Genomic DNA, 56,384 nt, shown 5'->3' with positions numbered 1-56,384 from the left:
TTCATATAGCTTGAATCTCAGTTTCTTGGAAATCCAGGTCTTTCAAACCTGATGGTTAAGAAAATCAGTGCTATGGACATGAATGTACTGCAAAGTGCTCTTTCCTGGAGCTTTCACAGTGGAATTAAATACCTTGCCTTGAAATTCACATTAATGTAAGCACATGAACCAGCTGGAGCTTTTGAAGGTGTCTCCTTGAGCAGTGTAGCTGTACCTTACTTAACCCCTCGATCAAGAGCAAGAAGCCTGTGAGATAAGCATGAATGCTCATGTGGCAGTGAGTACTAGGAGCATTAACATAAAGTATTGAGACTTAAATTAGTGGTGGGAAGTAAGCACAGCAGCCTTTATATAACACTTTATAATGATGCACCCATTAAACAATGAAAATTTTCTTCCCGTAATGCACTATTAATAAATTTCAAACCATCATACCTTTAAAAAAATGTACCTCAGCCAAGTGGAAAGCAGACTAATGTGGATTTAGAAAGAGGTTGGGAGTGCAACAAATTATAAATGCTTTCTCCTTTATCAGCATTACAGAGTACTATTAATTTTAAAAATAGCTTTTAAAAACATACATGGCATACCATAATGGAGATGGCTGTGTTTCAATACATCATCCTGATGACTCTTTCCACAGCCATGAGTTATGCAGACGTGCCAAGCTCTGTTTTGCAAATATGGAATGTACCACGCTGCAGCTGGAAGTTAAAAAAAGCAGTTTCGTCTTTTGATTCAGGATCGGGCTCCACTGAGACTTCCGAGTGCGAGTGCTTACGGATGTGCATCAAAGGCCGGGATGCTCCCTTCCAAATGCAGATCTCTCAAGGAAGCACCATCCCTGAAAAACTTCCGTTGTTCATTATCCCCATAGAGCGTTGGAATCTGATCACTAATGCACGTTTTGAATGATTAAACCCAAAGGCGTTAATGGAAAATGCTAATGCAAACGAGTAGCTCCATTAAAATACGTTGTCTATAGAAGTTTTCAGTGCTAATTGTCTTGAGCATCCTTAGAATGGTGGGTTATATCTGTCTGAATGATGAAGGAGGTCGTTGCCATAGCAAGGACTGTTTTTATTGACTGCTTAAAGGAAAGAGACACATAAAACTGTAACCGAGGCCAGAAAATGAGGTACAAAAATCTCTGGGTAGCTCCAACTTACTCTCCAGCTTGTTTGCTTGCCTTCTTTATATTTTCTTTTCCCTTAGACTCCACAGTTCTTTACTCCTCATAAAACAGCAATTACAAACATGACAGAGGTTAGCGACCCGTCCCAGCAGCCCTCAAAGGCTCAGTCTTGGGTAAAGCTCTGCCTTCTCACAGACTGCAAGGCCCCACAGTCCCCAGATCTGATGTCCCCAGGCTTCGTGCTCAGCCTTTAACATGCCCCAGGTGAGCGGCAGCCACCATCCCCTTGCAGCGTCTTAGGAGCTGGTCCAAGAGGATCACCAGAGCTGTCCTGTGACCGTGCCAGTTCCTCCTCCCTTCTCCCAGCAGGAATTTGTTTCCCCTATTTGCGGATTTCAGCTGAATTGCCCAAAACATCCAGAGTCCTCAGCACGGTGCGCACAGTGGTGTGAGGCTGGAGGGGTCTTGCTGCTGCTGGGAGAAGGGCTGCAGTGTGAGCTGGGCTAGATCCATGAAGATCCTCAGAGAAGCCTTCTGCTCTGAACACAATTGGCCATGAGAACAGAGGTGGGGGTTGTATTATTTAAGGCACCCGGAACATAAGCTGGAGTTTCTCTCTCGCATGGCCTTTTTTTTGTGCACTGAGACATGAACCCCAGTGCAAGCTTTCACTTCAGCCCTGTCATTCCTAACTTTTTCTCCCCAGTATTTATGAGCATAACTATATCACCACTTTCTTTGCAGATGAGAATGCTACTTACAGAACATGTACATGCTGCATTAATAGGTTCCCTAGTCCCATTTTATTTTATTTAGTAACATAAGAATATCCCTAATTTAATCACCATTTACTCATTACCCAATTCAAACCAAAAGACCAGAATTCACTAAAAGGAAGATGATTTATTCTCTAAAAGCGTTAGAATAATGATTAAACACTAGCTCAAGCTGTAACAATAAGGTTAGCAAAGTCATTTATTACTTTATCACTTATTAAACATAAATTTGTCCACCTAGAAATAGCAAACTCCATTTACCTGTGTACTGGTCTGTTCAACATCCTTTCTTCGGGCATTCACTCTTGCCTTCCTACCAGCATATGCCTACTGAGCTAATTAGTTTTTGTTGCCTGTTGGGGACTACAGTAATTGAATCTGTCTTTGTGCTCCTTTATGCCAATGTCCAGTTACACTATTTGGAGCTGCATTATCATATTCCTAGTCAAATGAACAGCAGATGCAAAAGCATCTCTTCATAATGCTTATGTAGCACTCTGTTTCTTGTATTGTTGATGTGATTATACAGATAAATAATTCTGCTGGAACTGTGCTGTATAAAATCTTTATAGTGACAAGTACAAAGCAATTCTCTTGCCCAGATTTACTTCCACATGCTGCTATGCAACTCGGAGCTGTAAATCTGGCTTTGTCTGTGGCTGATAGCCACATTCCAAAACCATGTGGTGAATGTGTGTGCTTGTCAGTCTGGGATGGATGGATGCATGGATGTGTGTACGCACCATGGTCACAATCAAGCGTGATCAGCAATCCACTTTCTTTCTTTCTCAAACACTGGAAACTTCATGTTCAATATCAAACAGCACCTTCTCCAGATTATAACTCAGACCATCATGTGATGCTTCCGTGGAAACAGCTATTAGGGACTAGGAGCAATAAAGATGTTTTTATAGCTCTTATGAAAGGCCACAGACTTTGTATTACTGGTCATGGAGCCCCTGCCTGGACAGCAGATTAAGTCTGTTTGTGTAGGATCCAGATATGCTGCAAGCTGTAACATCACTCCCTCGTTTTTCCTATTATGTTATGATCAACCACTATTATTCGAGAGTATTTCAGCTCCATTCATGATGCATACAGAGAAAAATGTTCCACACCACCATTCTGAGAGTAAGCTATCGAGCTTAAATGAAACATGATCATTTCTGCTTCAAGCAAATGAGAAGAGACTTTCTATTTTGCACATCACTGAGTTCTACATGTTGGCATTGTTTATTTTACTAAGCCTACATTACTGAATTGAAATATTAATATATTGGTGCTATTCAGATGGTAACTTGAGTATGTCTCTCATTTATATGAATTTCCCAGAAGGGAGATGTTTCAAAGACCAAATCAGGGGACAGATACAACTTTATCTTTTCAAATCATGAAACATCGTCTCCTTTATTCCCAATTACAGGTTTCAGCACCGCATCCCTAAGAAATCACCAACAACGTACTCATCACATGCCAGTCATCCCATGTCCCCTGTTTAGCACTTCTGGCCATATCTCTCAGCTCCATTTCTAGTTTCCCAGATCATCATGCCTGCCTTTCCCTGTCTCTAGGCTCTTTATCCATTACTTTCCTGGCACTCGAAGAGAGGATGTTTGGGCTTTAGGATGCAGACTTGTTCGAGCGGGTTTGTTAGGAAACACTGCTGTGATAGACCCAGAGGTGATTAATAGAGATCTCAAAGCAGCTGACATTTCCTGGAGCATGTGAAACTTCTCTGCTCAATGAGCAGCATCTTCCAGCGTTCACTCCAGTGTGTGCCTATGCTCTGGCCACGTATCACCCAATCTAGACAGATGGAGATGAATGTGTTGATGGGGAATAATGGTTTTACAGTGTCCCCACATGTCAGCTGGGAGCTGAAAAATCTCATGTTTCACTTTCCCCCTCCTGCAGGTTTCTGAGTATGTGTGGCCCCTGCTACAAGAGCAGGATAGGAGTGTCTGACCCTGGTGCTAGTACCCCCCTGCAGCAGCAAGCAGATCAAACTTGACTAAAAACATGAGGGCCTTTGTTGGGAAGTGTCATTTTCAGATGTGCTACTCTCCCATCCTGAGTCTTTAGACAGAGATGTGTTTTAATAACCCCTCTGTCTTGATGCTGATTCAGACTGTGAGCTCCTTAAAGCAGCTCTGAGCTAAAGGAGGGCATATTTTCAATGACAGGTCAGAAGAGTTACAGCTCCTTAAATCAAATTAGCAGACAGCATCTGAGTGGGAGCCTCTGCAAGATGAATGAGGTTTTGAAGAGTAAAAACGAGGTAATAAACAAGATTAACACAAAACTAATGGAGAAATGGAGATAAATAAGGGAATGTCCATGTAATGTCAGAGGGGGTAGGATGCCAGAATTCTGGAAACATGTTTAAGACAGGAATAGGTAACTCGTACCTACTAAATCACAGCCATAAATCCTACACTGTGTTAACAGAAATGAATGATCTGAACTGAAATGAAAGTGAAAAAGAAAGGAAATTCACTGTTCATGGTAAAAAGAGCTGCTAGTCCAAGCTGCTCCTTTTTTCGCTTGAGCCAGGTTTGGAAAGGCACTTCAGTTGCCTGATGAGGCAGTAGGTGTGCACATGGCATTCAGCCCCCAGCTTCTTAAAGTTCCCCCTTCATAAAGTTCACCCCCATGTGCTCAGGGTGCCACAAAAATAGCTCCTATAGCCGTTACTTTGAAAAAGAAGAAGAAATTCATACTGACAAGTTGATTCTGAACTGCAAACCAGGACAAAGAAGAGGTGAAAACAGCCCATGCCTTCCCTTCCAGTCATAGCAGATCCCTTTCAAAACCTAAGATTGCCTAAACCATCCCATTAACCTGTGTCGTGGGTTGACACAGAGATTACAGTGTGTCACATTTCTAGGTACGGTCCGAAGTCTCAGTCATTTTTGGTTAAACATTAATTAAACAAAGGACTTTATTGGTTAACAGGTGGACTTCTTACTGACAGAAGTACAAAAACCTCTCCAAAGGAAAAGATCATTTTGTGGCTACAGCACAGGGATGAACCTTTGTGGCTCTGGTGCAGAATTGCCCTGTTCATGTAAGCAGGTCTTGTGAAGTTCCTTGTCCTTCAACCTTACGGGACAAAATCTGGGTAAGGTAAGGGATACTATCTTTTATTATGTGACTTGATACACTTGGAAAAAGGAGCCAAAGCTTTTGAACTGACAGACCCCATCAGACCCCAACTCTACCCACACCACAGGTTCCAATTCTATCAGTGGGTCTGGAGAGGTTTTACTTTCCCTGCAAACCTTTCTGCCTCCTGTCTTCAGACCATCCAAGCGTAACAAGAGGATTATTTAACTGACTCTCTGGAGCTGTTGAGTGTGACTGTGCAAACACGTAGTTACAGTCCAGCACATTTTTACAGTCGAGTACATTTTTATTGGCATCCACACCTGGAGAACAAAAAGAAGAGATAACAACAGGGGCTCGTAGGGCTGTGAAGTGGAGAAAAGCCTGTAGTGCAGCAGTCTGAGCTCTGCTGGGGCTGGGAGAGCTACCAGAGCCCACACCACTGCACAGATGCAGTAATCAGCAACGTGAGGGCAGAGATGGACTCAGAGCTGATTACGTGGGGCCATCCTAGTGAACAGGCTTGTGAAAGTCTCTTTGCAAGGCAGAGTTTGCATTTTGGAGCTAGGCTCATGTTTTAGGCATGTACACTCATACTTGGATCAGAATCCTTTGGTGATGCTAGGTGCCCTTACAACCATTTCATTAAATAATGGAAAATATTACATTTGTGATTTTGTCTGCCACTGCTCGGAAACAGCCCGTATGGTACAGAGATGCCTTTCATTTTTTAAGCGCTGCGTGGTCTCAGCTTGCAAGAACATTTGATAAACTGTAGCTAAACTATAGGGAAATAAATACTTTCTTTTAAATCCATAGCTGTTTTTTGAACTTGGGAGCAACCAGTTAAGCTAGATGGATTTTGAAAGGCCCTACAGTGTTTTTCTGTTGAAATACCAAATGATAAACACCATTTTTCTTCTGTCCCTGCAGAAACAAGACAGCCCAGGGTAACATAAAATGTTCTTTTACTTCCTTCCAACAATGGCACATTTCTTCTTTTAGAGGCTGATTAATATTTATTACTGTAGTAAATGGCAACTTAAATACATGCTAGCAGTTCTGCAGTATATCATTAATTTAAGAAAACAGGACACCTACTACCAAACTACAATGGGTCCTTCTACAGTGAATAATGGTGGTGATATGGCAACCTTTTGAAAGGAGTTACTGAAGCATCCTGGTAGTGATTTAAATGGCAACATGTTACCACACAGGAGCATATGGTTCCAACTGGTGCCTATGATTACATGGGCAGTCAATGAGAGAGGCACCTTCCGGTATACACTGCGAGTGGCAACACAAAAATAAAGTGGGAAAATAGGCACAACCTGAACATAAAAATTAGTGTTCTCCTCATAAAGGATACTGAGAGAAGTCCTCATCCTGTGTCCATCCTAGGGGTGCATGGATGCACTTGGCAGGGCTAGCGGGCATTACTGCATGTTTTGTGAAAGGCTGGTCCTAAATTCTTCCAAAAGAGGGTTTGAAGTTGGGCTGGGAAAGATACTTTTGGGGCTGTGTTTCAATTAAGAAGGCACTTTGAAGAGGAGGAATCTTTGGGTTTGAGTATTTTTCTTTCTGGGATTCCTGAGTTGTTTTCAGATGTGCCCTTTGGAAAGTTGGATGAGGACTCTCAGTGTCACAATGAAAAATTTATTTAATCCATAAAATGACTCTTCTTTAGAAGCATCAGATAAGGTTAGTTCTACTTTGTTAATGGTTCCATTTCTTAACTACAGTGATCTGCGAAATTGCTTTTGTTACTTTTGTATTCATAGAATCATAGATTTAGAGGATGGTTTGGTTTGGAAAGGACCTTAAGATCATCCAGTTCCAACCCCCTGCCATAGGCAGGGCCGCCTCACACTAAACCATGCCACCCAAAGCTCTGTCCAACGTTCTAAGATTTCTCGCTCAGGTAGTGAGGGTCTTAATGCCCTAACACTTCAGTCCTCATGTAAAGACAAATCCAGCAGCCTGATACAGAAACATACAGTGACACAGATACTTGGTGCAGGACCAGAGCTGAAGGCAACTACTTTATATGCATGTACTTAGAATGCATAATAAAGAGCTGGCGTTGCTGGATCAAGAGATCTCTGCCATTTGTAGGCTAAAAGATTTATAACCCTGAACTAAACTGTTCCTGCTCCAGGATGGCTTCACCATAGCTTAAGCACCACAACTGGCTCCCATGGTCATTCCAAAGCTGGCCTTTGTCTGCCCTACCACCCCCATCATCTCAAGTGCCTTGCCTGAACAGTGCCCTCTGGATCCATCTACTGACCCTCTACAGCCACATACGTCAGCTAAACGCAGCCCTTCGCCCTGAAACCTCCTTTCTGGGACATTTCTTAGTTTCTTCGTGTACGCCCACAGCTTTCTCAAGAGGTTTTGCCTCATTCAGTTTCCTCCCTTCCCAGATTTGCCTTCCTACCAGGTGGACAAAGCCACTCCTTCCCTGGCAGCATGGCCACCTGGGCAAGGGATGCTAATGAGGCTTGAGCTGATCGTGCCAAGCAGCCACCTCCCAACAGGTCCATCCAGATGGGAACAACTTCCTCTGAGCAGCATGGCCAAGGCAAAAGTGGAAAACAAGTCTTTGATTCAAAATAAAATGGCAAAAAGTGTGATTCATTTTCTTCATAAACACTGTCATTTCTTACTTTATGGATAGACTTACAGGATTCATAGACTCAGACTGATACATGACTTTAAGAGTTTTACTCACTACAGATAATCCTTTGATGATGAAACTAACTGCGTAAAGCTTTGGAAAGAAAGACTTTACATGAATATAGCCAAATTAGGCAACCCATATCGTAACAGCTGTGTTCATAACCACATGTATTGCTGGTTTATTTTTTTAATCTACATTACTGGATCTATTTTTGACTACAAGCAAGATGACTCATTTGATCACAACCAGTGAAAAAAACATAGTATGTTGACACAAAGTATGTCTTAGACTTCATGCAGTCTTATTTTTTTTTCACCACTGCAATCATATATATCTTTAAAACCAGCCACGGGCAAAATCATCCCATAGAGGAATTTGGCTTGTTTTATTCAATAATCAATAGAAAAGGAGCTGCCTGGATTTAATTGTCATCTGTTTGCCTTTCTGATTTGTTTCTTCCATCTATTTTCCTGCCCTTTTGCTTTGATTGCTCTGCTCTGATTGAGAGTCCAGGAGATCAAAATTTCTTCAGAAATATTTCAACCAAATCTGTAGTTTTACTACTACTACATTCATGGAAGAGGGGCAAAAACTTAACCAAAAGCAGCTGCGGAGCAGTATTTTCTACTTCATTTATCCCTTTATGTTTGTACAAAAAAGCTGAAAATTAGCCAAGAATGTAATACCGCAAATTCTCTCACTAGAAAACACAGCATAGTTTGCAGTAATCCCTTTCACCATAGCATTAGCTGCTTGATCTGCAGCACACAGAGTGCTCTCAAAGAGGCAAAAGGCTTTGCCAGCTCACACAGACTCCCGTGTCGCTGGGGCTGTGGTGGTCCACACCAGCACATCAGTGTGTGCTCTCTGGGACTTCAACTAGCTCATGGCATGAGAAATTTACAGTTGTTGCCTCTGGACCAAATTTTCACTTGCATCAGTCAAGGAGCACGTCAGGCAGCAGTTCTACATGCACAGTATCAGTGTGGGTCCACCCTGGCCAGAGCAGGGTCAGGGCTGTGTGAGGATGGGGCCAGCTCTGACAGCGCAGTGGCATCAGCCTTCTGGTTATCAGCAAAATTCACTTTCAGCTCAAGCTTTCATTCCTCTTTCTGCAGCGGTGCCTTTTATTTCTCCAGAACAAAGCAGCTCAGCATCAGTTCCAGGCAGAAATTTGGCCCTTTCCTCTATGTGGGATTCCTGAAGAAATGAAGACATTCCTAAGAAGATCTTTGTGCTCCTCCAGCACTACCTTTCTCCTGCAGCAGGACTTCAGCCTTGTCCATCTGCTCTGCCTCCTAAACCCCGACCCCGCAGCCTAAACCCTACTCCCCAGCCACGTGGCTTCAAGCTGACCTTGCTCCATGTCACCCATTCGCCTCCCCTGAGACTCACCCTGTTGCCCTGAGATGCCTGAGCAAGGAGATGATGCCTGTCTACCCCTCAGCACCTGATGGGATCCTCTCCTTTTTCATCCTCTTCTTCCCACCTTTTTGTGGGCCTCTGCTGCAGGAGGATAAAGCCTTGAGCCAGGCTCTCCACCTGGAGGTGCAGGTCTGATGCACACTGGATCAAGGATTAAAACTGAATCAGGATTAAAACTGGAGATCCAGGCTTGGCAACCTGCTCCTCTCTGCTGAGTGGAGCATCTGGTGAGAGCGTGTGTGGTTTGGGAAGGGGCAGGGATGATTTGGCCTGCATCCCCCAGATTCGAAGTCGGAAGGGCTGGAAAACCACTTGCTCCATTCTTCAAAGCCACGGATGAAACAATACGAGTGGCAGGAATATAAATGAGGAATAAAGCTGCAAACTCAACTGAATTAGACCTTGCAAAATCCATCTTAGAAAGTTCAGATTCTGACCTAAGAAATGGGTATTGCTTAGGTCGCTCTAAATCACAGAGAATGATGCCCAAGGAGAGACAGCCCTCCACAGATGACCTAATATGTCTTTTCCTCCCCTGTCCTCAGTGGCTTCAATAAACTCCTGACCTTGCAGGCCAATAAAGACCAACCCAAAAGAGACGGGAAGTCTGGATTCACTCTCAGCATCTTGTCAGAAGAAGCAAGGAGCTCTGTTTCAGAAATTATTACTAATGCCAGCCTTTTGCTGCCATTATATAAGCTAGCAACTATTTTCTTGTTCAAGATACGCTTCTGCCTTCAGAGCTTAGCTGACCCCTGAGTGCACTTCAGGATGCAGTAGTCTGGTGACACCTCAGTGGGGATAGTTTTGCCCTGACAAAAGTGGCTGGTGAATCAACAGGAAGCTGAAATTTCTGTTTCTCATAATTGAGCATCTTTCCCCTTTGTCCATTCGCTGGCAATTTATGGGGAATGACTACTGCAGAGATTTAGCTGTGTTTAGTCATAGGATGATTTTGTCTCTTCCTAGCAAAGAGCTAAGTATAGCGCAGACTCATTATTCAGAGGCTGTCAGTGATAACTGGTGCTGGCATCCTTCCCGAGGCACAGTGTGAGAGGCCGGGTCCTCCTCAGAGCAGTCTTCAGCTTGCCTTTGCCTCTCCCTGACTGCATGTTGCTCTGTATCGCAACCTGTCGTGATGCCGGAGCAGATCTCCTTCTCAATGATAGCTTCTATGGTTGTCTATTCCTGATGACAGGCTGAGTTGTTCCGAAATCTATAAACTAAAATAGTCCCCATCCGGCTTGGCTGCGTTTCCCAAGTCTGAAAGCACCCACCATCAGGAGCTTCTCAAGGGGGTTTAGAACCGTATTTCTCATGTTTAGAACCAAACGTGAGAAATAATCTGCCCTTGATTTAGCTTTTTGCTCTGGCTACGATTAGCTATCACTTGCCATGATTTCATTGGGTTAGCATGAACTACAGCAATTCCAGATGCAAACAGAAACATCCAGGGTGTTTTTATATCATATTCTGATCATGGTTTTATTGTCTTCCAGTATTAAGAAATCATAGAGCCTAATGGGACTCTTTACAAGGGTGTGCAATGACAGAAAAAGAGAGAATGGCTTTAAACTGAAAGAGAATAGATTTAGCTTAGATAAAAGGCAGAAGTTCTTCCCTGTGAGGGTGCTGAGGTGCTGGCACAGGGTGCCCAGAGGAGCTGTGGCTGCTCCATCCTTGGCAGTGTTCAAGGCCGGGTTGGACAGGGCTTTGAGCAACCTGGTCTAGTGGAAGGTATCCCTGGAACTGGATGATCCTTCAGTTCCTTTCCAACCCATTCTATGATTCTATGATTCTGATTACACACTGTGTCAAGCATTGTTTCCATGCTGACGGAAAGCCTTTGCTACGTGGGGAGAGCCTGGTCACTACCCTGGCACCCGGAGCCTGCTGGTGCACAGCTTTACAGCTGCTATTTAAAACTGAACCCAAGAAACTAAAATCCCCCAAACCCAGCACTTTTACATGTAACATCTCCATACGACACAGATTTGCCTCTCACAAATGGATCACTTTCCCTCCATGCTGGTTGGAGTGTGTCTTCCTGCTGTGAATGAGGACGGGAGCTGATAGGGACCGGCAGCAGTTCTCCCTGGGGCCATGTGGCAGGGGGGCAATGCCAGCACTCCCTGTGTTGTCCTGGCCTCTCACCCCATGCCTCGTGGCTCCCAGAAATCCCTTTGTACGTCTTTGCCTATTTCCCAGGTTGCTGTGTGCATTGGGAAAGGGAGCTAATGTCACCTCATTGCCATTTCAAATGTTTCTTATGGCTGCCAAGGTTTGAAAAGCAGCATGGGTCTGAAAAACAATATCCCTGGTGATGTTCCCTCTACTCGCTCCCAAAATGCCTCTGGAAGGTCAGGTTCAAACGCCCTCTCCAGAGGGATTTTATCGCTCCAGAATTTCTCTTCTGCCATTGCTTTTTAACCCAGATTTTTTGAAGATGTTAAAATACTTCTAAAAAAGCCACAGACATCATCGCTGTGTGTCAGAGCATATTCCCAATCCCAGGGGGTTGCTAGCCCCTCATGCCTTTGTCCTGCTTGTTCTGTCAGGCCAGCATCTCCTACGCAGCTCCATCCCAATTGCTTCTCTTGAACAGAGTGAATCCCTTCTCCCTGGGTTGGATCCTGGGAGGCATCAGCCGTTCTGTCCTGTGCTGGAGCGGGAGAGTACCCAGCGCTGTGCATGGCTGTGGAGGAAAGCCCCGTGCTCACCAGCTGTGGAATAGCATTGCCAGTGTCCCTAGGTGGGTTTGAGGCAGGACCGGAGAATTTAGACCTCAGTGGGCACCCCGTTCCCCATGAGGCAGATTTAGCCCTCTCTGCACAGACCCAGGTAACCCATCCCATGGCTAGAAAGCAACAGAAAGCCCTTTTCTCCTTCTGCAGACTGAGAGACATTGTAAGAAGCAAAGCAGAGCACGGCTGGAGCACAGGAAGGGAAACGCAGGCACCTTCATTGCATTCCCATCTCTTCCGGTGAGGTACCAGCCTTTGCTGCCATTCACTCATTTTCCTTTCCACACAGCTGCTGTAAACTGTGTTCCTTCTTTTTGTCCCTGCCTGTGGCAGGAAGGTTGGAAGTAGATGATCTTTATGGTCCCTTTTCCAGCCCAAACCAGTCTATGATTATGTGATTTTTGAAAAGCATATCCAGGTGCTGGGGAACAAAATGCAATGTGAGCACTAATAAATCCTGCCAGGGTCACGAGTGACAAAGAGGGAAAGGGACACAATTAATCGTGAAGTTCCCTCAGAAACTGAATACAGAGGAGACTGGGATATCTGTTTCCTTTCTCTGCAGGAACGTATGCAAGAAATCTTGGGAAAACATACTGACATGTGAGATATTAAATCAACACAAGAGTTTAGGATTTCTTTTTTTCTCCTCAAATGACAGTTGTAACCAGACAGTTCAGCCCTGGGCTGTGTTTGCATTCTTGCTCCTGGTAGCTCTGTGTTGATCACAGAGCATAAGCAGGCAGCTGGGTCCTGAGTTCTGTTCTTTCAGCATGGGCTTTTCCTGGACTCAGGCATGAAGAGGAAGGAGAACAGCGGGAGACAGCGGAAAGGGAGAAACCAGGGAAGGGAGCTGAGAGCAGGAGCACACAGAGCCCTCTCACCCTCACCTGCACAAAGGGGCTTTGTGCTGGGCCTCCTGGCCAAGGCAGGAATGTTTGTTGAAAGCTGTAATGAAGACTTTGTCATTTCATGTGAAAGCAAAGCTCCCAAAAGCAATAATAGATTGTCGTTCAACGCTTGACATATTGAAATAACATAAGGAACACGGTTTTGGAGAGTTTCTTTTGAAAAAACCTTCCTCATCTGTCTTCTGTGATAAACATTTTCCCAGCATTTTCCTGTCTGATTTAGGAAATCCATTTCCCTGTGCTTGATGTCAGAGCCTGGGATGGCAGGGCAGAGGGACACCAGGACAGAGGGACAGCTCCAGCCCCGCCATGAACAGAGACTTGCCTTGAGATCGGCCAGATTCCCAGGTACCCAGCTCCATCCAACCTCCCCCACATATCCCGCATAGCTTCGGGTGGAACCTCTTAAAAACACTTTGATTTTGTCTTTTTCTCTTTGCCCTACTTTTTTTTTTTTTTTTTTAATTAAGCCCCGGGCGCTCCTTTGGGGAACTGGGGGGGATGGGATGGGATGGGATGGGATGGGATGGGATGGGATGGGATGGGATGGGATGGGATGGGATGGGATGGGATGGGATGGGATGGGATGGGATGGGATGGGATGGGGGGCGCAGAGGAGCTCGGCTGCGTACACGTGCGCGCGTTAGTCAGCACGCTCCGCCCCGCCGCACGCCATTGGGCAGAAAAGTTTGTCTCCAGCGGCGGATTGGCTGAGGGCGGCTCGGGGCAGCAGCGGTCGCCAATGAAAGGCGGCCGTCGGGCGGCGCGCCCAGGGCGAGCGGCGGACGCGGTTCGGGATGGAGCTGAGCCCGGGGGTGCAGAAGGTGGGTCCGCGGCGGCGGGCGGGGAGCGGACAGGCCGGCAGACGGATCGGGGCGACCCGTGGGGCGCTGCTTCCACTCCTGTCCTCCTCGCCGGGGCTGTGCGGTGCCGGGGGGGTTGCGTGCTCGGGAAGGCGCGCCACGGCTGCCCGGTTTTACCTGCCCCGCTTCCTTCGCCCCCCGTATCTCTTCGCCCGCAGGCATCTCCTGTGCAGTACCAGCGGCTGCAATGGGCGAGGAGGAGGGGGCAGAACCCATCTCCGGATCTGCCCAGCCACACTGCATCTGGGTTTGATCCTATTGCCATACAAGAAACCAACCTCAGCAAAGCTTTTGCTGAAAAAGCGGCTGTTTGTCGTCTAGACTAACTTGTGTGAGGCTCTGACCACTGCTCTTCTGAGCCTGTATCCTTGGAAGGAGTTGCTGGTCTCCCTTTAGACCGGCTGGAAAGCCTTTGATCCTTATGCTCTGGCTGTCAGAGGCTTGCCTGGGATATCGTGGGCCTTGGCTACGGTGTCTTTTGATGAGCAAAAGAACCAGAATAACTAAAAGGCCCTCTTGGCATAGCTGAATGGAAGGGATTTTAATTGCTAAATAAAAATCTGTGTGGAATGGGTTGTCAGGGAGCAGCTGCTCCTGTGACCTTACTTGCTGTACCTTTGTCACTGCATAATTAGGAGATGAGTTAAACACTTAATGTCAGCACTTCTCGGTTTCAACATTGTTGTAATCCCATCTCTGATGCCAGATGGCCCTGACTGCCTAGTACCATGTGCCATGCCCTGAGACTGTTCTCTGTGGCTCTGCCGGGACCTTTCTGGTGCTGGATGGCACTATGTGCTGGGAGCTTATTGAGATGTTTCTTGCCAATGCTGTCCTGGGACTTCCCTCTGGGACTGTCATGATGGGAAGCTCAGCTTGTCTGCCGTTGAGGTGTAGCTCCCTCCATCCTACTGGGTCTGAGCTGTGCAACTGCTGGATCTGAAGAAAAACTATTTGATGAGTTCTGTGGAAAACAGGATGCTCCTTACAGGCTGTCCCGGGCAAATGTTAGTGTCTGGCAGCAGGGCTTGTGTTTGCATTGCAATCTGGGTGGCTGGGGCTGTGCAATGCACTATCCTCTGCAGCACAATGCTCCTGCTCTGTGTCCTGCCTGAAATATCTAGTGCTGTGAGGTGGGATTGAGGGGTTCCACCTTCCTTCCTTCCATCCCTCTTTGTGCCCATCTCCCCTGCTTGGTGAGGACCTGCTGGGGAGATCTCTGGTGTGTCATCCCTAGAGACTGAGCAACATGTCCTCTGCCAGAGGATCCCTGTGGCTGGTAACCTTTTAGGCATGTCCGTAGGGTGCTGGTTGCTGCAGTTTCTATGGAGGGGGAGGACATCTTCAGATGCCCCTGGGGAAGTTATCACCAGGCTCTGGGTGGAGATTGATCCTGTAAGCATGAAAACTGACCTTTTCTCATGGGTAACTGCCCCTCTGTGCTGGTCAGTCTAGTTTTGTCAGGCAAACAGCAGCCTGATTCCTGCCTTGCCTAGAGTGCTGCTCATGGGGTTTGGAGGGTTGGAGTAGCACAAAGCCCTGCCAGCAGCCCCAGGGTGGGGGTACCTTGTAAGGGAGCAGGACTAGGCATGGGCAGCAAGGTCTCCCTTCTTTCTCACAGAAGAAATCTGTGCTGTTGAGCTTAACTATGCCCTAGTAAAGCTGCCACTGCGCTGAACCTGTCTGCCGGGAGGTTCTTGAACATCACCCACAGGGGATGGAGCAGTGAGGCTGCACAGTGATACAAAAGGGGCTTACAGTGCACCATGAGAGACTTGTGAGTGCAGAAACCACTGGAGCCTTTGTGAAACATGTGGCAGGATCCTTGGCTCCCCTTGGTGGAAGCGCAAAGAACAGGACGCTGTTATTAATTTCACTTAAATCTGTGCCATACAGACTGTCTGAAGCGGAAGGGTGTAGTTCTGCTGTGAGATCTACTCAAGGCACTGGTGCGGGACAAAGAGCACGTGATGCCCTTCGTCCACATAATCCTTCTGATGAGCTACCTGTCTCCTGTTACCCGAGTGAAACTGGCATGTCAGTATTCAAAAAGGAAAAGTCCCATCTAGATTGCCTTTCAAAAAGGATATGAATGACATAATAAAGATAGAAAAATACAGACCCTGGATCACTGTCTAAATAATGCATGTCCAAAGACGAATGGACCTCTTTGCAGTAGACGGCTGTTTAATTTCCTGAATCATGAGAAGGGCACTTTTTCTGGGCATAGGGTGGAATGCTGTCAGATTTTAATTTGGCTTGGCAGTGCCGTGCAACCAGTTTGAGCAAGTCAAGGAAGGCAAGTCTGGAACTCATTAGGGCCTGTTGCAAGGCCCTGAAAATTCGATTTTCAATCACTGTTGGGTTTAATTATTGTTGATGTCTTGCCTAGCGTATTATGGGATTCTTTCTGAGGAAATTAAAACAGCATGAGCGGGCCGGCATTCTGTTTGGCAAATGGGTTGTTTAGATTAAATTCTAAATGGAGAGTTAAAACGTGAAACAAAGATAAAGCGTGATGGCTGGCATTTCGTGTGTTACTGGAGCTGGTTCAGCTGGACCATGCAGGCGGCAGGATTTGTGTACTGTTCTCACTAAACTCAGTCCATTTTTGTCAGGAGAGGAAAATAACCCACTAAGCTAAAAACACTGCTCAAAGCCAAGGTAAAGTTTACTCAGTTAATACAAATTTTGGTTCTTGAACTTTTTCTTTCTGCAGTTCTTTAGCAAGGGGCTTTTGCAGACATCTGAAGCAGACTGTAGGACAGGAAAAAGGCATTGCTGCTGGTGTGATAAATTGGTCCCAGTGCGTGCAGGAGTCTGGGTGATGTGGGGGGAGGCAGAAGCCTCCCTTCTCCATCAGCAAAGTGTCTGGACACTTGAAGACTCCTCTACATATGTATCTGTAGATGTGCATGGGAACACTATTAAGAATTAGGAACTTGCTGTTTTAGAGTCCAAAAGTGTAGAGCTCTTAAAAATACTTGAATGCACTGGAGACGCAACTTCTGTTTTTTCATAAACTGTGTCCCTTGTTCAAGGTGTGCAGGGCACTTTGCCTGAATCCCTACCTGTGATTTCACCTTGGAGTGGAGAGTGCTTGGGCAGGTGGCTGGCATCACAGAGAAAGGTAGCCCTAAATAATGGGGGCTATGCCCAGAAATCATCTTCTGCAGGCCACATCTGAGAGACCTCTATTCTGTCCAAAATGACTTCTAGGCCATTCAGGCACACAGTGATAAAGATAACAAGTGCTGTAAACTGCAATGAGTGCCCACAAAGCCATTTTTTTAGTCGTTTAAATGTGCTAGGGCTTGTTTGTATAAATGCTGTCAGTAATGGTACAAGCAGTTTCACCTCTGCTGTTGAAAGTTGGATCTCGTAACTGTTAATTAGACCACTAAATGTTATTCATCCCTTGTAGACTTCTTTCATATTCATGCTTTCTGGTTATAGTCTCCACTAGCAGAAGCTCAGGTTCATTATGAAAAGGTGATGCCTTCCCTGTAAATCATCTTCTTGATGGACAAGGGGTTTGGTCCCTGTGCTGGGTTTTACCTGGCTGATGGCTGGGGAGATGGGTGTTATCACCCGGTGTGCCCTCTGAGAGCTGTGGGGCTGAAACCCTGCCCAAGAACAGTGCCCTTGTGTTGGAGCCCAAGGGAGGAAGTGCCGCTGCAGCTGTCATGGGGAAACAGATGTTGATCTTAATGAAGAAACCCGCTTAGCACTGAACAAGTATTTATAGATATGAAATCATAAAGCAGCACATGGGTTAAAGAGCTTATTTGGGACTTGGACTCAGAGCTAAGTTCAGCCCCATAAAATACAATTTACAAGTTACAAAATCCCTCTTGTCCTGTAGTGGGGCTCTGTCTCGAGTATTTGTTTAGGTTGAGAACTTTTTATTGTTTTCAAAGGAAATATTGTATTTCAGCCATTCAGGAAAAGAGGTATTAAGATGTCCTAGCTCGATGCCCCATTTAAAGACGGGGCTCAGAGAAAGGGAAAGATTTCAGGGCAGCTATTCGCAGTTTTTGGCAGAACAAGAGTTTCCTGGTGCTGGTGATTCCTCATACTTTTACCATCTCACCTACTCCAAGCCCTTTGACTCCCTTTGACTCCATCTCTTCAGTTACTAAAAGCCTCCAAGCTGCTCTAGAGCTGTTATTTCCTTCTGCAATGGGTACTCTCTCCTTTCTGGGTGTGCTGGCTTTGAACTCCCCGTCAGTGTCCCTGCTCATGAGTTAAAGCATTAAAAGCAGTTGATGCAACTGAAACAAAGAGCAGCTTTGACTAGTTACTGGCAGATAAGGTATTGTAAATTGTTAATGCTTAGCTCACTGTGTGCAATATCTCAAACCTGTTCAGGAATGGTGCACCTGAATCAGAGGTGGCTCTTTAGAATCAGCCAGAGGGGTAAGGGAAAGGAAAGCTGTCTCTTCCTCAGCACAAGAGACTGAGTGATCCCAGTGGATTCAAATAGGCACTAGTGGACAGGAGCATGGGCCAGCTGTCTCACTTAAGTCAAAAACACTTGGGAAATGGAGGGGATGGTTGAGTAGTAGGAAATAAGGAAGATGGAAGATGTTTTTCTGCTAGTACTTAATTGTAGATGCTGTTAGCTGTGCTTTTAGACAAGTAAAAATACATACTTCTAGGAAAGTAGCTTCTGCTTGTGCCTGCAATGCTAAAGTTGCATTAAAGAGAAACACTGAAGCATTAAAGCAGCTGGGTGACTGTTTTATACAAACTGCTGTGCAAATATCATTATTAATTTCTAGCACAGTTGTATGTATCTGTTGGAAGCTTTAAATGGTGGAGGTTTATTGCCTTACCTACTAAGAAAACAGGTTAAGTTCTGTTATTTTACACAGTCCTTGGAAAATCATTCCAGATAATGTTTCAATGGGAAGGAACCTGACATAGGATGAAAAACCCGTTTTATCAGAGGAACACAGGGAAACGAATTTGCCCAGAAGCTTTGTGGCTGGTTGCCTATCCCTTAGCAGTAGTTGAGGTGGCGCAGCCCTTCAGCATCTGCAGAAGGGTTCAGGGCATCAACAGCCACAAAATTAACTTGAACTTATTGATTTACTTTTTCTGAAGACCTGGAAATGTGTCGCTCAGAACCACCTCTTTATTTTATTCACTCTCTATAAGAAGGCAGCTTCTGTCAAAATTACAAAGCTTCAGGGTGTGGAAAAGTATCCCCTGTGTTCCCATCACACGTGCTGCCAAGTCTGCTTGGACTACTAAAGAAGCATCTTGCAAGTGCCAGCTACAGCAGGGAGTCTGCAGAAGGGCAGCTAGCTGGCTCCTGTCAGTCATGTGTCTTAATCCAGAGTATCAGGATATAATAACTGATCAGTATTTCTCCTAGCTTAAAGTAGCTGCCTTGGATCTAGACATTTAGGGTGGGAACAGAGACCTGTACCCCAGAGGCTGAGTAACTTCTCAGTAGCTGTCAGAGCTGCGAATTCACTATACCTTGCCTGTTAAATGCTTCATGCCCAAGCTATCTTTTTTTGTCATTCTTATACAGCTGGATGGGCCTTTTGAGATATTTGGAATGGTTTATGATAGTGACCAGACCCTATAGAAACGCTGGAGCTGATACAGTGAGGCTGCAGTGCAGGAAGGATGGGGCAGAGGAGAGGGATGGGTGGTCCAGGCATGCTTCTGCCCTTTGCTCTGCTGTGAAACGCCTTTGTGCCCTTGGCATGTCTTTACCTCTCTTGTGTCTTGATCGCTGCTGCGAAATGTGAATAGTAGAGGTGAGAAGGTATTTAGGAGGACTAAATCAATCATGTTACACGGAAACTCGATAGAAGCAGCTCCTGAAGTGCAACGTGTGAGTGTATCCACAGACCCCCATTCTTGATGGAAGGTCAGCATCTTCTCCGTGTGCTCAAGGTGGGAAGGACAAAGTGAAGGTAACTGGGGATTACGATGAGACACTTACCTGAGCACTCTGGAATCCAGCACAGCTGCTGCTTAATTAAATTTGGGTGGGTTCTTCCCATTCCATACACCTACTCACAGCTTGACTTGGTTTTATAATTAAGACCAAGTGTCTGAAACACTGTCTTGCTTGTGGAAGAATCTATTTATCTTACTTTCCAGTTTGCCCTTCTCTTATCATTAATTCACACATTGTTAGTGGCGAAAGGAATGCTGCCAACTATGCGCTCTTGGAAGAGCGAGTTATTTGCAGAGGCTCTGGTTCTGTTGTATCTCTCATCCTATAGGTTGAGATCTGGCAGCTCTGTTGAAATAGTTCTCTCAGATACTGGTGCCTTTTCCTGGTCTTTATGTTGCTAGAATAAGAGGCAGAAAACTTCTCACTCTGCAAAGTTTAGTATCAGTAAGTGCTTCCAGTATTCTGGATGAGACCAACTCATTTGTTGGGGACTTACATCCTATGGGGAGAATTTGAGATGAAAGACAGTCTTTTGTTAGTGATTTTTTTGATGTAAGTGTGATAATTTAGATAACTGCTTGCTCAGAATCTGGCAGGGAAATGAATTGCTTTCAGGTCATGATTACAATAGATGCTTTCTGTCTATGAAAATTGGAAGAAAAAAACAATCCTTCACTGTTCTCAGTCAAAATTATAGTAGCAAGTGTGTGTATTAAGAGTAGTTGTTTGCACTTCCAGAGATCTATTCCATTTGCAGATGCTGTCAAGGAGTCCCTTCTAAAATCCAGAAAGGTCTGTCTAGCAGAGCCCAGAGCCTCCCTGTTGAGGCAAACCCTCCTGCCTGCCCTTCTGCTGGTCCAAGGTATGCTTTGGACAGTTTTCTCTGCTAGTGCTGGGAGTTGACTCCTGAGCACACCTGAACCTCACTGGACATCAATTATTGTCAAGGAGGATGTTTGGTCATCAGCAGGAGTGGAGAACTAATGTAATACCCAAGATGTAAAACTGTTGGACAAGTTGATGTGCTCCCGGAGCAGCAGTTCTGCTGCTGTGGCCCCTCTGCTCTCTTGTATCAGTGTCCGTAGTGCTGACACTGACAAAGTGAAAAGAAAAATCCACTTCCCTGGGATCATCTCCAGACCTGATGATTTTGTACTTTAGTTTGTCCAGTTTTGGACCATTGTTAAGGTTATACCTAAGTGAGGATTGACTCTTGACATGTTCTTCTCTTGTACCCTGTGAATGCAGAGCTCAGGCTCCAGCATTGCTGAGATGCAGGCTTATGGATACCCTGAGGAGTGCTAGTGATAATTGCCCTTGCACTTGAATGTATATGCAAATGCTAGCCGAAAGATTAAAGGGCCTCCTTTAACCACGCACCTGCGAGTTCAGATTTGTCGGCCTAATGTGAACCTTTTGCCAGCGTAGGATCCACTGAAAGGAAAACAGTCTTAGTAACTTGATCAGGTAACTGAGAAGCTTAATGCTAGTGCATCTGGTTTTCTGCTTGAATTAGGAAATTAAAATAGGACTGAGACTATTTCATATGGGTTTCTTGTTAGTTCAGTGTGAATATTGCTTAGATGCTCCTTTACTGTGTATAGCTATTAGAAACATACCTTATTTAAGATTCCCAGTAGTGTAAAGAACAGTATGGGCTCAAAACTATGGTAGTTCCAGTTAGTAGAAGATTTGCAGGGAGCCTCATAAGATGTGGGGTTTTTTTGCTAGCACAAATGTCCTGCTGTGCCTTAAGTTTAGGGCAGCCTCATAATGTTCATGCCCCAGGCTTGGGCTCAGTGATGGCTCTGTTCGTGCTGCTGATGCCCTGTGGCTTTGCAGAGATAAGTCTTTCACATGAGGTACTCTGAAGGAAGCTTTGGACACAGCCCCCAGGTCAGCCCAGGGTCTCTATGGGGCTCCATGGGATGACCAGCCCCAGGTTGTCTGGCAGCAGATGAGCTTTGCAGCTCTCTGTGGTGGGGAGGTTCGTGTCCCTGGCCATGCCAGAGAAGCTTTTTCTGGCCAGTAGCTGGTGTTACACGTGAGGGGAGTGTTGGAACTCCCTAGCTTTGGTCAAAAAGCCTGATGGCCTCTCTCCCTTCCTAGAAGAGAGGCAATTGCATGTATGCTCAGACATACATAAGATAGTAGGGTGCAACACATGGTCATGTCTAAGACGACAATTATAGGAAATTTGCCCTGCTGGACCCACAATAGGAAGGAAAATGCAACCAAGAGGCTTTTTGTATGCACAGAGTCTGGTTTTATTCCCGCTTTTAACTAAAACACGGACCTTTGGATGTGTTAAATCAGTTAAGCCCAATAGCAAAATATTTTCTGCTGCAGCCCAGGTAAAAAGCTTCCTAGCTTTAACTGATGGTGGTATAGTTTTCCAGAGCTTGCAGTGTTCCTATTGCTGCGATACCTCTTCTGTTAGATATAAACACTTGTACCCTCCAGTTATTGAAAATCCTTAAGGAAGTTTGAATTAGTTCCCTGTTATTATATAAGCTTAGCTCTATTATAGTTAAGTAATGATAGCAAATTAATTGCTATCTATCCAGATCCCTAAACTCCTCAACTGTGCTGAACAAACTGGTCCCACCCATGTCAATCTTGTATGACTTTTCCCTCTTTCTTTGTTCAAGGGACTTTCTCAAAGTTAGAGTTATTAATCTCCAAAATGTGTTGCAACTGGAGGAACCCACCCAAAGTGTTCATGTGCCCCTTTTGCTTCACTTAAGCTCTCTTCTGCCCTGACTGTGATTTATTGAGGTAGGTTATCCAAGGCTAAGATTGCATGATGGCCTTCCAAAGGCTGCACAGAAAGGTTTACATGGGTGCTGGGGAGGGCTTGGGAGAGGTAAAATGAGGACCTCTGCTCTGAAGAGCTGTTGTGAAGTTGTAGTAACTTTTTGGAAACCAGCTTTTCCTCTCCCCTCCCTAAAAAGGAGGAGAAAACATACTTGAGGTAGTGACGTGACTCCATCGCTGTTTCTGGTCTCCAAATAAGGTGCTGTGCAATAAGTGCTTTTGGGATCCAGAAGCCTCTGCAGAGGCAGGAGGGCCCTTCTCTACCAGCCGTTCTGGAGCAGTGGCTGCAGTGGCTGATCCCCAAAGCCCTTTCAGAGGATGCAGAGCAGTGAGTAACACATGCTGCAGTGCCAGGGAGGAATGAGGCTCTTGTAGGGTTACCCTTCAGCCCACTCATGGATCTACTCCAATGGTACTTGTGCTCTCTGCTGGCATTGAGTATGGTGGGTCAGAGCAAGCAGAGTCCTGCCTCATGTCCCATCACTGTGTGTGAAATGAACTCTTGCAGGAGGGTGTATGTTCTTTGAGTCTTCAGCAGCCTGTGGTTAAAAACCACATTGACCAAACTTGCCACAACTCTGAACTCTATTTCAGGCTTGGTCTGAGGGCGCAACTGCAAATTAAAGTGTCAGCTGGGTTTGTGACCCTTGTGACAGGTCCACACCTCCATCCACAGCAGCATGATGGACAGTGCTGCTGACCAAAGGGCTGTTTTCTTCCATCTGAGGCTGCCCTGCACTTTGCTGTAGTATGTGGTGTACATGCTGCTAATGGCAAAACCATCCTGTGAGAAGATAGATACCTTGGCTTTTCAGTGCATTTGTCTTCTTAGGGAGTATGGTCCAAGCATCCCTGATCTGATAAGCGTCTCCTACTTCAGTTACCATCCTTTTGTTACAGTGACTGATTTAGCAGCTGGAACTGGCTCTACTTTCCTCTTTCCACCTTGTTTGTCACTTAACCAAGACCCAAGCTTGTTTTGTGTTCTCATGACATTGTAGCATGCTTCTGCTGGAGATCAAAATGAACTTATCAAGTCTGTCTTGATGCTGTGTGTTGTGCATAGCTGAAGGAAGATGATGTAAGGAGCAGACATATAACAAAAGAAAAGTAAGCATCACCAACAAGCAAGTGCCAGACTCATGGCTGCATTTCCCTTATGCAGTTGCAGTAGCAAATTCAGTAGCACAGGTGGGTGCCTCTGACTGGTGGGGACAGGTTGCAGGCAGTGAAACAGCCCCCATGGCAGATACTGACTGTATGTGCCTGTGATAGCTGGTGTGCCTGAGCAGGTCTGAGTTAAGCCTATTTGCTGTCTAGAAGCTTGGTCTCCTTGTCTGTAGCGTTAACCTGGCTGTTTCTAGAGGAGCCTTTGCTGGGAAACACCTAAGCTTAGACTGAAGTCTCCTCTTGGGTACATTGAATCTCTGGCACTGAACTGGTTGTGAGTGTGAGAAGAAGCTTCCACTTGTTGGAAGGATTTTCAAGTCATGTGGATGTAAACCCCAGCATTTTCTCCATGTGCCATTGAGGATGGTCCTTTCATACCAAACTCTATTGTCAAACTAGCTTCCGTACACCCTCTGGCCAGGGGTCATTAGCCAAGGTGTACTGGGCTGGTCAGGGTGTGATGATGGGCAAGGACCTTCTGGAGTCTCAGCTGAGCTGCAAATGGAACAGGCTGGTGGAGCTGGGATTCTGACCTGCTCATAACTTCTAACCAGGGGTCCATCCTGCAAGACCTGCTTTGGAAGCTCAGTGCTCCTTTCCAAAGGAGTCCTCAAACTGCAAACCAAGGTGGACCCATGTTTGGGTGTTTCCCTTGTCTCTTGTCATAATAGGCTCTATTTTCCAGCCACTGAGTGAACTTACCAGTGTCTAGGATGGCCCTGCCTTTGGCCAGTGTAATAGCGAACCATGCTATTACTAGTGTATTCCTGAGATTGTTCAGAGATGTTTTTGTGGGTAGAATGGCCTCAATTTCCTATCATTTCACTACCGAAGAATTTCCTCTGCACTGGTTTGCTTTCTTGCTTTTAATAGCAAGAATGCTGTAAGACACAAAGCCAAATCAGAACTCTCAAAATGCGTTGTATATCTAGTCATGGTGAGCAGAATTTGCTTTTCTTCCAAGTGGTTTGTTGACACAGGCCTGTTTTTTAAAGGCATTACAAATGTCTTCAAATTCTTAAACTCCAGTACCGCCTTGTTTAACGCTGCTGTTCCCAAATGGGCTTGGGCATAGGTGGAGTCTAAGATAGTCAAGGGAGCATTTGTTTCACATTATCTTACTGGATTTGGGTGTTTTTGCAGTGTCTTCTGTCTGTTTCTTAAAGAAATCTCCTTTTATGCATATTCAAGGAGCCGGAGCGGAGCTGTGAGGAGAAGCTCCATATCTGGGCAGGAAGTCCTGCTGACCAGGCAGCCTGAAAAACAGACAGCGGCGCCTGTTGTGTTTGGCCCCTGCACAGAGATGGAAATGAGTGGCTCAAACCTCCTTCCACTTCTGAGGGAGCGAGGGATAATGCTGTCGTCCAAATAGAGATGTGGCTGTGATTTGGGCAGCCATGAGGAGATGCTGCCCAGAGGGCCCTGAGCTTGTAGGGCAAGGCAGAGCAGCAGCCAGTGGTTATGTGCCCTTTCTCCATCTGGAGGTGCTGTGCCACCCTTTGGCTTGGAACCACTTGTTGGACTTGTCTATGGGTCTGTTGTTGTTCAGCCCACAGTGATGTGTGGCACCACCCATCTGATCCCAGCTCTGCCAGCTGGCAGGCTTTGCGATGCTCACCCTGCCCTTGGCAATGGACAGTCATGACGAAGCCATTGCATGCCAGTGTTTGGAGTTGGGTAGATGTCTAAAACAGATCCAACATCTTGGAGGCAGAGATCCTCCAACTAACTGGGGTGATGGGTAGTGCCAGCCTGCTCTGGAAAGCTGGCATGAGGGTATTCTGGGAGCACTGATTCACTAGATAGTTCCATGGGTTAGACTGTGTAAACATCAGTTACCCTCAATTACACTTGGACCTAGGACATGAACCAGATGTCATGGTTGGACAAGTAGAATGAACTACCGAGACAGGGGCTTGTTAACACTGAAGGAACAACGTGAAATGCTGGGTATACATATCAATGTGGAGGTCACAGACTGGTAGTCACCCCAAATGGCTGTGAGCTCCTGCACAGGCACTTAATTAGACTGTGAAGTGTCAGGCTGATTATGGGGGTTTCATGTACTGATGCTTGCTACTGATAAGGCTTTTCTCTTTGCTTTTCCTCTTGTATGTAATGAAGCTTTTCCAAATGAGTTTATTTAATCCAGATGTTTGTATCTTAAATAAACAGCCATTCACAGTCACTTGCCTATACTCAGCTTCTAACTCATTAAGATCAGAGTCTGTTAAAAATCCCCATCAGTTAGTGGGCACTGAGCACATGATTCCAGAACTGGCAAGATTGTGTGGTCTGTGGGGATCTTAAACATCTCTCTTCTGGAGAGCGGGCACATAGCTGAAGAATCAAATGGCCTATTTCTCTGGGGCAGGGTGGGGAGTGTGTGTACGTGTTAAGGCTGTTTTTAAGATGTGTTTTTATGAATTCCCAGAGCGAGAGGTCTTTTCACTGGCTTCAAAATATCTATAAAAACTGCAGGTGAGAAGAGGTGAAAACTACAGGTGAAAGCGGAGGCACAAATGAAATAGCAGTCCCGGGGGCTAAGTGAGCTGAAATTGGCCATTTCATACCCTTTGGGCTGTGCTTCTCAAGGGCGAGCAGCCTTGTGTGGAGGCTTGATAGTTCTGTGCAAAAACGACTATGTAAAGGCTCGTTTACCTTAAAATTGGCAAACCAGCACCCAGCTCTTTCCAGAACCATCTGTTCATAAAAGCTTTGTCCTTATTAGCAACACTGGGCTTTCCAAGTAAATTAAATGCCTTTCCTAACCAAGTGCCATAAAATAACCTATTCTTTTTCTCTTGAGAAATGGAGTATGTGTTTGAATGTCAGAGGAGACCTTGGGGCGCTCCAGATCCCTGCAGGAGCTTTGAGGAGCCCCTGCTGAAAGCTGAATGGGTGGATCTGGGCAGGAGAGGGAGGAAGGAGCAGCTGCCAGTGTCATCAACAGCTTTGCATCCCAGTAGAGCTGTGAAGCCCAGTGCTGCTGGGCAGAGCTTAGGGCTAGTCACCAGCTACGCTGCTGCCTGCAGTGCCTGGCCACCTATGCAGGATCCCTGCAGAGCCTCCTCAAAGGGGGATTTAACCACCCACAGCAGTGCAGAGTGAAGGAGCTGAGCACATTCCTTCACTGCATACTTTAAAACTAACCTCCGTTCTTTTACTGCTATTGATCCCTCCCTTGGAATATGGGCTTTGGCAAAGACTGCCTCTACCCATCCCCATCTAAAGCTGTGGAAGCCTCTGCCCTTGCTGGGGATTGAGGCAATGTGCATGGACAAGGGCTGTGAGTTGCTGAGTGGGGAGAGGGGCTGGAGCTGGGTGAGGAAGATGAGGAGCGGTGCTGGAGGAGGTTTACATTGTCTTTCATTATAAGATCATATGCTGTTATAACACAGAAGCTCATTAATACTGCACAGGCAGGCAACAGCCTCTCCAGCATTAGAAACTTCTGCAGCCTTAACTGTTCTGATGGGCCCCTGTAGAAAGACCAAGGAGGTCCAAGCTGCAGTAAAGCAAGCTCAGCATCAGGTTATGGCGGTGCACTTCATGTCCCACTGGAGGAAATTTCACTTGCACAGAATCATTTGCAAAATATAAGGTAAATAAAAATAGCATTTTAATGAGACCTGAGGCCTCTGGGTATGACGTTAAGGTGGCTATCTGGGGTGTGTGCATGCTCACTGTGTTTGATGTGTTGTCCCCCCTACACTGCTCCAGACATGCCATCTTCTCTTTTAAGGTGAAAACCTTCATCCCAAGCATCTCTAAATAAACTTGAGCAGGTCTGCATGGACAGCGCTCAAATGGCCTCTGGGAGGTTTGAGGTTTCACAGGACATAAGGCATGGCTGAAGAAATCATTTGAAGGACAAAACACAGAATTAGTATTCTAGTCTCAGATAATCTTTGAGGATAAAGCATTTCCAACTCCACTTTCCTGTTCTTTTCCAGATGTCGGTGAGCCAGCCGCAGTCAGGAAGAGGTGTGCCTTGTTTACGCTGCAGAGGGATGTGCACGGGCTTTGAGCCACATTCTTGGAGGTAATGTCCTGGTCCTGATGGCCCCTGTCCTGACACTGTCTCTTTGGTCCCGTTGATGTTCAGACTCCAGTGACCGCATGCAAAGAACTGCAGAGCGCTTGAGGTGTGTTGGGAGGTGCAGAGGACACAGTTTCTGGCTAAGGCAGCCGCTGAGTTGGGGAGATGCTCATGCTCCCTGCTCTCCATCCCCTTTCCCCCACTGGTCCTGCTTAAACCAAGCTGGAGCTCTCATGCCTGGGGCTTGGGGTTCTTTTCCAGTTCGCTACCGTTGCCCCCTCCCTAGGAGTTGACTAGCTCTGCTAGATTGGCCACAGGTCTTGGCAGTGAGCTGTGGCATGGGAACAGGGAGAGCTGGATGAGAGATGGCCCATCTTGCAGAAGGGTCTCACCAGCCACGGGACCATCCCTGGCACAGCACTGCATGGCTGGTGCTGTTCAGCGGGATGTTGGGAAGGGAGCATGGTGCCGAAGCTTCTGCACATGGCTCTGCACAAGCCACTTGATGCCCTGCATAGTGTGTGTTCTGGAGCATGGATCCTCTGTGTACGGATCTGCCTGCCACATGCTGCCTTCCCAGCCTGTCAGATTGCTTGGAGATCAGTTTGTGAAAACAAATATGTCCTTGTTTGTTTTGAAGGCAGAGAAACGTTGACCAAACGTCCTGTTGGCAGGAGGTGTGCAGGTGCCTGGCTGTCACCATTGTCCGTGAGGGCTCTGTGGGTGCAGAGCTGGCACAGTGAAAGCCCTTGGTGGGGGCTCAGTGCTGTGTTCTGCTTGGCAGCACCATGGCGGCTGTTGCTGATGGCCATCCTGAGCACCCAAATGGCTGAAGTGCCAGACGTGTCTTGTTATTTGACACTTTATTTTCTGTTTTTCCACTTAAAAACACTAATTAAAGTAAATAGCCACCAGTGTCAGTAGCTGATGGGAGCCGATCATACTGGGTGTTTGGCTCTGGGCAGGGGCAGCAGGCTCCTGCCCAATCTGCTTGCAAACCCAAATGGGAGAAACAAAGGCGGCTTTGAAATAGAAGGGACCTACCCAGATGTCATTAATTAAAAAAGAATTGATGCCCTCTGAGGCTGCCTTGCAAAACACTGGACTCTTTTCTGCGAGCCTGGAGAGCTCCTGAATGCTGTGGGGCAGCCAGGTCCTATCACAGTGGCACATGGGGGCCTGAGGTTTCTAGGCATGCTGCTGGCAAGCTTCAGTAGGCTTTGCTGTGCAGTAGTATCCTACAGCCTTCAGTTCCCAAGATCAGTGCCTCAGCTGTGTGGAAATCCAAACTTTAAAACACATTTGGTGGAATCACTACTTTTTTCAACTGACTTAAAGGCTGGTTTGAATACTGCTTGTCCCAGGATCCTGCTGAAATACTTGGGGTTGCATCACAGTTACTTTGTCCTTTTTGCTGTTAACATTTGATTGAAAAGCTGGCGAGCAGAGAGTGGCCTTACAGACTCAGCTATAAATCATAAAGATATGATAATTAAAATTACAGACACTTAAGTGTCAATTCCTTTTAGCAGTCACTTTTTTAATGGTATGTAAAGCTTTGTAAAAGGTAGTGTTGGTGCTTAGCTGTTGGAGACTGGTGAGGGTGGGAGATACAGTGGTGCTTGAAGGGGCTTTCAAAGTGCACAGATAGTAGCAGCTCCCCGTGGTGGGTGGCAGGCAGCATTATATCAGCACTGCTGCAGCTGCTTTTGCTTGGGGTTGGGGCTTGTGGCTTTCTGCTCTGCCACTCTGCCACTGCCAATCCCTGTTAGGAAAAGCTGGACATGAGCTGACAATGTGTACTTGCAACCCAGGATATGGTTGGCTTTCCAGGCTGCATCACCAGCAATGTGATCTTTGTACCTGGAGTACTGTGTCCAGCTCTGGGGCCCCCAGCACAAGGAGGACATGGACCTGTTGGAGCCCACATGCCACAGGTCTTATGCCATAATCCTGCTCTGTGTTTAACCTTTGGAAGAGGCTGAGCCATCGCATCATCATGGCCCAGCTCTCATCAAAAGCATGATCTTGCTTGTCACCCACAGGAAGATCTGCAAGTCATGCAAGTGCAGCCAGGAGGATCACAGCCTGAGCTCGGATCTGGAGGATGATCGGAAGATTGGGCGCTTGCTCTCAGACTCCAAGTACGCCACGCTCACTGCCCGGGTGAAAGGAGGTGATGGCATCCGCATCTACAAAAGGAACCGCATGATCATCACCAACCCCATTGTCTCCCGGAAAGACCCCACCTTTGACACCATCACGTATGAGTGGGCGCCACCAGGGCTCACCCAGAAGCTGGTAAGATAATCCACGGTGTGTTTGGTGGGTAGTTGTTTAATGGAGATCATAATGTAGCTCTGGAATAAAGCTATCAGGGGGAAAAACAGTAAAACATACAACTTCTCTCAGAGAGCAAAAATGCACATAAGATTTTGTATTTTGGAAAACCACATAAATAACTGGGGTAGGTGGGAGAGGGGAATGGATTGCTTTTGAGGTTTTATAGCTTTGCTTACATTTCTAGGAGAAGTCTTAATGGGTTTTACAACTAGAATGCTCACTGCTTTGATAAAGCTCATGTCCAGTAAAAACATTGCTGAGGAGAGATCCCATCTCTGCTGTCCTGCCAGTTGTACAACACCTGCACAGCCCATGCAGGCGTGTGCCTGCTCCAGAGCCCTAGGCTGGATGTGGGAGCAATTCTTCCAGGCCACTTTGGGGTGTCAGGGCTGGGGTTTGGTCCTTTCCCTGGGCACCAAGGAGGCAGAAAGCTGTGCAAGCTGTGGGAAGAGGACAAGAAGTTCGCTCCAGAGGTGGAGGTAGCTGGGACACTTTCGTTAACCTGGAGGCCTTTTCGGCAAACGCTTCAGGAGATCATGCTTCAGTCTGCCTCGGAAGCAGAGAAAATAAATCAGTGTGGAAAAAAGTAATGCTGCATCTACATCCAGTGCTGTGTTTGTAAATTATTCTGTTATAGAAATGGGCTCTAATGATGATAGCAAAATAATGGTTGCCTTTAAAATAGAAGATAATTATTTTTTCTTTGCTTGATGAGGTAGTTATTAAAATCTTGGACTTAAAATAGACCTGGTATCTCAAGCTTATTAACCAGGAGTGCAACTACTGCTCATTTGTGCTGCTGTAAATCACATAATGGCCCCAACTCCCCCCAGAATGCAGCCTTGCTTCCTGTTGAATGCTGTAGCACCTCAGCCCTGGGCAACTGTCTGTAGGAAGGCTGAAAGAGCCAAAACAGCGTTCTGACAGCAATCAGCTTATGGCCTAACTGCTTTGTAATGCTGTTCCATTTAATTTCAGCTCAGATCTGCTGGGCAAGCAGAGGAGAGGGAGGGGGGTTGAACTTCTTGTGGTGGTGGGCAGTTGGGTGGTTGTTCCTTGGGGCTCTCCATGTCCTGCTCCCAGAAGAGCATCAATTTAGTAGGAAACATCCTCCTGCAGCAGCCCAGGCTGACTGAGCTGAGCACTGGGCTTGGAGCCCCTGCGCCTAAGGCCTCTCTAACAGCAGCCTGTCCCTATTCCCAGCAGACTCATGGATCTTCCTTCCCTGTGGAGCAGGAACATGGAAACTCATGGTGCCAAGGTGTGATAGCTTGGAGGAAAGTGAAGCTGAGCTCTGTGGTTGGGAGCATCCTGCCTGCAGCTCCTGCCAGCATGGGCATTGCTGCTTCCTGAGGAACCTCTCCCAGGTCCAGCATTGAGCTGGGATCTTTTTTCTTTACAGCTTAAACATAGTCTGGTCCAAATAAAAGAAAACATTTGTGTTCGGGTTTTGTAAAGAGAACTCGGGGTAAGAAAGGGCGATGGGGAGTGTGGCCCTGTGCTGAGGACGGGGTCTCACACAAGCCCCCCAGCCCCAGCTGCCATCCAGGTGATAGTATTGCTGTGCGGGAAGGAATGGAAGTGTGTTTTGGTGTATGGAAGTGTTAGCCAGCAGAGCACTTCTTGAGGGAGAGCATTTAACTGACTTTTAACTGTATTGTGGTACTAAACCCATTATATATATTACACTGTCATTAGTGGACAGCTTTTGCTCTTCAAATTAAATAATTTAAAGCTGCTGGAAATTGCAACCAGATTTTTTTAAAGAATTGAAACAAATGTGAAATTGCAGCTTCAGGCCCAAGACGCAGACTTGATTCTCCTTAACTCAGTTGCCCTCATCCCCTTGGAAAGACTGACTGCGGGTGGCATGAAGTCTGTATTGAGAATGCAGTTGGGACCTGTGGTGCTAGCTGGAGCAGACCATTGGGCTTCAAGGAGGGACTGAGACCCCCATGCAGATGACTGCCTGGCTGTTTAATTGTAGTGCTGCTGCTCTCAGCTCCCTTCCCTTCCCTTTGGTAGGAGCTTGCCTAGCAGGAATGTTTGTTTAACCAGTGTTTGCCTTCCACAAGTCCCGGGAGGAATCAATTTGCTCATGAGGGATAGGGAGAACAATGATGGCACTCTTCCCATCCAGCCTGATCGTTCAGCCTGCTGCCCAGCCTGGGATTTATCAGAAGCCCGTGTTTCACAGCTCTGAGCAGGGCTGCAGCGCTGTGCTGCCAGCTCCTTGGGGCAGGGTCACTTCCTTACTCTGAAGGATGCCCAAACTCTGCAGTTCCTGGGCTGCTTTCTTCTTCTGTGGGCCTGAACCCTGACCATAACCCCTTGTGGGTGCATGTTTGGGGTGATCCCTGTCCAATGGGGCCACTGGGGAGCCTGCCAGCCCCTGCCCTCCCTCCCCCCCCGGGGCAAACTCCCCCCCATGGATGCTGGTAAAGGGGCAGCTTGGAGGGTGCATGCTTCATGGAAGCTTTTTGAACTCTTCATGTTGCCTGAACAGGCTAGAAGATATCTTAGTTCAAGTAAACAACATCCAGGAGCTTTGTAGGTAGCCTTGGTGAATTTTGGTCTGAAGATCAGTTTGACAAACTTTCAGGAGCGATGCGGGATGTCAGCTATTCTCAGGATAGCTTGAAAGGGATTTGGGCCAAAAAGCTTTTAGTGCATAACTGACTCGCTCCAGTGGCTTCCTTCTGACGGCACGTTGGAAACTTGGGATTGTTTTTAATATCGTTGTCTTGAAGTGGATGGTCCAATAATAGGAGGAAGTTCAGAGTGTGTTTTCATTAAGCCATGCCTGGAGAAGCTATGAAGTAGATATTCAGGGTCCTTGGGGAAAGTGAAAAGAACAGATTATAAAATACTTGATGTGCAGTAGTTAATTTTGAGGAAGAGCATTTTCGATTTTCACTGTTATCTGCACTAAGGCAATAGGGTAAAGCATTTCACCATAGTAGTACATGGTAGCAGCAGAAGAAACAACTTTTCCTCATTCTGCTTTCCCTGAGGTATTCTGTGAATGTTTTATGACATCAGCAATTGTAACCTTAAGCATTCTGTTGATCAGTGAGTGAAATCCTACCATGTTTCTGGGCAGATATTGGACCCTGCCACTGAGCACTCCAGCTGTACTTATAAGAAAGGCTTAAGACTTTGCTTTTGTCTCTTGCTTTCAGCACAGATGTTTTGTACTGGCAGTGGAGAGTCTGGTGCTAGAGTGGAAAGAGGTGCTTCAGATGCATGTGCTGGCAGGGTGCTTTCTCATAGTGCTGGTTGAAGCGTTCATTAGTCTTGGCATGTTTGTAGTGGATTAAGAATTTCTTCCATTAAGACCCTACTGTGCTAATGCTCTGCTAGTGCTCTTGCTGCAGCTGCACCAAGCCAGTGCAGACTGTGCAGCATTTGCTGTCCTGAAGTTGTGTTTTGCAGCATTGAAGCTTTGGTTGTTTTTCTTTCCAGTTGTTAGATAATACCAGCAATATCCTTATTTTGTAGGGCAGTGACTGTGTGAGGCCTGGGAGGAGCTGTCGGGAATTCTTTTTTCTTGCTTCTGTAGTTCCTATTAGGATTTCTCACTTCTGTGAAAGCCATCTGTGCACCAGATCACTTCTACAGCATCCTGTAGCTCTCTAACCAGCTATTCCCAATAGCATTTCTCCCATGTGCTTCTTCCTCCCCTGGAAAAACTCCTGGATATTAATGTGCCATTGCACAGAGGCATGCTATACTGAGTGTTGATGTGTAACATATTGTGCAGCAATGTTAACATGCACACTAAGAAATAGGGAAGAAGCCATGCCTCCATTAAATAATTCATCTATTGCTGCTGTGAATCTTCAGGCAGAAATCTTGCTCTGCAATAATTCTATGCGGCTGAAAGTAGCTGAGGTGGAAGCTGACTTTGAAGTTCTTACAGATGTGATGAGCTGTTTGGTGCTGTGCAGATGTTTCTGTATTTAAAGACCCCAACTGACCTGGTCCCTGCACAGTAAACAGTTAATCACTTCTCTACGGTTTGTAAAATTCAGATTTCAAATGCTGACCAAGTCAGAAACAAATCTAGTGCAGATGGATGCTGGTCTTTAAAGCGGAATGGCAGAGTGCCAACTGGCTGCCCCATAGCTCTTCACACTACAATAGGAAAAATGCCTTGAGTGGGAACTCCCTTCCCCTTGGTACCAGGCCAGCAGAAGTTAACTGTACAGACCCTGCTGTCCTGCAAGTGCTAATTCAGTGTGGGACAGACCTCTTGCAAGATTACGGTTTAATCTGCTTTTAAGACAGTGGCTAGTAGCCAGTTGAGTAGGAGGCTTTATTTTTGATAGCTTCTTGGCATTTACTTTCCATGTTGCCAGGGCATCAATGACCAAGCGCCTTCCCTTTACTGCAGAATCAATAGCTGTGCAGCATTGGCAGCTCTGTGTTACATACAGACTCAGCTGCTGACTGCTTTTTCCCTGAATTAAGATTCTGGTTTTAATTGATAAAAGAGGAGCTTTTACTGTAAACTATGCTGCATGTAACCCATGAGGGCTATGGGGTGTCTTGATGCAGGCTCTGACCTGCTCCTTGGAGCTCTCCCTGTCCTGGCACAAGGCAGTAGGAAGCTGCCTGCTCTTGGGTTTTGATGTTTATCGGTATCTGGTCTTTTCAGCATCCCAGGGTAGTGGCATGTGAGGGATGGTGTGTTGGGATCTGGGTGTAAAACTAAGTAAGTCTTCAGTGCTTTCCTGGGGAGTTCTGGGGGTTTTGTTTGGCTTAAAACACAGCACACAACTCAAAACTCCCAAAACAACCAAAAAATTAAGAAAAACTCCAAACAAATCCAAACCCCACCCAACCTGTTTTCTGAGGATGAAGTGATTGGTACTTATTTTACATGTAGCCTGGCTACTACTTGCATCTGAGTAAGTTTAGCCCTTCATTCCTGAAATGTTAGAAAAACACAAAGGGAGAAAGGAAGGACCATGTTTTTCTGCCACTGCCCCATAATGTGAGCAGAGCATCTGCTTGCAAAGCACTATGGATGTGATGGGTGCTTGAGCTTCCCTGCCAAAGGCAGCTCAGTAACTGGTGGTGCTCTCTCCATTCCAGGCAATGCAGTACATGGAGCTGATCCCGAAGGAGATGCAGCCGGTGGCAGGAACAGAGGGGGCCTACTACCGTCGTCGGCAGCTGGTGAGACAACTCCCGCTGTATGACCAGGACCCGTCCCAGTGCCGCGGCCTCGCCGAGGGCGAGCTGAAGCTGATGGAAGACTTTGTGAAGAAGTACAAAGCCGAGGCGCTGGGTGTTGGGGAGGTGGCTCTGCCGGGCCAGGGCGGCGCAGGAAAGGAGGAGGGGAAGCAGCAGGACAAGAGTATTGCAGCCAGCAAACCCTCTGAGTCCACCAATGGGGCCCTGGAAAACGCACCTGCAGGAGGGCAGTATGTGAGTGCTGTGGTCCATGGTGGTGAGATGGGCTGGATGGGGTGTCTAGGCTCTGCTTGGAGCTTGGGGAGCTTTCAGGGAACAGCTTTGGTCTCAGCTAGAGGCAGGTAAAGATTGCATCAGCCCAGGATGTCTGTTCACAATACCGCTCCTGTCAGCTTCTGCAGGGCTGCTGCAGTGCTTTTTCAGGCAACTGAAGCAGTGCTGCAGTGCTCAGTTCCATCATGGCATGCTTTTGTAGAGCACTATGAAACACCTAGTGGGACTTGTATACTCCTGCCAGCCCTGCCTGTCTGTCTTAACAGGGGTGAAGAGGGGCGGTTATAATCTCCTCTTCATCACCCTCCCTCCACAGCAAAAGCTGTGCTGAACCACCAGGGTAAGTAAACCCTCTGCTAGATGCACAAGCAGTGATTTTGACTTTGGATTCTTGGCAGCTCTGAAAGATTGGGCATGACACTGCCCCGGGTGTTTGTGAGTCAATAAGGTACTCAAGGCATCTCACTGCGAGTCAGTGAGTGTTTCCAGCTAGGCATCCAGACCAGAGCAAGTGGAAAGACTGCAAGTGACAGGAGGTGGTGGCTCGCTCTAATTAATGCAGAGCTGTGAACATGGAGATAGTGCTTCCAGGGCTGTAATCGCTCGGGGGAACTTTGAACAGATGTCCCTGGGCATAAAAATACATTTCCATAGGGAAATGATTGAGATTCCCTAACACCCTTTCAGATTTATATTCTGCCAGCGCTGTCTGGAGTGGCCATTGTGGTTGCTGAACAAATGCTTATCATAAAATATGGTGAGTGAAAATATATCAAACTGTCCCTTGTGAGGGTGACTTGCAGCAGAGGTTTTAAAGCTGTAAAAGAAAAATGGTGTCTGAGGGTTTATAAGGCAAGATTTTTCTTGCCATTGCTGCACTGAGACTGTAACATGTTCAGAGCAGTTTTCATTTTCATTCCATATTGGGTAATGTATCCCCTCTGCTATGGCCTTTTCTGCTAACATGCATCTGACTTTCAGAGCCCAGTGATACAGTAAAGGTTTTTCACCATTGCAACAAAATACTGTATCGGGCAAAAAAATCTAATCTAAAAAATAGCCAAGAAAGGAAGGTTTCTATTAAACATTTATTAATAAAAGTTAACTTAGCAATGCGGGTTTACTTAGACTGCAAGTTTGTCCTTCCAAAATTACATAGCTGTGATGTTGTTCTCCTTAGTTTTAAAGCATCATTTTTCTCAAGGCACTAGCTGAAAAATCAAACCACTTCAAAAGCAGTTGTAGAAGATCCACTTTGACCAATGCACTGTGCAGCTCAGTTTACAGCAGCCCCATGGAGTGCTGTGGTTTCTTGCTGTACTAAGACAGGCCTCCCATTTCCCCCTCTAAGAAAACAGTGCCCATGTTGATTTGATCTCCTGTGCTGGAATTAATGCTGCTGACCTGATAGGGATGGACTGTGTCCCAAGATCTGAAATGTGCTGAACTTCCAGAAGGTCTACTGGCTTTCATGAAACTGCAGTGGGAAAAGTTCTGCCATAGAAAAATGAGATAGCACTTTACTTTGCAATGTGTGTGAGGCTGAAAGTAGATGTGAGCGAAATGAGCTATGTGAAGGCTGAGAACAGATGTGAAGGGACTGAGAAATGAAGTGCATAAAGCCGTGATACTGGAGGCTTTAATGTTCTTGCGGTATTCAGGGTTGAAATGTACATCAGCACACTCCAAAACAAAAATGTTACCTTTGCTCTAGAAGAGAATGAACCCAGAAAGCACCAAAGCTGCACCAGGAAACAAGCTGGAATTTCCTTGGGTGTTTGTGTGGTCCCTCTGTTGAGGTTGTTAAACCTCTTATTGCACACTCAGGCCAGCTGTGTTGAAACTGGTGTGCAAAGGAAAACATACAGGGCCAATGTAAATCACCATGAGAGGCATCTGAGCTCGAACAGCTTTTTGAACTCATCTCGGCTGCAGAGAAGGGGCCCCATCACTGTAATAAGTCTGTCCTAGGAGCTGAGTGTTCTCCACTGAGCATAAAATCATCTTTAACCCCCTCAGAACCAGAAAGTCTTCTGGTATTATAAGCAACTGTGTTGGAAACAAAAAAATCTGAAGCTGTTGATCGGAATTAGCCATTGTCCCAAAAAGCTTGAGGTTACCAATGTAGGGAGTGCTCTGGGGAAGTCTTGTGGCATCTGGGGCACTCGTTCTGTGGGAGCTGTGATTGCAAAGTAGCAGCTAGTGGAGAGGGTGAGTTTGGAAAAGCTTAGGAGAAAGGGACACTTTCTTGGCCAACACCTCTGGTTACGCTGCTAATAAAGTCTTCACTCCTCTCCTTATATGATGGAGATGTAAAATAAGAACTAAGCTGTAATGCCATCTTAAATTTGAAGAGCCACTTTATTTAGTGTAAATGGCAGAGTGGTGGAAGTTATATGATGCTTAGGAAAAGCCCTGTGGATAACTGCCATTGAAAGAAACAGCAAAATAAGTTGTTTTTCTAACAGTTCTTGTTGGCAAGAAACTTGAGCTCAGAGTTGGAAAGCTGCTCGTGTTTGTTCTCGCTGTTAGATCTTGCAAGATATGCAGGACTGGGATGGATGGCTCTGGTGGTTTCTCCACACTGTCACCCCCGAAGGCAGCTGCAGGGTTGGGCTCTGCTGCCCTGACTCACCCAAATCTGGTGCCTTGGGGAGGTATCGTGTGTAAGGAAAAATATGGCCTCAGTCCCATACAATGGGTGCAGAATCCATTGGTGCCCATCTGCCCCCACTGCCAGTGAGGCTGGTGTACCAGTAGTGCTCCACATTGAGCATGGCAGCTTCATGTACTTGTTTCCTTGTTCATACAGACCAGAAATAGCACGGCTTCTGCACCACTGAGCTTAGTCTTTCGTTGGCATGGGTCTTGGGAGCACTTAGAAATGCATCTGAAGCCCTTTGCAGTAGAAGGAGCAGTGTAAGCCGACATATCCCCTTTCAGACTTGCGGAAAAGCCAAGCCAGGAAACATTTTGTCTCTCTTCTATTGCTGCCTTCACTAGTCATACTGGATTTCCTGGTAAAACAGGAGGTGATGCCCGTCAGCGTGGTGGAGCCACTCCAAGGACTGCGTGGCAGCTAATGAAAATCCAGACTGAACCAAGGAGGAAGCAATAGCAAGGCGTGCTAGAAATAACAGTAACAAAGCAAAGCAAAGCCACTTGGTGGGTGCAGATAGGCCTGTAGCCTTCTGCTGTGTAAAGGGCAAAATGAGTTTAAGAAAACTCCTCAGATGCAAAGGACGGTCTCTTTGGCAGTCAGGCCGTGAACTAGCAAAAGGGTGGATGTGGTGGGAAACTTGCCTTTGGTTTGACAGAGCAGCCCCACTCCCTCTGTGCCCCAGGGAGGCTGTTTCTGCTGCTGCTTTACTGGGGTTGTATCAGGGAGGATTACAGAGGGGCGAGTTTCTCAGTCTGTTGTGGCATCAGGGTGGTGTTCCTCAGGTTGTGGACCACAGCTGCCCTGTGCAATGTCTTGCTCTTCTCTTCCTGCCCCATCCCTGATGTTCTCCTTCAGCTCAGGAAGTTTTATTTACCTTCTGGTGAGAAATTTTGGTTTTGTGTCTCTTCTACCCACCTTTTAGAAACTTGTTGGCTTAAATCAGAGTATTTGTGAGCAAATCCGTCATCTGAATGCAAGGAAACTCCCAACCCCATGCTGCCTGGAGCATGCTGGAGGGGAGCCAAGGCCATGCAAATAGGCTGGTTGGGCACAGCAGCTGAAACCACAACACATGCGACACGCAAGCTGCTTCACGCTGCATCTTGGTTTCATAAAAGCCTTCAGCAGACTGCTAGTAGAAGTCTGGCCTTGCAGCCAAGGGCTCTGCTGGAAGAGACTCCAGCCGCTACTTAAGAGTGTTTTGTTTAGGGAGTGACAAAGCACAGGCTCCAAGTTGTTATCCTGACCTGGACTATCCAGGCTTAAATGGGAGTTTAAATAACAGCTCATCAGTTGTCAGCCTCCAAGAGGAGAGCTTTAAAGCTTGCTCTAAGCTAATCGCAGGATCACTCTGCAGGCACAGATAAAGAGTAAGCCTGGTTGGCCTTGTGTGTAATGTGCATAAATGTTAATTAATCTTCAGATTAGCCAAGTCTAATAATTGGGCTGTTACAAATTGAAAGCGCTGTGCTGAAAGTGACATCTGTCTTATACATAGATGTATATATTAAAACGTAGTGAGAAAAGAATCAAGTCTCTAATCTCTATGCAAAATAACATCTTTGCTGTGCTGCACTTCAGCACTAGAGGATGTTCTAACTCTGGGAGCCTTGGCATTTTGGTGATTTTGGTTTTATCTTGGGAGGAAGGTCCCAAAGGCCAGACACTTAACTGATGGTGGGTAGTGCTATTCCTACCTGCCTGGATCTGGCTGTGGACAAAAGTAAACAGTATTCCAGGGGAAGACTAGCCAATATATATTTATAATGACTTCTGATTATTTTACCTCTTGATACTCTGTCCATGCATAGCACTGGTCCAAATGTTTGCACAGCATGTGAAGTGTGGTAGGCTGATGGGTGTTTGTTCTGTTGGCTGTGGGTGCCCTGTGATGCTGTGTGTTTGAGTCCTACTGCACAATTGAGATGTTTTCCCAGCACTTTTCTTGAGCTGCAACCATTGCTTTCTCTTCAGTTTAGCATTACCTTGTTCTTCCACCTCGCTGCACTGTTTCTATAGCCTCATTTCAGGCTGGTGATACAGCCGTGAACTCGGGCTTTGGTACCCTCAGGATTCCCTTCACAGAACAAGAGCTCAAATGAAAGCAACCAAAGTCGCACAGCTTAGCAGTCCTGGAATTAAATGTTTTATTTCCACTGTCCTCCTTGGTGCTACGGGATGTTGAGCAGGGACACAGCAGGTCCTCCAGGCTATGTAGAAGCAGGAAGCATTGAGGAGGCACTTGGAGAGTGTGGTGTTATGCTTTGCTAACTGTGCTCTTAACCAGCTACATGGTCCATGCTCACTCCACTGTCTCTGTTGCAGCGCTGTGAGACCTGCAAGCAGGCAGTGCCCGAGGACTGCCCGGTGGTGTACGCAGACAGGGCAGGCTACTCCCGGCAGTGGCACCCGACGTGCTTCGTGTGCTGCCGGTGCTCCGAGCCCCTCGTCGACCTCATCTACTTCTGGAAGAGCGGGGCCGCCTGGTGTGGGCGCCACTACTGCGAGAGCCTCCGGCCGCGCTGCGCTGGCTGTGATGAGGTAGAGACCAGCTACTCCCTGACCCTACTGGGGTCTTGGTGTGGGCTAATTCAGGGTTGCTTAACCTGCCTGCCTACCCGTGCCTGCTGAGATGCTCTCTGAGAGTGGCATCCTTCTGGTGCTGGTCACCAGGCTGCTGTGGAGCTGGGGGTATCTAAAGAAAATGGGGCAAAACAGAGTGGTATTAATGATAGTCTCAGCTGGCAATGATTTATCTATCTCAGAGCAACAATCAAGCTCTAGCTGTATTTAAAACCTGATGGTTTTATAGTGCCTAATTGCAGCCCATGACTCATTGCTCAGGAGGTCCTATATCTTTCAATTACCCCTTCCAAAGTCCAGCTCCATAGCTGACTATTTGGTGGGACACATGGGGTGGGCTCTCCCTGTTCCTGCCATGCTCCAGCTTAGTGAGACAATGGAAATAAACAATTGTCTGTCTGTCCTGTAGATCATCTTCTCAGAAGACTACCAGCAGGCAGAAGGCATGGCCTGGCACAAGAAGCACTTTGCCTGCCTGGAGTGCGAGACGCTGCTGAGTGGCAAACCCTTCACTCTGGACAGCACCAGCCTCCTGTGCATGACCTGCAGCAAAAGCAAACACCTCTGAGCAGGGAGCAGCCAGGGGCAAAGCGGGGTCCCCGAGGTCCCAGAACTGGGGTTATTTGACAAGTACGTGAGAAGGGAAAGGTTAAAATACAGTTAAGAGCCTGGCTATTCACTTGCAAGCAACTAAGTGCCCCCTTGCATCCAATACAGCTTGCAGGAGTTTATTTCCTCGGGGAAGAAGCAAGAGAAACTCAGGTGCCTGTGGATGGGAGGTACACAGTGTATCTGACTAGGAGGGACTGAAAGGAGGTTCTGTGCTGTGCTGTTCTTTTTATAAAGTCTTTCCAAGCTTCTTATGACTATGATCTTGCAATAGGCTTTTGGAAATAACACATCTCAAGAGTCACTTTTGGCATACTAAACCTATGGCCGTGGTCAAAACCAAGGGTTATTCATATTTTTTGAAATCCATGCTGGAAGTTTAGACTAACGGGCTGCTGACAGCTGTGCTAAAGCCATGGGCTTAAAGAATTTGATTAACCCGGCTGATTATTTTCTGAAAGCAAATGATATAAAATTGCAGCAACGTGTAGCTGTGGCTTTCTCCTCCTTAGTGTACAGTAATGCATAAATAACAAGTTGGCACACAGGGTTTAACCCTGGAGAGATGGGAAGGGTGCAGCTCTGCCCCGGGACGCTGACTGATCATTGCTTGTGAGCTTTAGTCCTGAAATGGGAATGCAAAACCAGGCTCCCCAGCCTCTTGCCTGCCTCCAACCGCTGTTACTGCAGGCGAGTGTGTTTCCACAGAGCAGCATTGTGTCCTACTGCAGTGCTGGACATTGTTAAGCATTTAAAGTGTGGGCCTTTATTTTGGCTGGGTTTGACCAGGAATGTTATAGAAAGCAGCTTTTCAGCCTAAGCTGTCTGGGGGGTTGTGCCTGAAATGCTGCACTGCCAGGATTTCCCTGTAATGTCAATGACCCCCTCCAAACACCAGGGAACTGTAACTTCCCCTTGGAGCTGGCACCACCCTTGCCCTGGGCTCTGCCCTGCTTCTTGTCCCGCAGCTCTCCCATCCCTAGGGAAGGTCCCTGTGACCTGGGTCTGATAGGGGTGACACTATCCTAGGATCTGGCACTGCGTCTCTGCCATTAGTACTTGTTCCCTACATCAAGCAATGCTTCTGGTAGTCACTGAAAACCTCAGCTAGTCCAGGCTGGCAGATGTCTGTGTGTTTGGTCTTTTTTCCTATATTAAATGTACATTATTTGCCAGAGAACTGGAATATTTTTTGCAGAGGTGAATGTGCAAGGAGCTCGCAGTCGCTGGGTTTTCTTTCTGCTACAGAAGATGCTGGTTTCTCTTTAAAGCATGCTCCATGCTGTGGATGTTTGCTTGCTTATGATAAAATAACTTGCAAATGAGAACTGGGGGGAACTGTACTTGCTGCAGAGTTGAGCTGCATTTGAGCTGTGGGCCAGGTTGCGCCCTTCTGCCATGTGTGTTGGGGGTATAAAGACATATCTGCATGTAGGGCACAGTGCTGCTTAAGCCTTGCTCAGCCCTATGCTGCTGCGTGGTTGATATTCCTGGAAATACTGGGGTATTTAAAGGGGGTAAATGAAATGGAATAGAAACATCCTGAGGTGGCAGCCGCAGCAGTAGCTGTGGGGTGATGGATGTGTGTTGCAGTGTGTCACGATGTCTATGCTGTTGGGGTCCTTTGTCCATCTCAGGTTGGTGGATGGATGTGCTGAGTGCCAGGGTTGGATGCTTCAAGTCAAGAGAGGATGTATAGACCTTGAGCAATGCTAGGAATAATAAAGCTCCCTTGGATCAGCCTTGGGTACAGGCTCTTTGGTTGTAAGTAAAATGGGAATGAAAAATAAAGCCCAGTGCTTATTAGCTTTATTGCCTCTTCTTCGTTTTTTTCTTTCCAAAGGAAACATTTTTGCATCTTTATAATTTTTTCTTTAAAGACACTTTCTAAACCCTGTGGTGTTAAAGCAGCCAAAAGTGCATATGTTCAGTGTCAGCAGTGATAGGAATAGTGTGAATCACTAATGAAAGGCCAGGCATTAACATCCTAACAGCATTCCCTGATGGAAAGTCAGTGTCCATTTACAACACAGCTGGTTACCTCTTAAGGCGATCACCTACAAGGTAGGTGCGTGGCCACTGCACAGGTGTCTGCAAGGAAATTAAATGGAAAAAATAAAATCAACAAAACATGAAGTTTGTCAATGTGAGAGGCCATTACCTAAACTGCTGCCATCACAGCATGCTGCTGTCTTCTCCCTGGGTGGTGTGTGTTTTTTTTGCCTCGGCTGCCTGCATAGTCCTTGCAGGATTTGTCATGGAATGAGCCCCTTCCACTGCAGCCAGGGTTACAATAGAGACTCAAAGGGAGGAGGTGGAGAAGAGGTGGCTCTTGTTTTCTGTGCTGAAGAAGAATGTGTGTGGTGGGAGCTTGGCTAAAGGTCACAGTGAAGGCGTGGGGATAGAAGGGGAGTTTGGGGGGAGCACTGGCACCCCAGTGCAGCAGCAGGGCAGGAGGCATTGGTCTGGGGTTGTGAGGGCAGGGCTGGGCCATTCCACCACCCTCCCTGCAGTGGGATTGTCTCTGAATGAGAGAGGTCAAGCCCGCCTTACATACAAGTATTGATCGCAATCATATTACCTTGCTAAGGTTTATCTTGCTGCGCTGTGACCGCAGTCTGCATGCAGTAGCGTCAAGTTCTTGCACAGTCTATCTCCATGAACACAATCCTTGATCACTAATACCTTTATTTGGCTACTTGGAAAGAAGATGCCAGTATGGGCATCAAAACCCAAAGCTTTGGATTTTGATTTTGTGATCTATAAATTGTAAATCTTGTCTGAAGTCCCTGTTTCAGCATACGCATGCTTGCTTCAGGCTTTTTGGACTGCCGGCATCCACTCAAACCTTTCACATATTTCTGCAGCTTGAAAAACATTGTCTGCTAGAAAAATCACTGCAATTACACAGCTTAACAAAATCCTGGACCCTCTCAAGTGTCAGGAGCTAAAGCTTGAAATTAATGCATCTAATAGCTCAAGATGTATGTGATTCTTCAGTTTTGCTATTAAAATTGAAACTCAGTGTAACCATGAGAAGATACTTGTGCCAAGTGAAGACATTACACTGTGTTTTGCTATGGGTTATCATCTAGAGCAAAGGAATCTTGCTGCAGCTGCCTTCTGTAGGTCATGAGCTCTGGTTTTCAAGATAGTTACGTTTACAGAGCCTTGCTGGCCTGTTTAACACAGAGCTATCAGTGAGCGTATTGGGGTCTGTCCTGAAAATTAATTTCACAGGGTTACTACGTACAATAGGATAGACTAAAGGCAAAGACTGTGTTGTGTGACTGTCTGAAACGCATCTTCTGCCACAGCTGTGTCCAGACATGGATGCTGCTCCCTTTAAATGCTGCTGCATGGCACAAAGGATGGTACAAAGCACTGACATTTGCAGGCCAGAGCAGTCCATAAAAGCTGAACTGTTGAGCTGAGCATCTCACATGGAGGGGTTTAATATCTATTGAATACTTTCATGAAAGCATAAGGATAAATTGTCCAATGGCCAATTTAGCATCACATATTTTGGTAACTAATGCCAGTATTTTAACCTGTGAATCTGCGAAGGACAAACATATTTATTTCCACTTGTCACTAGCCAAAGATGGTGAGTACAAAGACTTTGTGCCTCCTACACGAACATTTAGCTCCAATTTAAACTCAAAAGTTCTGTATAATTGTTCTCCTAAATAAGACTGACAACACATAAACATGTTCCTGAAACTCCAATTAAACTGTTCCTGGATATGAAAGTCTCCCAAGTCTTGCTTTGCTTCCCTTCCCAGTCTCAGGGCAGCAGCCTGGGAGCTGCAGGGGGGTGAGGGAAGAAGGTCTGAGATGCTGCTGCTTATCACAGGCCAGAGCACGCTGCCATCCCTATGGCTGAGACACTGTTGGTAAAAAGGGCTTGACAGAGCCAAGGAGACTGTAACAGCAGCACAGGGGCCACAGGTGTACAGAGGGGTGCAGTTAACATGAAGTCACAGCCTAGGAGGCAGCCCTGCCTGCATAGGTGTGCATTTAGGGTCAAGGAGCTGGCTGCAGGGTTCATGGAGAACCTTCCTGATTGACTGCAAAACGTGTGAATGCTTGTTCCTGTTGGGATAAAATTAACTCATTGCCCAGTGCTGTTACTTATTTGAGGTTAATGATTTAACCCACTTAGTGAGTGCAATTACCCCCAGTATTTCCTTGCAATGGTCTGAAAGGGGAAGTACTTTGAAAAGAAGCTCTTTAGTGCAGGAGAAATGAGTATTGGCGTGTAGCAGCTCTGGGCAGGGAGCAGTGGCTGTGCCAGAGCTCTGGCCAAGAATTCACAGTCTGGCACATGCTGGCAGCCAGGGGATGAGCCTCAGGACCCAGCTGAGGTACAAGAGGCTGTGCTGAGCACAGGGGCTCCTTCTCTTGCTCCCCACAACTGCAGACCCAACCAGGAGCATAGGGTGGGTGGGAGGGAGGGTCGAACCCACCAGCAGAGAGAAAATTACCACTGACTGGGTGGAAACCACATTTCAGGTGAAGTTCTGCAAGCTGAAGCTTTTCAAAGCTGAACTGATCTGAACCTGCAAATATTTGCAGTGCCGTCTCATTTGCGGTCCTTTTTTTTCTAAGAAATCCTTGAGGAAGAAGAAGGGACGGTCTGTTTGTGATCTGGGAGGATTTCAGCAGTGTAAAGGCAGAGGCTGTTTAAGTACAGCATCTCCTTCAGGTCGCCTTTGTTCTCACAGGTTTCCCACAGTGTCTACCTTCCCTGCTGGACCATGCATTCCCTAGCACCAGAGAAGGAACTGGACCCCATTCAGGGGTGTCCCTGAGCACTGTCCTGGAGCCTTCACTGCTAAGGTGGGGAGAAAAACAAGAAGTGAGCAGTCAATGGAGTGATACCTCTATCCACCTCAGCAAGGGCTCAAAGGAAGGGAGCCCTTTGCTTAAGTGAATGCTGGATCCTGGTTTGTATTTGCAATATCTGGACTAAGACAATAAAAATTGAAATAAAAACTCTCAGCTTAGATGGGTAAGAGAAAATTAGCTATTCCTGAGACAGGAGGACAGCATCTTACCTGCAAGGCTAGATGTCACCCAACCCACCAGTACTGAAGAGCTGGTTAGCATATCACAGCAAGGCTTGCTTCCACCACTGCTTTATATAGGCTTCAGTAGGCAGGGCCAAAAGGAAGGCATTTAGCAAGTTCCCCTCAAGGGTTTATGGAAAACACCTGGGTGTTGTGATTTATTTACAAGCCCTAAACTGGTAAAAGGGGAGCTCTGTTGTCAGGAATGAGTGGTGACAGGTGACAGGGTGAGAGCTGGGTGCTGGGTGCTGCGGGGCACAGATAGAGTGTGGGCCTGGGGCCAACTCTGCACACCCCAGGCTTCTAGGACTGTGCAAAAAAGGTAAGAAAACCCTTAAAAGAGGGGAAGAAATATGCTTTTCTAACCTCTTCCTGCAGTGCACAGCTTTGGATGTGACAGCAGTTCTGCGCGGCATGACTCTTCCTCTCCACTTGGAAGAGGCTGCTGTGCTCTGGCCCAGCAGTTGGAAGTTTAGATTGACAGTGACTGGGCTGTGTTTCACATCTTTCCAGGCAAGAAAAGCTAAGCAGTGTTCTCCTTCATGATGTACTTCAAGAAAGAAACTTGTTTGCTTGGATACTTCTCCAATGAACAGACTTGGTGCTGACTTGTTGGAATCAATGAGATTGTTATTTACCTTGATAGTAACACCTATAGAAATGTTGCTGATCTCGAGTATAATTCAATAAGAATCTGATTCTTGGGTGGAGGACAACTGACTTAAACAGAAACTTTAAAACACTTTTAGTAATTTGGTCCATTCTTGAAAGAATGTCATTTCAGATGCTTGTTGATAAAACTCTGAATTCAGTGGCTTCAGGTGAGAAAAACATAAACCACAGGCAGAGTGAGGTGGCTATGTAAACACTACAATAAAACTTGCTTAAAAGCCTCAGAGAGAAAAACTAAGAAGTGAAAAAACAAGTCCTCATGAAGTACTGGTGTGTTTCAGTGGAAACGCTCTTCCACAGGCTTGCAACAGCTGCTGCTTTAGGACCAAGCTAAATAAAGTTCATATGGCTAAGTGTTATTCTATAAAAAGTGAGGTTAATTATGCCTACGTAAATCTCATTTGAGCTTTTATTTACATTTTAACTAGACTTCTTCAGCCAAATCACCAAATAAGTAAACGTCTCCACAATGAGGTTTTTATGTGTTGTTGCCCTATTTCAAGAGTTGATGCAGGCAAGGATCTCCAGCAGCCCCATGGCACAGTGCTCATCAGATGGTGCTTATCCCATCCTCCCTTGCGCATCCGCTGGAATACCTGATCTATGACTTTGCGTATCCATGTACTGTGTTGTATTGCTAATAAAGGAAAACTGAAGGGAACAAGGGTGCAAAGTGCCTTCTGAGCAAATCATTCTGAATAGCATTCAGATAACCACTTGTACCTGTTTAAGCAACTTCCATGTCTCAGCTCAAAGTGTCTTGCAGACAGGGAACCCCACTGAGCAAGGAAGCACAGCACACCCAGCTGTGGTTGCTGATGCGAGGCTGAGCTGTGGCCTTGCTGACATATTTCATTGCTCCACTTGCTTGACAAGGATAATTCTCCCATTGCTTTTCTACAGCCTTTGCTAGAAATTGTCCCACTGAATCACCTGGGTACCCCCTGCCCGTCCCTCACTGCTATGCTCAAAACGAGTAGCCTGTGTTGGTGAGAGCTCTGGGAAGGTGGCCATGGGGTGGCAAAGGGCAAAACGCCCACATGGCAAGTCCAGGTCTGCAGGTCCCAAATGCAACAGGCATGCTCAGTCCCCTGGAGTTCCAACTGCCCATTCTTTAGCTCCATTTACCATCCAGAGGGGGAAAAGGGATTTTCCATGAGCAGTTTCTGTCCTGATGCACCTTAGCTGGCAAGACACAACAGGTCTGGGGTAAGAAAGAATGTTTTGCATCTGTCAATCACCCAGCATACTGCCCACTTCCAGGCTGCACTAAGCCACATACATTAGTTGAGATGCCCGTGGTGGCAACGGCTACAGCACCTCACTGCTGGGGTGAGAAGGCGCTGTGCACAGCTGTATTATTGTTGAGCCAGATGTTTCATTATGAGCTTAGCAAATTCCTTCAGAGTCCCGTGACGGTACTGAAGCATGGAAACTGTCAAAGAGAGACATTTTCTCTGCACATGAACTTTAAAAGCCAAATGAGACACAGGCCAACTTAAAGACCAGTGAATAAAGGTCTCTTTTATAAAAGAGACCTATTAATACTTGGCCAAGACCTTCCCTTGAGACTGCCTAAATAAATTTCCTTAGATTGACAAGGCTTGAAAAACAACCCTTTCAGTAAAATGGGACTCGAAAGCCATTCAACTGGAAGGCACCAGCCTTCTGGTTTTACAGCTCTGAATTTACTCAGAAAATAAAGGTAATCTTTCACATCCAAGGAAAACTTGTTGCAGCAATTCTTCCTTTCTGTTAACTTTACAGGGACTAAACAATCACATAACCTGGGAATCTCCAAATTACACAGAATCACAGAATCCCAAGGGTTGGAAGGGACCAAAAAAGATCATCTAGTCCAACTCCCCTGCAAGAGCAGGGTAACCTATTAATAACAAGTTGCCTTTAATTAACTACTCTTGATAGATTGACTGTGTCTAATGTTGGGATGGACCTTCCTGTGGCTGGAAAAGAGTGGAGTCATGCCAAGCATCTTCAGTAGTGCTGCTGTGCTAGGGAAGAGGAGGGATGGACAACAGACAAGAAAAAGGAGTGGTGATTCAAGGGGATCCCTCTGCAAACACCATCAGCCAGTTTATAAACAGTGTGAGTACAGTGGTTTCCTTGTGTCTGCACTAGAGCTGTGCTTTAATGAAGTTCCTTTGTATTCCTGGGCTTCTCCATGACTAATGTGTAGTTACCTGAGCTTATTGCCGAGCCTGTTGTGCTCATCCCTCTACAGGTAAACTACCGGGGCTCCCATGCTAATAAAAGATGTTTTAAGCCATGTGATGAGAAACTAAAGGGAAAACAAGAAGAGGCAGGTTAGGATGGAAAAATGATAATTGCTCCAGCAAGCATTGCATTCCTATCAACCAGGCTTGCAAACCCAGTGATGACAAACAGGGTTTATTCAATTTTAGCCAGGCATGTGCCAGGATGGCTTCCCCATGCCCAGGGACATCACCTCCACAGCATCCCATGGGCAAGGAGCCTTCGGTCCCTTGCACAGGGGGTGAGGTGTTTTCACATAATGGAGACCCAGCCATCAGGTTCAGGCTGCTCTCCAGTGTATTAGTGCATGGGAAGGGCTGTGCATGGCCCCATCCTGGCTGTGTGACCCCTGACAGCATTAGGACACTCTTCCTCCCCATGTCTCCCAGCCCAGCGATGGGCAGCATCCCAGCAGTCGGTAGCACGGGGACTGCATTTTCGGGTTGTGTTTTCCTCACGGGGCTGGGCTGTGGTCAGGAATGTTCCAAGAGCCAGTTTGTCTCAAACCATGCAAGGTGTCTGCGTGGCCTTAAATGGGCAAGACGCTGGAGTTACATCTCCCTTTTCTTGGCAGGGAGGAAGCCAAACCAAGCCCTTGACATGCTTCCTGCTGCCCTTGCACACGTGCACATGCCACAAACCAAAATGAAACGTTTTGTTCCTCAGCCTTTAACTCACCAGCGCTTCCTCCCAGCACAGAGGCCAGCAAACAGATGGGTGTTGTGCGAGCTGGGCCATGGGACAGACAGAGCCGTGCTGTTCTTGGGCTGCTTTTTCCATGGGTGTTTCCATGCCCAGAGGTGCCAAACCGCACCTCCCGGGTGAGTGCCAGCAGCGAGCACGGGTGAGGGTGGAGGCAGCTCAGGAATAGGGACAGGACCTGCAGCCTTGCAGCGGGCGGCTATGGGCAGCGCAGGCACTTCCTGACTCCTTCCTGGCTGCTGCCAGTGCCTGCCAAGGAGACCAGGAGCATCAGGGAGGGCAGATGTGCATCTGCCCTTTGGGTATGCAAACCAGTGACAGCTTTCAGTCATCCCCATTGCATGTCAGAGTAGGTTCATAGTGAGCTACAAGAGACTGTCCTGTTTCTACATACTTGCTTATATCTATCTTCCAGAAAATTTATACCTTCCCACATTCCCACTTTACACACCATGAGTAAATCCAGATCTGCACTACTTGGTGATTCAGTTTTCTGTCATTGAAGCAAAATGATGTTGCAGCTCAAAAGTTTTGCTTTAGGGAGGAACTGTTTGCTTTTGATAGCACCATCCTATATAATGCTGGCATCTATCACATAGCACATAGCACTCACTGGTCACTGGACCTAAAGAAGAACCTGCAAATAACAGAGAAAAGGAGACTTGCCCCAAAATGGGGCGACAGGCAGGAGAGCCTGGGTGTGCTGGAATACAAGAGCCTGGTGAGAAAAATAAGCCTTCCTGAGTAGTCTACCTGATCCAAAACAGCTCCAAGTTTTGTACCAGTTTATTTGCCTGCCTGTGACAGAGTGTAAAGGCAAAAGCGTGCACATCCCCCTGAGTGCCTGCGGGGTCAGTCAGCAGCTCTTTGCATCTGATTTTTAAATGACAGAGTTTAATCATGACTAGATGATTAACTCAAACATGACACAAGCAGGACCCCCGAGGCTGGTCAGCAAGCAGAGCTGTTGTGGTCACCTCCGGCTTTCTCAGGAGGAAAGCTCAGAGCATGCATCCCATGGGAACACTGCCTGTCAGTGTCCAGCAGTCCCTCAGCCCAGGTTCGTGCTTCCCCTGCCCCGGTGGAGCCGCCACTGCTCTTGGGCGATGAGAAAATCCTCCTCTTCCTGCCCCAGGCTCAGACCCAGGCAAACAAGGGAGCTCAGCCTGATTTCACACGGCCATTATGATGGCTAATACACCATGACTGCCACCCTGAGCTTTTTCTGTACTGTACTAATGGGGGAAATGAAAGACTAAATTGCAAAGGTTAACAGTTGGTGCCTCTCCTTATCCTCTGTTCAAACAAACGCTGCGAAGGACCCGTAATACCCCATGAATATTCAGAGCGCAGCTCCCACCCACCTCAGGCTCCTTCTCTATTTTTGAGAGAGCTAAAAACGGTATTTGCAGAATTGCTTTCCTAATATTTTGGCTGATCAGCTTAATTGTTTTTCTCCACAGCCCTTAATCGTGTCTGTTCCTGAGCTATTACTCAGGCATTATTTCCACGGATATTAATGTGTATTTTGTTTAAATACCAAGTGCCAATGTCAAGCCCTAAGCCCTGTGCTGTTGCAGGACTGGGAGGAAATCCAGGCAGTGTCTCGCAGGTTGGCAAGGGCTGGGGCACTGCCAGGACATTAATCTAAACCAAGAAACGCCGGCTGTATTTTAACACTGTCCAAATATTAGCACTGCCCAAAGGATGTGGAGGTGTTACCGTGACATATCAGCATCCAGAACGCCACCTTCCGTCACCAGATGTTAGATCTCTAAGGCACCTCTTTAAAAGCAGGGCTTGGCCATAAACTATGAGAAGACTGGAAGCAAGCAAGGAGGAAAAGCCCTTTATGAGACCATGTCTCTTTCTGAGAGCTTCCATTGTGGCTCACCTAAAACCACTGCCACATGGGTGTCCTCCAGCTCCAAGAGCTGATGAGCTTGTGCCTGGGTGCCCTTCCCTGGGTGCTGCCTGACCAAGCCACTGCCTTGGATCGCTGCCATGTGCACAGCTCTGGGGTGAGGCTTTGTTTCAATACATCATGTTGAGTTAAAGGAAAGGGACATCAAGACCTCTCCATCACTCTTTGCTATGCTGCTGCTGCGGCACAAGTTGGCCTGGGGAAAAGCCAACACTTGATAAAACTTGTCAAATCCCAAAAGCACCACAATAAGAGGGAATAACCCACACCACAGGAAATAAGCCCCTGAGGAGAGGCCACCTCAAGGAGTTCCTGGTGGTTCTGGAAGCTGCCTTAGCTCCAACTGTTCTGCCCGGCACCCACATTGCCCTCCTTAACATGACAGAGATGTGCTCATTGAGGCACACCAGCCAAAAGAAAAGCCCTGTGATTTTAATACAAACAGACTGAAAAAGTTACAAATGTCCTACCCTTTAAGACTTCTTTTTTTTTCCCCAAAAAGGACAAAAGTTCAACAAATGAAACCCCAGTGTTTACAGTTGAAGGCAATCAGCAAAGAAACTGCATCTTCTGCTTTGTTTAGGATATACAAGAATTTACATGACTGTCGGGCATGATATTTAAACCATAAAAGCTCAACATATGGTGCATGCTTTCCACTAACCGTAATAAGTGCCACGTGGACCCACACGTCAGCTGGGGACATGCAAATGGCACCAGCTCTCACCACACCCTGTTCTCCAGGGTGCTGTGGCTGGCTGGGATGGAGTTAATGCTCAGCTGTCTGCAGCCGTCCCATACAGACACTGCCCCTTGCTGCTGGTTGGTGTCTGAAATGCGCAGCCCATAATACCATGACACAGACATTGACTTAAGGTAGGGAGTAAAGCTGCTCTTCAAGAGGAACACATTTTGGTACCTATGAAAATAAAGCCAGTGTCACAGAAAACACTTTTTCCCATAGGAAGGAGCAGGGTGCAGCTGACGGCATCCTTGGCCCAATTTTGTTTTGTTTTGTTTTACTTTTTTCAGAAACCCCGTCCTTTTCTCTTTCATACCCTGTGGGCAGTTTCAGTGTAACTGATCTGTCTGAGGCTGCAGCCTGCTCTTAGATCTTCAAAAGGAAACCTTTCTTTCCTTTTATATTATTCTTCTTTTCTTGGTCTGGCTTTAAACACTTCAACAGGGCACAGCGTTTGGATTTCTGGTTGTCGTGTCCCAGTCCATGGTCCCTCATGTGACTTCCATCTATGCTTCAGAAGAGCATGAACGTACCCTGTGATTAAACTCATTGGGTCGCGTTCCCCCACGGAAACTCGCTGCAACCAGTTGAGTAGCAGCAGGGAAAACCTGGCCCACTCTGCCTGGAGAGAAGAATTTTGGCATCAGGTTTTGGAGGCTGAATAACAGCCTGGAGAAAGAGTCAGGGCTGCTGCAAGCACAAGTGATGGAGAGATGGAGACTGTAGGCAGCGCTCTTCATGGCAAAGATCAGAGGATTCAGGGAAAAGCATCTATTTACAGCACCAGAAAATTTGCCCCAGGATCTCCAGGATCTTTCACTAAAGCAAGCCAGGATTGTTCAAGGGTTTTCCTACAAATGCCTGGGAAAAAGGCTGTCTGTCTTTCTTTTAGATCAGGACACATTTTAAAACATCAGTAACTCCTGCAAAACTCTAATGCTAAGTTTTGACCAATTTTGATGGTCATACAACCAATGTTGTATGAAGATAAATGCGCCTTCCCTGACATAGCTGTTCTTTACGGTTCTCAGTTACCAGAATCTGACTTAGAAGGGCTGCCATGAAAGTGAGAACCCATTTATCCTCTTCCAAGAAGGAGTAAGCTTTCCATCAGAGTTAACTTCTCAGATCACCTTTCGTTCTTGATTTCACTTAGTCCGCAGAAAAACTCCAGACAGAGGTGAATCAGGGTCTGACGAATCAGCTCTAGCATGGAAATGGATGGGTTCATGGATTTCAAACATGGGGTATGCCTGCCTGCCCCAGGAACGTGAGCTCAGACCACGGCTGGGGATGGGTCCTGAGCATGTCTGTTGTGTGCTGTATCTCCAGGTCCACGGACCCGCCACCATGCAGGGGACAGAGCCCTCATGTGGCACAAGGGCTGATCTCTAAAACTGCATCTGGCCGGCAGGCTGACACGGAATACTTTGGACTGGTTTTGACCGCAGTCAGATTTTTAGCCCATACCATCTGTTTCCAACTGAGAAACAATGGGTTGGCAAAGCACCAGCCCCTGATGGCAGGGATCAAGGGATAAATCCGAAAACCCAAACCAGATGCATTTGGTTGTAACAGGAAGCCATTGCATCGCTTTGGGCCTCTGACAAAATATATTTTCAAAGGGCTGTCTATGGCCTCAGGCAACCAGCCTCTTGGTATTAAACACTAACCACAGCCCCTACAGAGCCTGCAGCTTGCTCACGCAGCCGGTTCCCAGCCGGCAGAAAGCGGAGCGTGCAGCATCTGTGCAGGAACACCAGCCCCTCAGAGCGCAGGACTCAGTCTGCTGCCTGTTTTGGCTGCTGCTAGCAAAGATTCACACCAGACAGCTGCAAATAGCCTTTCTGGGGGCTTCTGCCCAAATCCCAGAAACCTCCAGCACCACCGGCACCTTTGGTGTCCCCGCTGCCCCAAGCTCTGCAGGTGGGCTTTCTAACAGCGGTGGTGCCAGGTCACCTGTGGACCCCATAGAGGAATAAGAAGACAGCAGGGACTGGTCTGCTTTCACACTGATCTCCCTGTTGCAGGTGATGCTGGAAGATCTAATCAGTGTCCTCTCATCTCCGCCTGCCCTTCACTGGAAGTTTAGGGTTGTGTTTGATGTTCGGACATCAACGCCTTTTCCTGCAAGCCAATGCAGCAGCGCTTCTGCTTTCTTTTGTGCTGATGAAACATTGATTAATTTAAGCCTTGCACTTGCCTCATAGCTCACATCTGTATTTGCATGCAAAGATAATTCTAAGTATACATGCAGAGGCCAACCATCCCCTCATGGATGACAGGCAGCCAGTATCAGCATGGTAAGAACTAGGATGAAGAGAGGTGCGTTGAGTGGTTATCACAAAAAGCCCAGAAAGAGTGGTGGGGACGGCGGTGGGAAAGGACATCATGCAGGGGGCTGTGTTTGGCCACAGTGGAGCTTTTGGAGGCTGTGGTGCCCCACTCATTGCTGCTGAGTTCATGGGTACCATCAGTGGGGTCCAGGTTGCACCACCTCAGATGTCACTATTTCATGCAACTTATACTCTAAGTCTGGCTCAAGCAGAACAGTGTGCAGTTGCTGCTCTTACACTCTCCACAAGTTACAACCCTGTGACTGCACCACCATCAACCGCAGTTCCAGGGGTTCGGGTACCTTCCAGGTGGATTTCAGCTTTCTCATTTTTTGCCGCGGTTTTTAATGTCTGTATAGAAAATGTCAGTAATAGTGATGATTATTATATTTTGTTATGATTTGCTTCATAAACTAGAATATTCAGCCTGCTGAGGCCTGCTCCAGGGCCAGGTTCTTCATTCTGCGCTATCTCTGCAAGAGTGCTGTTACGCCATGTCCCTCTGAGGACGCCCACAATCTAGTGTTTCCTTTGTTCTATTTGTTTCAATGCAGAGAGGAGCTCTTTTCCTGCAAGTGGCTTAGAATAAAATAGAAATCTTTATTATTATTTCATACATCTCATCAATCTTTCCCAGGTAATAGCCAGTGCAAAAGCCACATCTGAAAGCTGCAGTGAAACATCATTGAAATTATCCAGCTCTGGGGCAGGAGCTGAGCTGGGAGCAGAGGTCCAATGAAACAGCTACAGCAATGCTCTTGGCACCCGCTGTAGGGTGAGTGCTGCTCTCTACGCTCAGGACATCTGGGTGCTATTATTTTCCTATGAATTCGAAACAAACAGAAGCAAAGAAACTGGAGCCATGGTTGCTGGATCAAAGGCATGGTGGTCTGAGCAGTTCAAACACTTGTGTGCACCTCAAGAGCCGCCCCAGCCTGGCAGAAGCAGCACATAGGTTGCCCCAGCCCTGCAGCATTCCCCCTCCCAGGAGCCACAGGCTGCATCCCATCAGCATGCCACAGGGTTGCTCAGCTGGGAAAGAGCCAGTGGAGGTCTGGAAAGGGAGAGGAGCAGAAAACCCCTGTGAAAATACAACACTGACAGTAATCGACGTATCCTGGCACTGCTTTTAACTGCAGCTGGATGCAAAATTCCAGTTAGTTTTGAAGTATTGAATATAAAGTGAAACGTGTGAGCCCAAATCACAGCTCTCTGTGAAAGATCCCAATTCTGGGAAAACACATTTCAAGCGTTTACGAAAAAAGCCGCAATTGAAACACTTCAATGAACCGCAGCTATCATATCTGCTCAAATTTGTCTTGGAACCTCCCTAGATTTTCCTCCTTAATCCCAAAATGAATTTCAATTTCTTTCATATGTTCTTAGTGCCTGAACC

At 46.8% G+C, this 56,384-nt stretch overlaps 1 protein-coding gene across 3 annotated transcripts; it reads left to right on the top strand.

The window, feature by feature from the left end:
- The first annotated feature begins 4,924 nt into the window (after window positions 1–4,924).
- LMCD1 (LIM and cysteine rich domains 1) lies at window positions 4,925–43,078 on the top strand. 3 transcript variants are annotated; one of them, XM_065687036.1, is made up of 8 exons: window positions 4,925–5,037; window positions 12,019–12,108; window positions 13,032–13,127; window positions 27,509–27,597; window positions 29,640–29,895; window positions 35,038–35,373; window positions 40,400–40,615; window positions 41,067–43,078. In XM_065687036.1, exons 4-8 carry the CDS (start codon window positions 27,509–27,511, stop codon window positions 41,223–41,225), a joined length of 1,056 nt encoding a protein of 351 aa, XP_065543108.1. In that variant the 5' UTR covers window positions 4,925–5,037; window positions 12,019–12,108; window positions 13,032–13,127; the 3' UTR covers window positions 41,226–43,078. The 3 variants fall into 3 exon arrangements, with proteins under 3 accessions (XP_065543108.1, XP_065543109.1, XP_065543107.1); XM_065687037.1 differs by lacking the exons at window positions 12,019–12,108; window positions 13,032–13,127; XM_065687035.1 differs by lacking the exons at window positions 4,925–5,037; window positions 12,019–12,108; window positions 13,032–13,127 and adding an exon at window positions 13,501–13,603.
- Window positions 43,079–56,384: the final 13,306 nt, after the last annotated feature.

The sequence above is a fragment of the Lathamus discolor genome, chromosome 7 (assembly GCF_037157495.1).
Source record: "Lathamus discolor isolate bLatDis1 chromosome 7, bLatDis1.hap1, whole genome shotgun sequence".
Classification (NCBI taxonomy): domain Eukaryota; kingdom Metazoa; phylum Chordata; class Aves; order Psittaciformes; family Psittacidae; genus Lathamus; species Lathamus discolor.
This window is presented reverse-complemented; position numbering and strand designations above follow the sequence as displayed.

Excerpts from the sequence above, each read along its gene's own strand:
- LMCD1 (XM_065687035.1), top strand. The coding sequence starts at position 13,577 with ATGGAGCTGAGCCCGGGGGTGCAGAAG. Across the intron at positions 29,896-35,037 it reads CAGGGCTCACCCAGAAGCTG|GCAATGCAGTACATGGAGCT; the intron begins GTAAGATAATCC and ends TCTCCATTCCAG. Across the intron at positions 40,616-41,066 it reads GCTGCGCTGGCTGTGATGAG|ATCATCTTCTCAGAAGACTA; the intron begins GTAGAGACCAGC and ends TCTGTCCTGTAG.